We start from the raw sequence: 72089 nt of genomic DNA on the forward strand, positions 1-72089 counted from the left end.
TGAGTATCCGTAATGATTTCGAATGATTCAACGGGTATATTTAAGATGATAAATAAAGTAAGATCAGAATAAGTGATACAGGTATGTACGGAAGGTATGTGAAAATCAAATGAAAGTAAAAAAATTTGTGAGTTCATATTATATTATGTTATGTATACTAAATAAGTGAATACGTAAAAAAAAAGTGGTGGATATGTTGTTAAGGAATGGATTTATGTTATATGTGCACTTAAGTGCTTAGTTGAAAATGTGTTATGGATTTAGTCTATGAGATTCTCGGTATATGAAGTTATATGTGCTATTGCTGAATGGACACTATTTTGTTAATCTTGTTCAAGAAATTATTTTGATTAAGTTTCGACATTCGAAAGTTTGAAAGAATTTTTGATGAATGTTGATAATTTTGGATATACGAGTTATGCGCTAGAATAAATCTCATGCCAGTGTAATACATTAGGCTTTATGCCTATTCGACTGTATACGGGTAACGTTAACTATGATTGAATGTGCTAAATGAACTAAATGTTCAGGTATGTGGAAGTTGACTTTTCTTTTGGAAATGAGTTAAGTTGAATATTGAGATGTGATAAAGTTATAAAGGATATTTATTGGGATGTTTGAGTATATGTGTACTTTCGGTTAGGTTACAGCTTATACATGAATGAAAATGTGGGTTACAAATATGTGGGTTGATGATGTGAATTATACATGTTAATATGTGCTTAATATGTGTTTGAAATGCATTTGTGAATTAAATTAAGTGATTATTGCGTATGAAATCAATAATGAATTACAATTGCTATCGATGAGCTAATGTTTATATGAATATAATTCAATAAGAGGACGTTATCCTAAACTATGCATCGGTAGAAATTTTCGGGGACGAAAATCCCTAAAGGGGGAAGAGTTGTGACACCCCTAAAGTGACACTAGTCGGAAAGCGGTTTCAGGACCGCTAAACCGAGTCACCAAATTATTTGAATGTGATATTTATTGTCTAAAATATGTGATTATGAAGGTGTGAAAGTTTTAGGCTTCGATTTAGTAAATTGCACGTGAATTTAGTCAAAAGGACTTATGGGTGACATTTTTGAAATGTGATAGGCTAATCTACAAGGACCTAATAGTGCATGTAATCAAAAGGGAGGACTTGCATGTCAATTTTCCCCCCCTAATATGTAGTGGCCGGCCATGACATTAGGATGGACAAAGGGTGATGGGCAAAACATGCCATAGACATGTTGTGTTGGTGCATCATGGGAGGAAACAATAAAATAAAATAAGGAGTATGGGTAATAAAATAATAATGGAAAGGTAAATGATGATGAAAAAAATTGTCTCATCCATGTTTCCCCCCCCCCCCATTGCCGTGAATTGAAGAAAGAAAACAAAAAAAAAAGTGTTCATTCTTGAACATCTTTGGCCGAATAGAGGAAAGAAAGGAAGGGGAAGAGCTTGAGAAAATCGGCTATGGTGGTTTGCTAGACTAAGGTATGTTTGATGTTGTCCTTGAGATTCATGCATGTTTTTAGTTGTTAGTTTGAGTTCTACCTAGCCCATGGTTTAAATCTTTGCTATGAGATGGAGATGATATTCGGCCATGGGTGTTGTCTTCTTGGTTAATGTTTGATGTTGTGGTGATGAGGCATGAAGATGAGTTAAGTTTCGGCTAAGGTGGATTTGTGTTGATGTCATTTGCATGCTAAGTGTAAAGCTTTGTAATGATACATGTGATGGTGATTGATGACTCTTGGATTTTCTTTTTGGCATTTTTGAGTTAGACATTAAGTTCTTTGTGTAACCCATGACCAAAATTGAATGGTATGGTGTCTTGATGCATTCGGCCATGGTAGAAAATAGATGTGAAATGGTAGTAAGGTGAAGTGCAAAATGTTAGTATTTGATTACTAGTGTATATATGCGTATTAGCCGAGTTTTGAACTTGAAACAAGATGATATATAATCAATACAAGTAACCATACTTGCAGGAAGTATTAAGCATATAATCGGCCTCAACATAGACATGCATATTCGGCCATAGGAAGAAGATTGGTGTTGCATGTATTCGGTTAGAGGCAAGCATATTGATGCTTTTATCTTGGCTTAGACAATCGGCTAAAAGGAAGTGTGGGTTAATATGTTGAGTTGATTCATGATTTCATATGTATGTGACTTAAATGTCTAATGTATATATATATGGGCTAAGTATCTTGAGTTCCTCTTTTCGATGCTCAAATGATTAAATCAATTTATTTGTTAAATTAAGCTCAAGAGCAAAGGGGAACTAAATCCGATAAAGGGAAGGAAAAAGTGGTCGAATAGCCATCGGAATCGTTCGACAACATCCGAGGTAAGTTTTAAGTGATTAAACGTTGAGTAAATTCAATTATAATAGGACATGATGAGTTGATTTAATAAGATATGATGTGGCCATGATATGTTCTAAACTCAAATGGTAAGTTCTGAAGTGTTTGAGCTTGGGAATTTAAGGGTAATTTGAAATAGTCTGCTTAGGACAGCAGCAGTAACGTGACTTTAGAAAATCACCATAAATTTAGGGATTTGAATTAGAGGCTGAAAGAGACATGAAATTAAAGCTTAATGAGTCTAGTTTCTTATAAAAGAAACCGTGTAAGCAAAGGAATTTCCGATAATGAGATATTTAAAGTTGTGTGAGACAGCGCAGAATGACACTGTAATCCTCTGTTCTGTTTTTAGAAAATCATTATAAATCGTACAAAAATGGTTATAAGATAAAATTTATATGCTTGGACTCCTTAATGAGTCTAGTTTCAAATGAAATCAAATACAACACATTTTGAATTCTGTAAAATGATAAATTTGATTCGTAGTGAAGAGTGGTCAGATTAGTCAAACAGTGAAACAGGGGAAATTTTAAGAAAAATCTGGTATTGATTGGCCAAACCTAAAATTCTGGAAATTTTATGGATGGAAGATATATGAGTCTATATTCAGGAAAAATTAACAGAAAGTGATTTGGAGTTTTTTAGCTCCAGTTATAAATAATTTAGTGACTATTGCTCAGGAAAAACAGCTTGTGCTGAATTTGAGATTGTGTTGTAAACCTTGATAAACTTGTTTTAGTTGCTCATAAGCTATTGATTAAACCCATACGTGAATTCTAAATTGTGATATTGGAAAATGATATATGTAGATTCAGCCAAGACAGTGTGTATACGTGAAAGTATATGTGATATGTGAAGTATATTGGATAATTGTGATGTGAATACATGAAAATCTATATTTTGATTTAGGATTCTATGTGATGGATGTGAACATGTATATATATGTGATAAGGCCTAATGGCTGATGTGATGAATGGGAAAGTGTATATATATGTGATAAGGCCTAATGGCCAATGTGATGAATGTGAAAGTGTATATATGTGATAAGGCCTAATGGCCGATGTGATGAATGTGAAAGTGTATATATGTGATAAGGCCTAATGGCCGATGTGATGAATGTGAAAGTATATATATGTGATAAGGCCTAATAGCCGATGTGATGAATGTGAAAGTATACATATGTGATAAGGCCTAATAGCCGATGTGATGAATGTGAAAGTGTATATATGTGATAAGGCCTAATGGCCGATGTGATGAATGTGAAAGTGTATATATGTGATAAAGCCTAATGGCCGATGTGATGAATGTGAAAGTGTATATATGTGACAGGGCCGAGTGGCCAACGTGATGGATGTGAAAGTGTATAAATGTGATAAGTCCCGAAGGGCATTTGTGTCAGTACTATATCCGGGTTAAAACCCCGCAGGCTTTATGCGAGAATATTATCACTGATTAATGTCCGTAAGCTTCGTGCTCGTACTATATCCGAGCTCTAAAGACCCGATGACTATGTGTGGAGATTTTGTCCGGGTAAGACCCGATAACTTCGTGTGGAGATTTCGTCTGAGCTAAAGGTCTTACCGATAATCCGAGTAGAGGTTAAAGCTATAAGACTTCGTAATAAGAATTGCTTATAAATATATTCAATGCGAAAGGTTAAACAGGTATGTACTCCAAGTTTATATGTGAGCTTGATTTGCACTAAATCATAAGGTAGTTATGTGATGCATACGAGAGCAATCTATGAGACTATTCCTATGATTATGTGACATCGGATCAGTGTGAGAGGTTATGTGAAATCATACGATATATCTATGTCACATGAGCTCACTTTTATGTGAAAGTTTATCTACCTATTGTATATGATGAGATGTGCATATTCGGTAAAGGGATGGTATGCCCGAAGGAAGAGTGAAATAAAAATACGAACAACTATGTTATAATTTGATTGTTATCTGTTGACACTGCTTAAAACTTACTAAGCATTGTAATGCTTACTTCGTTTACTCTGTTTCCTCTGTTTTATAGATCTCATTGCGAAGCTACAGGCTCGGGGATCGTCAGCAACTAGTCACACTATCACTATCCATTGTTTGGTACTGCTACGTTTTGGATTATCTTTTGGCATGTATAGAATAGACTAGTGGCGGAAGGATATTTTTGGTTAATGTATATAAGCCATGCGAAAATGGCATCTTTTGAATGTTTACTTAGTGAAGTTTAAATTTTATCCCTGGCTGTGCTTAGTACTTATTTAAATGAATGATCTTTATTTCAAGAAAAAGTTTAAAATTTTACTGTTCTGACATGAGTTACAAGTCCGGTAATGCCCCTTACCTATTCCGGCGACGGTTACGGGATAGGGGTGTTACACAACTCTTCTATGAACTCATAAGCATCTTCAGGTGTTTTATTGTTGATGGTTCCACCAGCAGCTGTGCCAACCATTTGCCGAGTCGAAGGATTCAGACCATTATGGAATGTTTGAACTTGGAGCCAAAGCGGTAACCTATGGTGAGGGCACCTTCTCAGTAAGTCCTTGTATCTCTCCCATGCATCGTAGAGTGTTTCTAAATCCATCTGCACAAAAGAAAAGATATCATTACGTAATTTAGCCGTTTTAGCCGACGGAAAATACTTTAGTAAAAATTTTTCTGTCATTTGTTCCCAAGTAGTAATTGACCCTCGTGGTAACGAGTTCAACCACTGTTTCGCTTTGTTCCTTAATTAAAAGGGAAACAACCAAAGATGTATGACATCATCAGAAACGCCCTTGATTTTAAATGTATCGCATAGTTCTAAGAAGTTGGCTAAATGAGCGTTGGGATCCTCATCCTGCAAACCATCAAACTAAACAAATTGCTGTATCATTTGAATAGTGTTAGGTTTTAATTCAAAAGTATGTACAGTTACAGCAGGTCTAACTATGCTTGATTCAGGTCCTATTAAAGAAGGTTTACCATAATCATACATAATGCGTGGAGCAAGATTTTGATTAGCCACAATTGCAGGAGGTAAGTGATTGTCTTGGTTTTCAGCCATCTCTTCGGTTAGGGGTTGAGTATCATCCTCTTGCTCGTTCTCTGTGTATCTTAAGCTTTGCCTTATTTCTCTTTGGTTTTTGCGAACCGTGCGATTGATTTCTTCGTCAAAAGTAGTGGTCCTGACAGGTTTCTTCTAGTCATAAACTATAAAAACCTGCCAAGAGAAGGAAAAAGTAAATTAATAAATAATAATAATAATAATAAATTAAAGTGCAAGAAAAATAAATGGCTAAAGTAATAAAAATTGAGTGTTCCTAATATCTTAGTTTCCCTAGCAACGGGGATAAAAACTTATCGCGTGATTTCGTGATAGGTTTTAAATATTTATACTTACTCATTCTTGAACTAACTATTATCGCGATGTAGGCAAGTGTATCTATCGAACAGTAGTATAGTTTTAGCAAAACCAGATTGTCGAACCCAAAGGAACTAAAAGTACTACTAATGACTATCTTTTTATTATCTAGCCTTAGAATAAAGAGGTTTTTGTTTTAACTAACTAATTATCTAAACTAAGAATTCACAAAGAATGGAATTGGGGAATTACTTTTGGGAAAATCGATTGAATTAAGACAATACCTAAGGAAAAATCCACCTAGACTGTACTTGTTATTCTGGCTCCGAATCGGACGATTTATTCATTTAACTTGTTTCGTAGAAATCCCTAAGTTATGTTATTATCCCTATTCAAGACTAATAACGTCTAATCCCTAGATTGAATAATTTAGACCTTTCTCTAATTAACACCCTAGGGTTGTATTAACTCGATCTATGGATCCCTTTATTAGGTTTCACCCTAATCCGGCAAAATCTTCTCACCCTATGTCTAGGAGCGCAAACAACTCTGCCTAATTATGACAAATGTACTCTTAGACAGGGTCTATTCCTCCTCTGAATAAGAGTTTATCTTGAATCAGTATCCTGGGATATCAAAACAAGAATTAAGAGCACATAATTAAGAACAAGTTAAATATTTATCATACAATTCAAAAAATAATAACAAGATTCGTCTTAGGTTTCATTCCCCTTAGGTATTTATGGGTTTTAGTTCATAACTAAATAAGAAAACATCTCAGAATAATAAAGAATACGAAACATAAAGAAAACCCAAAACTCCTGAAGGGGAAATTGAGGAGAGATCTTTAGTCTTGATGGTGAATTCGGCTTCTGAGATGGATCAATCGGCTTCCTTGGAGTAATTCCTTACTCCCTATTCTGTGCCTCCTTTTTTCTTCCTCCTCTACGGCATATTTATAGGCTTTGGGATGCCTAAGAGCCCTCGAAATTAGCCTTTTCTGAATTGGACTCAACTTGGGCTCGGCAGGGACATGCCCGTGTGACACGCCCGTGGCGATTACTTCAAGTCGTGCTCGAGCCTGCCAAATTGACACGGCTGTGTGGTCTGGCCTTGTGAGGAGGTCCAGGCCGTGTTGATTTCATACTTTGGCCCATTTTCTCCATTTTTGGCCCGTTTCTCGTTCCTTTTGCTCTCCTATACTCTCTTGAGTATAAAACATGAAATTAAAGCATTAGGAGCATCGAATTCACCAATTCTAATAGGAAATCATCCATAAAATGCGTTAAGCATGGGGTAAAAATATGTATAAATTACGGTTTATCAGTGGTTTAAAAAAAGAGTTAAAAATGAAGAAACAATGTGATACATTGATTATAGGTTGAAAAAAATGTGCGAAAAAGAAAAATCCCAAAAAAGTCAAATGTAAAAACAAGAAGAAAAATTATAGAATGGAAACAAAAGCATTGTGACTGAGAAAAGAGTAAAGGTTCAAGTGACAAAATAATAAATTACAAAAGTGAGAGAAAACTCAATCACCAATGCACCAGAACACGTTAAGCCGACCATAGTTGCTAGTATTGTATTCTATCTTCCTACATAGAGAGATAAGGAAGTTAAGAGAGGGAGACAAAAGGCGGTGAGCTTGGAAGGGACCCTTAGGGGGAAAAGAGGCAACAATGTCATGTGCTTAACTATTTCTAGTGTTTAAACCATTCTGAGTCATATCTTCCTTTGAATTCATACTGTCCTAAGCCTCAAAACGTTACAAGCCTAGAAGACCAATGTCACTTAAGTGTTCTCTATGCATAATCTTTTGGAATTGCTAACAATTATACTTCATGAATATTTTTTTATTCACATGATTGTGTCTGCTACATATTTATTTGATTTATGTTAATGGTGATATTGTTAGACATTTGGTCATGGGAATTACTGTTAATTTGTTAGTAATGTAACTTTGTAAACTAATCCTAATTTGCTTTAAAAAGTTTTAAAGGAATCGAACTATCAAGGTTAAGTCGCATGTGAGATAAGAATTGTTATACCTTTAATATTTGATGATCTTGTTCTTAGTAATAATAATATCCAAGGGACGTCTTCTTATTGCATGCTAAGTGTCTAAACTTGGTTTGCTTGAGGACAAGCAAAAAGTTAAGTGTGGAAGAGTTTAGATGTGAAGTTCTTATTTACATCCATCTTTACTAAATCTAGCTTGTTTGAAGAAAAAAATCAAGTCATTTTCATTTTTTATTTTTTTTCTTTATCCCAAATATTTCTTTTGGTTGCTTGAGGATACGCAACAAGTTAATTGTAGGGGAGTTTGATCTGCCACGAGTTACACTATTATTTACATCCTTTTTACACATAACTTTAGCTTCTTTAATAGTTAAATCAAAGCATCTTAGTATATATTTAGGTTTTCATGCTTAAAGTAGTAATTTATACTTTTAGTATTTTTTTATTACATTTTAGGATAAATCGAGAGCTAAAGATGCATATTCGGGCCGAAGTTGCTGCCTATGTCACGATACCAAGATACTAATGTCACAACATCAAAGATAGAAGCAAAAACAAACCTATGACACTGCTTGCTATGTCATGACACACCCCCTATGTTGCAACACTGTAGGCTGCGTTGCAACACTGCTTTTGCGCGACCTAAAAAGTCCTTACACGTGATAGTTGCATTTTTTAGGGAAATTAAGAGTATTTGTCCTAGTTGAACTCTAAAGACTTCAAAGATAGTTTAGGCACTTTAATATTCTTATTTTAGCCTATATAAAGGCCATTGCAATCAGTTTAAACTCACAATTTTAGAAAGACTGAAACTATTCTTAGGTTTCTATTTTGTTCTCGGTTTTTATTTTGGTTATTTTATATTCTTGTAATCAGAAAATCCTATTCTGAAGTGAGACTTTCGCGAGTGGAGATTGTTCCGGAGCCACATTTTCATCAATAAATCCATGGGCATTTCTTTTCCCTATTTTACTCTTTATATCTCTTTCTTTAACATTTTTAATTGAATATTTGTGTAAATATTAGAATCAATTTATGCTTTATACATATTTCGCAAGTTTCAACTGTTTTAATCTAATTAATTGATTGACAGGTAAAGTTCAATTTGGATTGGTTAATCTTGTTGAGTATAATTAAACCCTAGGATTGACGACCCTAGAAACCTAAAACCGGTATTGCCTACCAAGCATCACTTAGCAGATCAGTGGTTAGGGAAGGAATAACTTAAACCCTAGGAAGTCAAATACGAAGGAATTAACCTAAAACCAGTTTTGTCTATCCGTGAAAACCTTACCGTACCCTGATTTGAACTCTCTCATCAAGAGGTGAGTAGTTCTTGCCGACTAGTTATGTTAGTGGAAGGCTGAGAATGTAACCTCCCAATCTCGGCCCAATCATTATAGCCGAATTCGAAAAACTACATTGGCTACTGGAATGGCCCAAAAAAACTTTCATAGTTTTCAAACATACTTTCTTAAACCATTTGCTTAACTAGTGAAATCGAATATTTCAAAATCAATGATTTTGGTATTTTATTTGTAAAAGTTTGATCACTATTCAAAACTTTCATAATTCCAATAATATTTCAAAATCATTTGTCTTTTTATTTAAAACTAGAGAACTTGGTTATTCGACTTTATTCGGGAAAACACTTTAACTCTAGAAAATAAAATTTCTTTAGAAATCTTATTTGTAAACATTAGAAAATTTGAAAACTAAGTCTAATTTTATTAAAAACTTGTTTCTCGGAATTGTAACTGAAAAATGTAATATTAACATATTTTTATAAAATCCGCAATGAAAATTTTTGCTAAAACCATATTTTGTTAAAAGTCAATATTTCATATAAACTCAATAAAACATCAATAGACAATTTAAAACCTCAAAATCTAAGTCGTGTTTTTTTCTAAAACTTATTTTCATTGTTGCAGCTGAAAAGAGTGATTTTGTCAAGTTTTGGTAAAAACCAAGTTTCATGCATAATCTTATCAATTACTAATTTATGCAATTTTTAAAACTTAATGTCATGCAATCAAGTCATGCAAATCAAAATAAAAATCCCCAAAGGAATGTCCCATGCCACAGTCCAAGTCAAACTTAAAACAGTCCCAAAATACCAAAATAGACTTTAAGTACTTTATTTAAAAAATAACTCCGAGAATCTTCTTCAAATGCTTTCATCAAATCCTAAGCTTGCGAGAAATCTGAAAGGACAGAAACCTAAAGAAGGATGAGCTATTTAAGCCCAGCTTGAGACTTAACTCAAGTACTAAACAAGAATTTAGTATACAAATGAAAGTGTTACAGAGGATTGATACAGTTCAATTCCACATAGACTTAACTTAGGTAACAAACAGTAATTAAAATATACATATCAGAATATAGCAAAAAAATATCCAAGTAGTCCAATTTCACAGAAATCAATATGTATGACAATGTCGATGCAATGTAACACCCTATACCAGGCCCGGTTTCCACGCTCGAATATCAGGATATCACACCACTGTCACACATCATAAGCATTACAAATGCTTTCATTATTAAGCAGACATCTTCCAATTTAGCTTTTGAATAATTACAAGTCACACATATTTTAGCCATCATTAAAACATGCTCAACATTCATCAAACAAACTTATAACGAGAATTAAACATGCTTCTATACCACCAAACAAAAATTCAGAATTATTCAAGTAGGTATTAATAATGAATCAGAGGTGTCGATATTTCTCTCAAATGGCATCGATACTGCTTGGAAAATCGATACCAAAATAGCATACTGTTTCTCGTTTAAAATCAAAATCTCAAAAATTATTGGTACATTTTATAACGTATGATTATTTTACCTCAAGTATCAATACTCATGATATGGTACCGATACCAAATTACATTCCTAACTACCTGCACTTTCAAAAACCATGAAGGTATCGTTTCTAAAACTCAGATATTGATACCAATGCTCCAAGCCACAAAACTTTAGCAATTAAGGAATATCCATTCAAAATAATAACTACTCAACATGCAACTTTTACTTTATCAAGTAATCACCAATACGACCAAATAATAGTTCAACCATCAAAAACATGTCCGAGTAAGCAAACGGTAAAACAAGAACAATATCCATAAATCCTAAGAACAAATAAGCTATGAAAGAAATAAAAACATTATGGCAAAGTTCATACAACAATTTTACCACATTATTCAACGTCCATTGACCATACATACAGTTCATGGCACTTCAACATAGCAAATATTCAAACCAAAACAATACGAATGAAATAATTATAACATCCACCAAAAGTGCTAGAAAACTAAACCCATAAAATATCATGATAACCACAATAATAATCGATCAAATTCTAACCACATTGCCTTATCCCCATAGTTCTAAAAATAATATTAATACCACCTTTGCAAATACTAAAGCCTAACTTGGATCACTTCTTTGGTATCCCCCGCATCGCTCACACCGCAAACACTAAATATTTACAATGGTTAGCGAGAGTGGGTAAGCTTAAACAAGCTCAGTGAATGTCGGAGTAACCACAGTGTATTCACAACATCAAAGGTTAAACAAGAGCATGCTATAACACATTCACAACCATATTCTAACGAAGTCACAATAACATATTCACGCTTCATTAAATCATAAAATTAGCATATACTCTTACATATAACTACACTCAACTCATATACAAATAATTCATTTTACAATAGTTCATCAAGACTGACAATGTATACATGCTTTAATAACTCACAATTCTATCTTATATATATTCACATGCATTCACATGTTAAATCAAAATGACCCAAATCACAATTACATACACAATTTACTACGAGAACATACTAACATTTTCATGAAACTTAAATAAACTTATTTAGCATATTATTCACATGCTTATGAATCCATCTCACATCGTATTATCACAATATATATGATCACATTTAAATGATAATTTGGCACTTGAGGCTACGAAACATAAAAGTGAGCTCTATCATCTCACATCGCATACACGGATCTCCAACACACCAATTGACTCATAGAGTTGAACATATGTAACGCACCAAATCTTAAATAATTATTTTTGTATGGTTGTGACACAAGTGTGTATCTGATTCAGTGGTCAAGTTTTCTGGGAAGTGTCTGAGAAGTCTTGGGTTCAAGCCTTGACTTGTGCAAAAATTTTGTTTCTTAATTGAATTAACCCTGTCTCTAGTCAGTGGGCTTCTTAAATAAATATGGGTATTTTATGACATAAAGAGCCTGTTGGTCTAGGGGGTAAGTGGCGTCTTACCTATGATAGAGGACTAAGATTTGAATCCTGGTGGGGGCAGTGGAGTGTTTTATTTTGCTGCAAGTGCTGTGGAAGTGTCCTTGGTTGACCGAAACACTAAAGTGGTTGAAGGGTATTTGAATTGAATAGTTGATGGAGGTGTGATCGGTTTGAGGGATTTTAGGAGGGATTTAGGAGAAAATCAAGGAAAATTATGGTAAGAGGGAGTAGTGTGTCGATTTTGAACAGTAGGCACTTAGGAATTTCAGGTTTGGTGAACATTTTGGTTTGTTTCTTTTTTTCTCTAGAGCCCGAATAGTGCTAGGAAAATTTGGTAATATCTTTTGCCTTTGTTGATTTCGGATTTTCAGTCCTCTTCAGGTCCCTCAATTGTCATCTTTGCCTCTTTTACTCTCCTCCCTCTCAAACAATTCTTTCTTTTGCTGACTACCTATTTCCTTCCTCTCTCTCAAACTCTTTCGATTTTTAGCCTTGAGGTTTTGGTTGATTTTATCTTTCTTCTTCCTTCCTCAATTGATTTCCTCCTAACCGAGTACACCTTCTCCCCTCTTTCAATTCTTTTGTGCTAATGGATTCCCTCTCTTCTCATTTGATTACTATGGCTGAATTCTTCATATCTCTCTATTATTGTTTCGACTAGGCAAGTGTTCTTTGATTAATCTATGCAGTTCTTTTTCTCTATCTCCCTCTCTCTATTGTAATTGTCCTTATCTAACAACTTCTTTTCTCTGTCGACTATTGATAGGGGTACAATTGTTCCATCTCGTCCCTCCGTTTAATGGTGTGCTTCTGGGTGTTGGCCGAATACTTCTGTCTCTCATTCTTAGTTCTACACCTTCGGTAAGTTGTTTTACACTTGGTTCAACTATTTGTAGGTATCGTAATAGATAAAAAGTATCTGTTGGAATACAAGTAATCTTTAGGGGGTTGCAACCAATCTCTTACGCAAGCCTCAATCGATCGATCAAGACGAGGGATAGGTAATCTTTTGAATAAGTGTTTGGTTAGGGTTCGCTTCAACTCGATTGTTAGGAAATTAATCGAAGCTTCTGTTTGTGATAGGTTGGAGTGCTCGTAGGCTAGTTGCGCACTTTCGCAATCAGGTGTGTAACAACACTACCATAATCGAAAATCGAAAAAAGCTGAAATAGGTAACCATTGATGCTACATGAGTGTGCGCTCACTCGTGTGGTAATCCAAACACCTAACATGGGCGTAAGATCGTTAAGGCAGGCCATGAGTGATCTCATGGCCTGAGGCCGATTTGGGCCATGTGTGCCCCATGGGCATATAGGCCCCATACAGGTAAACCACACGAATGTGTGGAGAACGTTGGGCTAGGTTGTCTAATCCACACAGCCGAGGCCATTTCTGGGCTATATGGGCCACACAGGTATATGGGCCCACATAGGCCCGTATTATGGGCTTTGGGCCCATTTTCACTGTTTGATTATTAAGGTTGCACGAGTCACCCTAGACAACTGTGGACCTACTATTGGGTTGGTAAGTATACCTAGACCCCTAAAATTGATAAAATGACAGTTATGCCCTTATGTGTTAAAATGACTATTATGCCCTTATGAGATGTATGACTGATTAAGCATGTCATTTTATATATGTTGCATGGGTATGGGTTTATTATGATTGGAGGAAGTGTACTGTACTGGCAGCTCTGCTGCAAATACTATTTACTGTCGTAACCGGTGCTATTTTGGAGTGTAGGGATGGGTGGGTTGATTTTATCCCCACATGGAGTGTAGGGCTGAACAGAGTGGAGTGTAGATGTTGGTTGGGTAGGATTTCTAATTGCATATCTATACTGTTACTAACATTGAAATGGACTAAGGCCTACACTGATACTGATACTGTAATGGGCTAAGGCCCTAACTGAAACTGAACTGTTACTGATACAAGCTTAGGCCCAGATTGTATTTGCTTACTGCATGACTAACTGTTTGTTTATTAAGGGATTACACACTGAGTTTTTGTAAACTCACCCTTCTGTTTGTCTGCACAGGTAATCCTCAATCCTAAACGGATCGGTGCTGCAAGGGACTCAGAGGTGGCCACACAATCGCACATGCCTCCGTATTCGACCTTTAATTAATAAGTAATTTAATTTGTGTATTTTGATGTAGTAAGGCCTCTTTAAATTTTTAATCTTTAATTTGGGATTTTATTTATTTTGATTTATATACGCTAGAAGTAGGAGGCAAGTTTTCAAAAAGATAAATGTTTTTCAAAACACCACGTTTACGCAACATATTTTAAAAGCTTCCATAACAAATAATGTTTTAAAAATTATTAAAAATTGAATATGATTAATATTTTGTTAAACGACTTGAATTTTAACAAGGGACGAGACATTCTAAAATCTTCGTTAAGATCGTAAAGAGGTTAAATATAGAACGGGTATTTTTTCAACGATATTATATTTTACGAAAAACACTTCAATGTGACATTGCTAGATTCGGCCATAACATCTAGGCCTAGTTTGGGGTGTTATGTTTAGTGGTATCAAAGCCAGATTGTAAACTCGGTTGTGGATTTGGGGTTCTTTTAAAACTTGAAATTTCAAGAAGAACTGTTTCAAATGATTTGAAAGTATTTTGAAATGTTTTTACTGAATGTGTGGTACACCGAGTCTCCAGCGTTGATTCTGTAAGTCTTTTAAAAGCTATTGCTTGTTTAAAACTGAAATACTGAGACTACTGTAGGTAGTAGACTGTACTGAAATACACTATATAAGGTAAACTATAGTAAGACTACGATCTGCGAAAATGAACTCTTAAATACTGATACTGCCTTTCGTAAAATATCCGTTAATAAACACTGGAATTGTAAACTGATGCACAAAATTGTTAATACAGATAAAATGCAAATCCATAATAAGCACCAGAGGCACTCATGGAAGGGGTACAAGAGGCCGCGGCAGAGGCCGTGGAAGGGCTCGGGTTAGGTCTTCTTTATCTGGTCACATGCCTAATATTGAAGCTAATGAGGCACGGCTTCACCTGTGACTGGGACTAGGTCTCATGATAGCGTGGCTGGGGATGTTGCATTGTCCCAAGCCATGTTAAGAATTCTGAAGAGGGTCACTGGGCCCAATACTAGTACTGTGGGCCATGGGTCGGTTACTGAATGACTCCGGTCTAATGGGGCTGAGATTTTTAGGGGTATCGCTGGAGTTGCCCCTAATGTGGTAGAATATTGGATTGAAGCCACATAGAGGATCATAGACGACCTCGAATGCACCCTCGAGTAGAAACTAAAAGGTGCAATGTCACTGCTGCAAGATGAAGCCTATTAGTGGTGGCTTACAGTTAAGGAGGGAACTCAGCCCGATCGGTTGACCTGGGAATTTTTCAAGACTGCTTTCTAGGGAAAATATATGGGCACCAATTATGTGAATGCCCGGATGAGATTGTTTTTGAATTTGACTCAGGGGGATAAATCAGTAGCTGAATAATTTTTGCGATTAAGCTACTATGCGCATGGGATAGTGGCAACTGAATATGAGCACTGTGCTCATTTTGAGGACGGCCTCAAAGATAGCCTAAGGGTTTTGATAGCTCCGCAGAGGGAGTGAGATTTTGCTGCTTTAGTGGATAAGGAGAAGATTCCCTAAGAAGTGAAGCGTACAGAATGACAAAACCATGAAAATGACAGAGGTATGAACAAGAGGGATTCGGAGCCCTCAAGTTCATTTCTGAAGCCTAAGAAAAAGGCCAGAGTTGATGGGCCAGTCAGATTTGGGGCCCCTGTTGCTGCTACGGGACCGCAGCACTGTGTGGATTATGGGAGACGCCATCAGGGTGAGTGCTGGACATGGATTGGGGCATGTTAGAGATGCAGATCATTGGAACACCGTATCAGAAATTGTCCACGAAGGCCAGAGCATATACAAGCTACAGGTTTGGGTAATATACAGTTTCCGAGAGGCCGTAGTTAGGCCAGAGGTGGCAATGGATTGGGCCGTGGTTAAAGGGCACTAGGCAGAGGTACTGGTCATATTGATATAAGATAGCTAGCTCTGGTTTATGCTTTACATTGCCGGCAGGATGGAGATGCCCCAGATGTTATCACGAGTACATTCTTTATCCATAATGTACCTTATACTGCACTGATTAATGTTGGATCTACTTATTCCTATATAGCATGTACTATGTCTGAGACTTTGGGTATAATGGTTGAAAGCACCACGAGTGAGGTTACTGTATTGAGTCCACTAGGCCAGTCAGTTAGGGTAAATAAATTATTCGGAGATGTAACTTTTGAGGTTCAAAGAGTGATCTTTTTGGCTAATTTAATAGAACTTCCTTTTGGAGAATTTGACTTAACTCTGGGAATGGATTGGTTGGTGAAACATCGGGCAAACTTAGATTGTGCTACTAAATGGATGGTATTGAGAACTGCGGAGGATGAGGAGGTAATTGTAATTGGGGAGCATCAAAACTACTTGTCAAATGTGATATCTGCATTAAGGGCCAAGAAATTGGTTCATAAGGGTTGTAAGTCTTATCTAGCCTACATCGGTGTTTCAGATTTTGAGATTTCTTCTGTTAGGGATATTAGAACACTTAAAGACTTTCCAGGTATTTTTCCTGATGAGCTGCCTGGGTTACCTCCAAATCGTGAAGTTGAGTTTGGGATTGAGCTCCTACCTGGTACAGCTCCGGTGTCCATCGCCCCTTATAGAATGGCACCAAAGGAGCTTGTGGAGCTTAAGGCTCAGATTCAAGAATTATTAGATCGAGGGTTTATCCGACCTAGTGTGTCTCCATGCAGAGCTCCAGTTTTGTTTATAAAAAAGAAGGATAGATCCATGCGCATGTGCATCGATTACTGGCAATTGAATAAATTGACTGTTAAGAATAAGTAACCCCTACCGAGAATTGATGATCTATTCGATCAGTTTCGTGGAGCTTCAATTTTCTCTAAGATTGATCTCCGATCAGGGTACCATCAATTGAGGGTTAAGGAGATTGATGTGTATAAGACAGTGTTTAGGACTCGTTATGGTCATTACAAGTTCTTAATGATGACGTTTGGATTGACGAATGCACCAGCGGCTTTTATAGATCTGAATAACCGAGTGTTCCAGCCTTATCTGGATCGGCTCGTAGTAGTTTTTATTGAAGACATTCTAGTGTGTTCGAGAATTGAAGATGAACATGATGCACATATCTGAGTGGTTCTGTAGATTCTGAGGGAGAAACAACTGTATGCCAAGGTCAGTAAGTGTGAATTCTGGTTGCGAAAGGTAACATTTTTGGGTCATGTGGTATCTACCAAAGGGATTAGGGTTGATCCTCGAAAAATCGAAGCTGTTCTGGACTGGAAGCTGCCTAAGACGGTATCTGAAATTCGTAGTTTTCTGAGATTGGCAGAGTATTATAGACGATTTGTTGAGGGGTTTTCATTGATTGTTGCACCTCTGACTAAGTTGTTGCATAAGGGTGTGCCATTTAACTAGATTGATGCACAGCAATAGAGCTTTGATAAGCTCAAGAAAGTTTTGACTGAGGCCCCTGTCTTGATACAGCCAGAGTCTGGGAAAGAGTTCACTGTTTACAGTGATGCATCACATGTTGGGTTGGGATGTGTGTTGATGTAAGAGGGTAAGGTGGTTGCATATGCGCCTCGTTACCTTAAGGCTCATAAGGTGAATTATCCGATGCATGATTTGGAGTTGGCTACAGTGGTATTCGCACTAAAAATTTGGAGGCATTACCTATATGGTGATAAGTGTATCATTTACACGGATCGCAAGAGCCTTAAGTATCTCCTCACTCAGAAGGAGTTAAATCTTAGGCAGCGTAGATGGATTGATCTGCTAAAAGACTATGACTGTATGATCGAATACCATCCTAGTAAGGCTAATGTGGTGGCTGACGCACTAAGCCGTAGGGCTATGACTGATCTGAGGGCGATGTTTGCTCGCCTTAGTTTATTTGATGATGGTAGCTTGTTGGCTGAGCTCCAAGTTAAACTGACGTGGATTGAATAGATTAGGGGTAAACAGTTGGAGGATGAGTCACTGGGTTCTCGATCTAACAGATTGAAAGTGGTATCACATCAGATTTTAGACTGAATAGCGAAGGGGTACTCTATTTCCGTAAGAGAATCTATGTACCGAAGGATACTGATTTAAGGCAGTCTATACTGCGAGAGGTGCATAGTAGCTGTTATGCTATGCATCCTGGTGGAAATAAGATGTACCGAGACCTTCGTGAGTTATATTGGTGGCCAGGTCTTAAGCGTGAGATTACCGACATTGTGAGTAAATGTCTAACCTGCCAGCAGGTTAAAGCTAAACATTAGTTACCTTCATGGTTGCTACAGCTAGTTAAGATTCCACTTTGGAAGTAGGAGAGAGTGGCTATGGACTTTCTTAGTAGGCTACCCCTAACGCCATTTAAAAAGGATTCAGTATGGGTCATCGTGGATCGATTGACCAAATCTACTCGTTTCATACCAGTTCATACCGATTACTCGCTGCAGAAGCTGGCTAAGCTGTATGTGTCTGAGATTGTGAGACTGCATGGGGTACCAGTTTCCATAATATCTGATAGAGATCCTTGCTTCACGTCTCGGTTCTAGAAGAAGTTACACGAGGCTCTGGGTATAAGGTTAGACTTCAGTACTGCATTCCATCCTCAGATAGATTGTTAGTCAGAGAGGGTGATTCAAATACTGGAGGACATGTTAAGGAGTTGTGTGATAAACTTCTGAGGCAGTTAGAAGGGTTACATGTCGCTAACAGAGTTTGCGTATAACAATAGCTACTAGTCTAGCATACATATGTCACCTTACAAGGCATTTTATAGTTGTAGGTGTCGTACTCCATCATGTTGGACTGAGTTGGGCGAGTGGCGTGTTCTGGGCCTGAATTGGTTTCTGATATTGAGGATAAATTTAGACTAATTCGGGATCGACTGAAGGCGGCATCAGATAGACAGAAGTAGTATACGAATCTAAAATGTAAAGAGATTGAGTATTCTGTGGGGGACTTTGTTTGCCTCAAGGTCTCACCATGAAAGAAGGTGTTGAGATTTGGACAGAAAGGCAAGTTGAGCCCTAGGTTTATTAGGCCTTATCGCATACTGAAATGTGTAGGACCGGTTGCCTATCAACTTGAGTTACCTCCAGAATTAGAACAAATTCATGATGTATTCCACGTCTCTATGTTGAGGCGCTACCGCTCTGATCCTGCGCATGTCATTTCGACTGAGGAGTTTAAGGTTAGGCCAGATCTGACTTTTGAGGAGAAGCAGATTCAGTTTTTAGACTGTGGTGTGAAAGTTTTGAGAAAAAAATCGATCCCACTAGTTAAGGTACTTAGGCATAATCACAGCTCAAAGGAGGCTACATGGGAACCCGATGAGGCGATGCGACAATAATACCCTCATCTGTTTTGATCAGGTAAATTTCGAGGCTGAAATTTTCTTTTAAGGGGTAGAGTTCTAACACCCTAAATATTAAATAATTATTTTTTTATGGTTGTGACACAAGTGTGTATCTGCTTCAATGGTTAAGTATTCTGGGAAGTGTCCGAGAAGTTTTAGGTTCAAGCCTTGACTTGTACAAAAATTTTATTTCTTAATTGAATTAACCCCGTCTCTAGTCAGTAGGCTTCTTAAATAAATATGGGTATTTTATGACATAAAGAGCCTGCTGCTCTAGGGAGTAAGTGGCGTGTTACCTATGCCAGATGACTGAGGTTTGAATCCTGGTGGGGGTAGTGGAGTGTTTTATTTTGCTGCAAGTGCTGTTGAAGTGTCCTTGGTTGACCGAAACACTGAAGTTGTTAAGGGGAATTCGAATTGAGTAGTTGAGGGAGGTGTGATCGATTTAAGAGATTTGATGAGGGATTTTAGGAGAAAATCAAGGAAAGTTATGGTGAGAGGGAGTAGTCTGTCGATTTTGAATAGTAGGCACTCAGGAATTTCGAGTTTGGTGAACATTTTGGTTCTTTTCTTTTGTTTTCTAGAGGTCGAATAGTGCTAGGAAACTTAGGTAGTACCTTTTGCATTTGCTAATTTCATATTTTCACTCCTCTTCAGGTCCCTCAATTGTCATCTTTGCCTCTTCTACGCTTCTCTCTCTCAAAAAATTCTCTCTTTGACCGAATACCTATTTCATTCATCTCTCTCAAACTCTTTCGATTTTTAGCCTTGGGGTTTTGGTCGATTCTATCTTTCTTCTTCTTTCCTCAATTAATTTCCTCTTGACCGAGTACATCTTCTCCACTCTTTCAATGCTTTTGTGCTAACGGATTCCCTCTCTTCTCATCTGATTACTTTGGTCAAATTCTTCATATCTTTCTATTGTTGTTTCGACTAGGCAAGTGTTCTTTGATCAATCTGTACAGTTCCTTTTCTCTGTCTCCCTCTCTCTGTTGTAATTATCCTTCATCTAACAACTTCTTTTCTCTACCAATTATTGATAGGGTGCGATTTTTCTATCTCGTCCCTCGGTTTAAGGTTGTGCTTTTGGGTGTTGGCCGAATACTTCTATCTCTCATTCTTAGTTCTACGCCTTCAGTAAGTTGTTTTACACTTGGTTAAACTATTTACAAGTATGGTAATAGATAACAAGTCTCTGTTGGGATATATATAATCTTTTAGGGGTTGCAACCAATCTCTTGCGCAAGCCTCAATCAATCAATCAAGGAGAGGGATAGGTAATCTTTCGAATAAGTGTTTGGTTAGGGTTCACTTCAACTCGATTGTTAGGCAATTAACCGAAGCTTCTGCTTGTGATAAGGCTGGACAGAGTGGAGTGTAGAGGCTGGTTGGGTAGGATTTCTGATTGCATATTTGTACTATTACCGACACTGAAATGGGCTAAGGCCCACACTGATACTGATATTGTAATGGGCTAAGGCCCTAACTGAAACTGAACTGTTACTGATACGGGCTTAAGCCTAGAATGTATTTGCTTACTGCATGACTGGCTGTTTGTTTATTAAAGGATTACACACTGATTTTTCATAAATTCACCCTTTCGTTTGTCTGCGCAGGTAATCCCCAATCTTAAACGGATCGGTGCTGTGAAAGACTCGGAGATGGCCACACAACCACACATGCCTCCGTATTCGACCTTTAATTAATAAGTAATTTAACTTGGGTATTTTGATGTAATAAGGCCTCCTTAAATTTTTAATATTTAATTTGGGATTTTATTTATTTTGATTTATATCTGCTAGCAGTAGGAGGTGGGTTTTCAAAAAGATAAATGTTTTTCAAAACACCACGTTTACGCAACATATTTTAAAAGTTTCCGCAATAAACAATTGATCACGTGATTCATAACAAGTAATAAATATTTATAATGAAGATCAAACCTAGACTAACTATTATCACGATGAAAAGGCAAGCACACCTATTGAACAATAGTATATAATGGCAAGACCGGGATATCATACCCAAGGGAACCAAAAGTACTAGTAATAACTATCTTTTTATTATTTAGCCTATGAATAAAAGGGTTTGTTTATTAAACTAATTATCTAAACTAATTAACTAATTTAATTAAAGCAAAGAGAAATTTTGGAAAAAGACTTGAAGAAAAGCAATTGATAAAGACGACACCCAAGGAGGAATCCACCTAGATTTCACTTGTTATCTGACTCTGAACCAGACTATTTATTCACTTGACTTGATCCGTGAGATTCCCTAACCTATGTTATTATCCCTTTCGAGACTAATAACGTCTAACCCTCAGTTGAATTAATCGAAATTTCTTTCTTAATTAAAACTCCTAGGGAAGCAGTAAATCACTCTATGGACTCCCACATTAGGTTTCACCCTAATCTGATAAAATCTCGTAACCCTATTTCTAGGCATTCGATCAACTCCGCTTAATTATGCCAAATCAACTCTTAGGTAGGGTCTATTCCTCCTCTGCATAAGCACATCAAATCATGAATTAATACCCAGAATATTAACTCAAGCATTAAGAACACATAATTAAGAACAAATCAAGTATTTGTCATACAGTTCAGATAATAATAACAAGATCCATCATAGGTTTTATCCCCTTAGGTATCTAAGGGGTTTAGTTCATAATAAAATAAGAGTACACCTCAAAAGTATAAAAATAACAAAACATGAAGAAAACTCTAAAAACCCTTGAAGGAATTCTGAGGGAGATCTTCAGTTTTAGAGTAGCTCTGGCTTTTGGGATGGATCGTCTGGCTTTCTTCAAGTAATTCCTGGTGTGTGGTTCTGTATTCCAGAAAAGATCTGGAAGAGGCCCCCTTATTAGGTCACACTTAGGGTGTTTATATAGGCTTTTGGGTTGGCTTTCTTCCTCCCTAAGTACCATTTTTCATGTAAAATACAACTCTTGGAAAAAGGGACATGCCCGTGTGCCACGACCGTGTGACGTGTTTGCCAGGCCGTGTTTGATCCGTTAAATTGCACATGGCCGTGTGGGTCAATGGCCAGGACGTGTAAATTGTGAGAGCCTTGGTTGACACCCTCGAATGACACGGGCATGTGAGCAGCCCGTGTGGCAAGGCTTAAGCCGTGTGAACTTCTCGATTTGGTCCATTTTGTCTCTTTTTAGCTCATTTTTGGCTCCTTTTGACTCTTGGTGCTCTCCTGAGTTCAAAACATGGAATAACCGGATTAAGAGCACCAAAATCCACAAATCTAGTAGTAAACATCCATAAATATGCTAAGTATTTGGGTAAAACTATGTATAATTTGGTGTTTATCAACAATGTTTTAAAAATTAATAACAATTGAATATGATTAACATTTTGTTAAAGGACTTGAATTTTAACAAGGGACGAGACATTCTAAAATCTTCGTTAAGATCATAAAGAGGTTAAATATAGAACGGGTTTTTTTTCAATGATATTATATTTTGTGAAAAACACTTCAATGTGACATCGCCAGATTCGACCATAACGTCTGGGCCAGGTTTGAGGTGTTACAACATATCCCAAAAAGTGAAGCATAAAGCTAACACTCTCCAACACATCAAACATTTCCCGTTGAATGAAGCTTAGCTCACATTCCTTTATCTTTCCAACCTGTCACAAGGCCTCAATTGGCCAAAAACACAATTCATATAAGTGAGTACTCACAATCTTATGGCATGCCAACTATATCCAACAGTTTCAAGAGATCACAAGGTCAAAATATCCACAATTACACATGTTTAATTACTGATTTAATACATATCATCTTTGTTCATATTCATCAATTTACATCACAACTTGTACACAATGCATACTTATCGATTCACATTTATTTGCACTTTAAGTGCCACAACTATACTCATTGAGCCATCACATATCCGTCCACATATGTGTGCATTAAAATCAATACATCATATATCATATACGAGTATTCTCACATATTACCTGACATAAAAATATCACATTCCACAATTCAACACATATATTCTTACCGAAATTTCGATCGCTTTTGTTGCATATTTGCATTATTAGCATATCATTATCACTATCATTTGGCATGTATATCATGCTTACAACACAACATAAGTCACAATAGTCATCACACATATCTCATATCACAATATCGTATCATAATAATCAATCCACAATTATTCACATAATCACATAATTTGCCAAAATAAGGTAAGGGAAATAGAAATATTACACTTGGAACTTAGGGTAGGATTTAGGCTATTCTTAAGCTCAAAATTAACATTATGAATCTTGTCTACAAGTAGTGATTCCAAACACTCACCGATACGCTTTTGCCTAATTGCCAAAAGCTTAAATTAGTTTTTCCTTACCTTTATCTTTACTCGTTAAAGGTCCTAACAATTCCAAAGCTTCAACAAGGTAAATCACACAATCAACAATCAGCCAAAGACTCACTTCAAACAATCAAAACACAAGCCTAACCTAAATTCTCTTGTAATTGAAACCTTCGACATAACAAACTTGAAATTCAAATATCTCAATTTATACTTAATTTTTTGTTTAAAATGATTCCATTCATCTAATAATTCACCTACAACTGATTATCATCCTTTAAACTACTCAAAACTACTCAATTCATGGTATCAAAATTTTTGACATGTTTATGGAATTTTCACGAAAATTCATTAAAACGTTGGAAATCTTCAATGAAACTTTAAAGTAGGCTTAGAAACCTTCTAATCATGTCAAAACTAATTGAAAACACTTTGAAACCACGTTTTTATCCAAAATCACAAAATCCACCATTAATGATCCAATTTTCAGCTTTTATTTAAAACATGTGATTTAACGGCTTTTATAAAGATGAAGATAGAAAATAGGGTGAAAAGTAAAATTTGGTTTAATTCCCTTTTAAAAACTCATAATTTAGACCCTTTTACAAAGTAGTCATCATTTCAAAATTGAAAGTCTTTTGAACATTATTTCACAAATTGTTTTAATTTCCAAAATGCCATAGAAAAAAACAATTCTAAATACCATGCTAACGAAATTTTTGAGCTCACTAAAGGAAAAATCTCAATTTTACCCTCAAAACTTTTAAGCCCAATTTTGGGGTGCGACATGCAGAGTTTTCAAAAATCAATGCGAAGTTTTAAAAAATCAATGTAAAATTTTTAAAAAGTTCCTACCTAACTCTACTACACACCATAAAAGAGTTCCCTAAAACTCGTTCATCTAATAACACAATTGTGGACAAGACACCAGATATTGCAGACAGGCTGCCAGATACAGATATATGTGGACAAGCCACCAGAATCAAAGATAAACTGCTAGAAAATGTGGTTAAACCACCAAAATGTACATATCATTAATCTGCTAGAATCTTCCTCCTTTCAATATCATCCCAACCACATGCATGTGATATGGCATATAGAAACAATATTTTTAATGGGCATGCTTAACATGGGAATCAAATTTATATCATAAAATAATACAATGGGTATGCTTTACATGCAAATCACATTTTTAATTAATAGAAACAGTTACATGATTTATATTTCATGCTTATCAGATAATTCCATAAAATCACACATCATGAGCATCAGAACATAAACATAATATCTCATTTATCAATAATCTCACAAACACAATCACATAGTCATGGATTAATCAATTAAAAATCACTTACTTGGAAATCATCCTTTTTAACGGATTTATCATCTTCTTTTTGAATACGTAGTGTATTCGCGTATAATTACATTTCAGAGAACTTAATAGAGTATTAATTATTAATATATGTTTTTTTTTAACTTAACAATTATGCACACATATTTTGTATTAAGTTAAACCCACACCTAATCTAAGCAAATCCAATTCGAAAACTCCTTCTAACGCCCATTCTTGGATTTAATTACATCTATCTTAGATTTAAACACAAAACAAATAATCCATCATTAAAATATCATTAATAAATCTTTGATTAGCAGTTAGACTTTGGCTTCTATGATAATACTTACTCTTGTGATACTTAAATCAGGGATATGAATCACTTCTGAAATTACGAACATTCCAATACAACAGTATTTGGTCCTTCATCATCAAAAAATTATACGAGATGTTAATTTCAGAAAAGAGCGATATCTAAAAAACTACTATATTCGGCTCTTAATAAAAATGATGGAAAGAAGTGAAGATCTATACCCAAATCATCCATACTTGCATTATTCCTTAACCAAAACTTTGTTGAATCCACCAATCAAGAGGAGAGAAAAGATAAATTGAAGAAATAGTTGATAGAAAATGATCTATTTGGGATAAAATGAAATAAAATTCCAGCAAGGTTTTACAAAATGTAACGATAGAGATTAAGGTGGAAGTGATGAGCCTTTTAGAAGAGAAAAGAATAATAAAAAAGATTATGGTTATAGTGGTGGTGCGATAGTGGTCCAACGTGGTGCGGTGATGGTGAAGTGGTGGTGAAAAGAATAGAAATTGGTGGTGAAAATAAGGAGGTTTAGAGGCTAAAATAAAACAAAAGTGAGGAAGGGAATACCAAGAAGGAGGAAAGGCCAAAGAGAGAGTAAGAGAAAACAAAATGAAAGAAAAATGTGAATGGTGGCTACCTTAGGTGGGATGGATGGTTCTAGCTTGGTAAATGGGAGAAAATGGAAGCTTTGGAGGACAATGGCATGAAAAGTGGATCATGGGGAACATGTGTAGTGAAAGGGGGTTTATGGGGGAAAGTTGACTAGTTAAAAAAGAAAATAATCTTCTATTGCATGATAACTAGAAGGGGATGACAATGGAAACTTTGACAAAGGTTTTATGAGCAAAAATTTTAATAAAATTAATCAGGATGAGAGGAATTAAACTAAGGACCTTGAGAAATTTATTTATGCTCTTAACCACTAGGCCAACTCACTTGATTGTTAACACTCCTGCAACATTTATTTAAAAGCATGGTGTGAAATTTACTAAGGTTTAAAGCAAATTTGCACCAAATAGAAAAATAATGTGATGGAAAGGATTCAAATGTAGGTCTTCAAGGAAAACTCCACCACTACTAAATCACTAGACTTGATACTTATATATTATCAAATGTGCCAAGGTCATCTTAAGAAAAGTATGAGTGTGACCACTCTCGGTTCACTAACCCAATTTCTACTAGCCTAGTTTTTAGGGTGTGATAAAGAAGCCCTGCTAGGTTCATTAGTAATCAACTATTTAGAACCTTACATCAATAGTTAATTAGGTAAAACAATTGGATCTAAGCTAAAGGAAGCGTAATCAAAACAAGGAATAGGAAAAACCAATACATTAACTTAGGAGTAGATTTAGATTTTATTCAATTTATTTGATTATTATTATCATCTTGATTCTTGATTAAAGCTACTGATTTGTGACCAAAGTAGATTAGTAATTATTTTTAGTAATTGGCTTAATAGCAGTTTTTCCCAAACTGCAATCCCTTGAGTATGATCCTCAAAATACTTACCAAGCGTTTCATTGTAAACAAACTATACTACAACCTGACCTGTATACTTGCAGACACCGCCTCAATTCCATATCTTTAGTTGCAGTATTCACACTCTAGCATTAATACATCTGGAGGCGATCATGTAGCATCTTATAGCTCGGGTATGGCGATCGGACTGAGTAAGGGGTGTTTCATCATTGTTTTAAGATCACAAACAATTCATTAAGAATTTACCGATTCATAATCGCAACTTTATCTAAACAGTTCATGATTTGAGATCACAACTGTAATTTTTAAAGTTCACTGATTTATGATCACAGCTTCAGTTCATTTATTTAGGATAATAAACAATTCAGTAAGAGTTTGCTGACTTCCGATTACAACTCTATTTAAACAATTCACTGATTTATGATCACAACTGTCACTTTTAAAACTCGCTAATTTACGATCACAGCTTGAGTTCATTGATTTACGATCATGAACAATTCATTAAGAATTCATCGATTTACTGTCACAACTCCATTAAGCAGTTCATTGATATAAGATCATAATTGTCATTTTTAAAGTTTGTTGGTTTACGATCAGAGTTTCAGTTCATTGATTTACGATCATAAGCAATTCATTAAATGTTCACCGATTTACAATCGCAACTCCATTTAAACAGTTCGCTGATTTACAATCACAACAGGCACTTTTAAAGCTTGCTTATTTACTATCACAACTTCAGTTTATTGATTTATGATTGCATCTCCATTTAAACAGTTCACTGATTTATGATCACAACTATCACTTTTAAAGCTCGCTGATTTACGATCACAACTTCAGTTTATTGATTTACGATCATGAACAATTCATTAAGAGTTTGCCAATTTACAATCGCAACTCCATTTAAAAAGCTTGTTGATTTACGATCACAAATGTCACTTTTAAAGCTCGTTGTTTTACGATCACAGCTTCAGTTCATTGATTTATGATCATGAACAATTCATTAAGAGTTCGCTGATTTACAATCACAACTTTATTCTCATGGTCTGCTGATTTATGAACACGGGTTTCTGGTTACAAATTTTTAAAAATCTCATGGTCTTTAAAACCACTTCCCCAATAGCCTTCTAAGTTTTGTACTACACTGTCAAACAACAAAACTTACTCGGTAAAGTTTCGAGTTAAAACTTACATAGTAAGCCTCTAATTACATGTTGCATGCGTGTAAGTCTATCTTAGAAGAGTCACTTTATTACTCTTCTCCGACAAGGTGGGGGACAAACTATTATAGAATTGTTATAGAATATATCACAACCTGACCCGAAATCTTATCCGCTTTGGTGACCCGGAATCCAATCCGAAAAAAGCCCATTTATATGCATTTCTAAGGACCCTATTTAAGGGGGTCTGCTCTATCAAGATTCTCCACCTTTTTTCCCATCTTCTTCATAGGGAACCTTTTTTCTCCCCTACTCTAAGTCTCTAACCACCTATATTAGGAAGAAAATGAGCTAACCCACTCAGCTACCAACTAAATCTTGTATAAAAAATGTGCATAGCTAGACATTATAAAAATTTATGTTTAAAAAATAAATACTTCTGAACAAAATAATATTGATTTTAGAACTTAACGAAATAACTATTTTTGAAGATAAAAAAGAAAACAATATCGATAAGAAATAAAAAAAAATGAATATCCATGAATTGTTTGTCGACCACCATTCAACGACAGATATAAAAGGAAAAAAAAATGCTCCAATTTTTTCTTCCAGGTCATGGAAGATCCAAACAAACGAATAATCATTTACTCAAAATAAAGTAAATAAAATTTTAGTATCGATACATTTAACAATAATATCAAGATCATAATCATATGTGGAAGTAATTATAAAATAATAATAATTTAACTTCTAGCTATAACTTAATTGCCGTAAAATTCGTACGTTAAGAGAATTTACAATAAAGTACAACCATTGTGGAAGCAGAATTGGTGGAAGGATGATATGTAAGAATTTTACAAAAAAATCACGTAAATAATAAATGAGATGGAAATAAGTGATTATCATCAAATTTTCTCTACCCATATATAATCTCCCACTAAAATATAATAATTACAAAGTCAATTTTTGTTAAAATAAATGTTCAACAATAATAATAAACAACTTTCTTAAAATAAAGTATTGATTAACACATCCTCAATTGTATCTCCCATTCGCTCTTCTCTTATAAAATAATAATAGAATATTAATAATGAATAAATGTTCAGATTAGATTGAGGGTTTGATATATTATGACTGCGATGACCTGTAAAATGGCCGGCAAGTGTAATCCACAAGGTTATAGTGCGTGTGGGGCTTAAATTCAAGGGAGTCAGTTCCACTAATTTCCGTAGAATCTAGGAGGGGTGGCTGGGCATTTATAAATTCCCTTAAATTCAGCCATATTAGACAGAGTAGAGACAACAAGTCAAGCCTGCTTTTATTTATAATCCTAAAAAATAAATTAATTATTAAAATAACTAACTTTTTTAATTATGTATAAAAATAACTTATTTTCTATAGTAAAAAGTGGTTGAGCCATATGATATGGTGCCACCACTTTGCCACGTCAGCCAGGAATATTAAAAAATTATTTTTTGGTGGAGCCATGTTGAATAGCGCCACCAGTATAAAATATTAAGGAAATACTAAAAAATTTAGAAAAACGGGAACTTAAAAAAAATTTCTATTTTTGGGTGGAGCCATTCTAAATGGCGCCACCACTTTTCTGATTTGTCAGGTTCTTATATTTTCTTTTCTTTTTTTTACTTTTTTTTACTTTTTTTTACTTTTTTACTTTTTTTCTTATATTTTGTATCTTTCTTAGATTTTTTTCTTTTTTAAGTTTTATATTATTTTCTTAATTTATTTTACTTATTTAATTTATATTATCAATTTTGAAAAATTTGTAATATATATTTAAAATGTTTTATAATATTTTTTAAAATTTTTAATTATTATTTTAAAAATATTTTTTAACTTTATATATATATTTGTGAAATTAATTATTTATAAATTTTAAAAATGTACTTTTCAAATTAATTTTTTAAAATTTTAAAAAAATAATTATTTTTTCTTTTTTTAGTTTTTTGAAGTCTATTTTTTTTCCTATTTTATTTTGTTTATCTATTTTATTTATTTTTATTATACATTTCAAATTAAATTTTAGATTAGTTTTCATAGATTTTGTCTTTTTCTTTAATTTTTTTTTCTTTCTTTAAGTTTTATATTATTTTCTTATTGTATTTTGTTTATTAGTTTTATAATATTTGAAATATATGTTTAATATATTATTAACTTTACATAGAATTTTTAAATTAAGATTTTATAATTCTTTTTATTTTATTTTAGTTTATTTAATTTATTTATTTCTTATTATTAATTTTTAAAAGTTTGTAATGTATATTTGAAATGTTCTATAATATATATTTGTTAAAATTTTAAATATCAGTTTTAGAATTTTTTTTTTAATTTTAAATGTATATTTCTCAAATTAATTTTTGAAAATTATAAATATTATTTTTTAAATATTAACCATATTTTTAATAATATAAAATATTAAAATAATTTAAAGATATGATCTTTTAAATTTATTATTTGTTTTTATTTTTTAATAATATAAAACATTTAAACATTTAAATTTTTAAATAAAATTTGTATAAAAAATTTAAAAAATGTTTAATATTTTTAAAAATAAATAAAAATTATAAATTTCAAAATTCTATGTAAAATTTAAAAATATTTAAAATCATTTAAAATATTAAAAAATATTTTAAATCATTTTAAATCATTTTAAATGTTTTATAATATTAAAAATATATTTAATATTTAAAAAATAATTTGAAAATATATTTTTAATATTTATAAAAAATATATATATTATAAAACATTTTTAAAAAATACATTTCAAATTTTTTGAAATAAATAAAATAAATAAGGACTTAAAAAAGAAAAAAGAAAGTCAAAACTTTAAGAAAAAAGAAAAGGCTGAAACAAATAAGTTGGCTGTCAGACTTGAAAACGGGGCCCCCTATACTCTAAAAAATCACAATATTTTGGTGGAGCCATTCTTTATGGCTCCACCTCTTGGTTCTCTTTTATATATAGAGTGGTGTAGTTGTTGTGTTAAGTGGAAAAGTTCAAAAAATTTGTTAAAAATGAATAATGAGGTGTTTTTGGTGTATGTTGTTTTTTATGGTGAAATTGTAGAAGGTGATATTGGCTATGTATTTCAAGGTCGGCAAAGAGTAGGTTTGCAATTCAAAAAAATGTGAAGCTAGCAAAAATGAAAAGGAAGATCAGTGCGAAAATAGCTATCCATTATGGAAGGGCGATGTCCAAATTATTTTACAAGTTTCCAATCTCTACAGATCCGTTCAAATTTTGTACGATGCAACTGTTAGATGATGATGACTTGGGCACTATAATGGAAGTCTATTGGGAGTGTGAACCCCCAACCAGTTGAATTATTTGCTGAGTTAGCAGACTTAAAGCCTGTTGAGAATGTTGGCCCACTAAGTCAACATCGCGAATTTGATTTTGATCTTAATGTTGAATGGACAAGCCAATTAGAATGCGGTGGAACGTATCAGATACCCAAAATTCCTAATTATGGTAGGAGTTTGTACAACAACCCAACCCTCGGTCCCCATCTACAAATACATCCGGAGGTGATAATAAGCACTAAGACAAATGTCAGAGAAATGACCAATAATGGTAAAGATTCTGATCAAGACGTTGAAGATTTTAGTGACCCTGATGTTGATGAGGTTCCGGACGATATCGATGATGAAGGCCCGGAGGAGGTTGAAGATGTTCACGGCCCTTCATTCTGTAACCCGAGTCATGGTATTATTTTACGAAATGAACCTAGGGGCAACATGTTGAACGTAGATCCAGATGCAGCACATGCATCCGAGTTCCCTGAGTACGCTGATATAGTACCTGCTCATAGATTTGCGTCAAATTCACAGTTCGACGAGTTGTTCGTTGGGCAACAGTTCGAGAACAAGGCGGATTGTGTGTTTGCCATCAAACAATACAGCATGAAGCTGTCGATTTATTACAAGGTTGCCAAATCTACACCGACATTATACGTTGGGAAATGTTGGAGAGCCGACGATGGGTGTGGTTGGCGAGTTCGTGCTGCATTTATACAGAGCACTCAACAGCACTCAACAGTGCTGCATTTATACATGTACTGTCGCACGCATGTCTCAAGACCACTGAAAATTGGATGCCAAAAGTATTTGCAACTGCATCATGCCACTGGTGAAAGATAGCCCAATCATTCCTGTGTCGACATTGATTGCAGACATGCAAGCTCAATTTCAGTACAGAGTGCCATACAGGAAAGCGTGGTGGGCGAAACAAATGGCCATGCAACAATTGTACGATGACTGGGATGAGTCATACAATGAACTTTAGAGTTGGATTTCAGCAATGGTAGAGTATGTCCCAGGAACTGTCGTAGACTTGCAAACGTTGCCTTATAGAGGCCCTAATGGAGAATTGGAACTGGGAAAAAGAGTGTTTCGTCGACTGTTTTGGACTTTCGATCCATGTGTTAGGGCCTTCTCCCACTGCAAACCAGTAGTGCAAGTTGATGGAACATGGCTTTATGGAAAATACACGCAGATACTTCTGATTGCGGTTGCACAAAAAGGTAATGGAAATGTACTACCAATCGTTTTTGCCATCATAGAGTCAGAAAACTCTGAATCATGGGCATATTTCATTTGAAACTTACAGAGACATGTTGTTAGGCAAGACAACATTTGCATTATATCTGATAGATCGAAGGGTCTTGTTGCTGCAATTCGGCAATCGGAGGTTCCGTGGAGGTCTTCTATTGTATTCGTCACATCGCTGTGAACTTCCACAATGAGTATAAGAACAAAGACTGGCGCAAACGAATTGTCAACATGGGTAAAAATATCGTCATTTAAATTCGTATTTGTAATTATTTCTAGTCCATTTCCTAATTTTAACGCATTTTATCGGAATATATACATAGGGTACGAGCTGGAACCACACCGATTTAGACATAAGTTGGCGAGGTTAGAGACTGATATGGCTGGCTGCAAACCTTCTCTTACACAGTGGTTGAGTAGCATGGAGCCGTGGCAATGGGCTCAATGTTTTGACGAAGGGTACCGTTATGGCCATATGACAACTAATCTTGTTGAGGCCGTTAACTCCGTCTTAAGACGTACGCGTCACTTGCCAATTTCAGCTATTTTTTCAACCACATTTTACATGTTAGCAACCTTAATGCCAAAAATGAGGTTGAAACAAGCAAAATGGTTAGAGGCAGGACACGTGTACGTCGAAAAAATTAGAGATGCTATGAAAGATAACACTCAAAAAGCTAGGTTGATGAATGTAGAACTATATTCTCGAAGTTTGGAAACTTTTCGAGTGATAGAGTATATCAGTCGTCGGTCAAGGATCTCACCATGGTCCTATGGAGTTGATCTCCGAAACAGGCGGTGTGAGTGCGAGATGTTCCAAGCACTACGGTACCCGTGTGCGCATGTGGTTGCAGCTTGTGCTACCTATAGTTTGAATGTCGAACAATATATCGATGATGTATACACACTTGAACGTACGTTGCGTATTTGGGGTAACGAGTTCCCTGTATTAAGGGATATATCGACATGGGAAGTGCAATCGACTGCATTCGAGATGTTGCCTGATCGGTAACTACGTAGGTGAGTCAAAGGTAGACCGACAATAACGAGGATTCGAAACGACATGGATGTAAGAGAACAAGTCGATCCAAAGCGTTGCACCATATGTAGAACAGTTGGCCACAATCGGAGCAAATGTCCTCATGGAAATGTCTACACTGGCCAATCTTCACAATCTGAAAGAAATTAAATGTTGTAACTGAGGTCTATCTATATTATGATCTTTTAGAAATAAAGTTTGTATTATTTAGTGTTAAAATTATATTTAAGATTAATAGTTGCAACTTTTAATACTTTAAAAGATTTTATAATAAATTAAATAAAAAACACTAATATATAAGTTGTAAAACCTTAAACCAATACAACAAACATCACATAATACTTGAAATTTACATAACTTAAAATTGGAAAGAACCAGAAGTGGTATCATCGTTCGGGGTATAACGGTTTAAGGGCCTTCGTTGACTAGGTGGACGCTGAGGTGTATTGTACACATCTGAAGGATTGGCAACTGGGTTGATCGTGGCCTGATATGGGGTGGAGTACATGTTATTACCAAACATATCAACTGATGTCGGTGGTTGCTCTAGGTTAAATGGACTCGAACCGCCTATATCCGGGTGATATGAACTCAAACCACCCATGTCCGGGTGATATGAACTCGAACCACCCATGTCCAGGTGATATGAACTCGAACCACCTATGTCCGATTTATATGAACTGCTCTGGGACTCATCACAAAAAGTGTCAACCCATTGCTCCGATGTGCTTAAAACTTGGTCCTCCGAGTCGGGCTCCGCCATATGTTGATCCTCTAACTCCACCGTAGGTTGATTTCCACGTCTATAGCCATGACCTGGTACTATCATAAGTTGTCCACTATATAAATAAACTCACAATCGATTCATGTACCACTGCATATATTCAGTCGAGGGACTGAAGTCAAACATGCAGGAGTGCATCTCAGGCCACCTGTCGTACTGGGTATTCCATAGTGCTACATAACATTGATGTTCCACGCTCCAATCTAATGTATGTCTCCCTTACATGGTCTTACCGTGGACATCAGCAAACTGTTGTGGCTCGACCGGCACAAATTATTTACACCCAAATTGTCGCATAACTCGATCACCGTTGTACCACTCAACGGTTGAGAAGTTGAGCACCAGCATGTTAATGCACCACATACGAGCTTCAGCGTGAACCCTCTGAGGAATAAAGGTTGCAATGTTTACTGCAGAATACAGCATCCACAAGAACTGCACAATATAACTTAATGAGTCAATTCACATCACATACTGTAAGTGGATAAGTTAAATAAACGTTACTTAAACTATATTAATATATATTACTTTCTCTCCACCGTACGCCTCTATCATTTGATGGTAAAGATTAATGTCTGGCTCGCACCAATTCCCGAAAATGTCGCCCATCTGAAATCGAAACAAACACGTTGGTAGTTAAACTTTGAAAAATATTATCCACACTTATGAGTTGTTAAATGTTAAGTATAATTTTGTTTTTACCTATTTATAAGTGGCCACGAATATGGTTGGTGCCTAACAGCCGCTGGAAACGGCATCCTGTATAGAGGTCAAGACTGCAGTAGACCCAGACAACCAGCCATATTACTAACCCCATGTTTTGTTGCACGACAGAGCTCATAGTATAATGCAGCCAACAGTGTAGGTCCCCAGCTGTAACTACCGTCACGAGAAAAATCCTCCAATAGAGGCAAGTACTTTAAGTGGACTCTATTAGACGTGTTGTTCGACAGAAGTATCCCCCAATCAGCTGCATAATATAGGCTCGAGCAGCATACATCACCTCTTGCTTAGTGGCAGTGCTCGATAACCGCTTAAAATTTGCTCTCAACCATGCTAATGTCAAGCATGTGAAATTCTATTCCCCATCACGAGGGGACCGTCCAAGCAGTCTGTGGCATACTACAGAAGGTTCCAGCACTTTGCTTCGACCCGTGACCACAACACCGTCAACTCGTAACCCAAGTTGCATAGCGAAGTCTTCTAATGTGATAGTGCACTCCCCGCACGGCATAATGAAGGTGTGGGTCTCCGTACACCACCGCTCAACCAAGGTGGATAGTAAGTTTGGCCTCAAGTCAAACCTCTGGATCAATGCGATGTCCCCAAATCTGGCCAACCGTAAGTATGGCATGATTCGCTCGCCCGGATCGTACTTGGGAAAATGACACCGCAACCTTAAAACCCGATAACCATCTTGTATGGTAAATTTTTTATAAAAATATGATAAATCAATTATCTATATAATTTAAATATAAAAAAATATATTCAAGAGTAAAATTGAAAGGTTGAGAAGACAAAAACATCACACTTATATTATACCAACGTAACCATTCTAAGTATTTTTTTTATTTAAGTTAAATTAAATAAGTGATAATATATTAATAATAGAATGAAAATTTGTCATAAAATATTAATAATAACACGCAGAAATCAAATGTGATTATTATATCCTAACCATAGTTAAGCATTAAATTAATTAAAATAAATATATTAATAATAAAAGAATGGGAGAAATTACAGGAATATGAACTGGGGACTAGTAAATTTACAAGAAAAGAGAAATTCATTGAGCAACAACTCAAACTCCACCAGTGTAAAAAATAAGTCCAAACCAGAAAGCAACCCAAGAGAAGATGATTGGTTCAAGCAAGTTCAATTTGACACCAATGGTTACAATACGTATATATTTCTAATTTTAAAATTTTATGATATCTTATTCAAATTTTAAAATGAGTAATAGCGAAAAATTGTTTTTCAAGGAATACTAATATTTTTTTATATGATAAAATTTAAAAACATAAAGTATTTTTTAAACAAATACTTATGTTTTCTAGTTATTTATAAATTAACTAGTAAATAATCATATATATTCACTTTTATTATTATTTTTTTAATAATATATATATTAAAATTAAAAGAATTTTTTTTCATAAATCGACCTCGTCAAGTAATAGTTTTGCGTATTAATCCCTACACACCGTCTAATAAATTAAGTATGAAATTAGTAAAAATAGAGTAAAGTTTTAAGTAAGTCAATTTTAAGGGGTAGTTATTTAAAAAAATAAAAATATCTTAATTTATTTTTATAATATATCTATTCTATTATAATTTGTGTGATTAAATTAGATGTTTGGAGGTGAGTGCTACTAACTTTTTTTTTAAAGTATACAAATACAATTACAAATAATGTATATCTAAATCAATTATAACAAAAATAAAGTATTACAAAGTATAATCAAATTAATAATCTAAAATGTTCAACAGAAGCTAAATAACAACTAATTAGAGATAAGTATTTTAAAGCAGTCAAAACATGTTCAACAGAGTAGCGATTAGCAAAAAAAAAATTGGGAAACTAAACCGAATTTTTTTTAATTTATATTAAATTTTACTGTTTCGTCGATCATCGATAAAGTGTGATCCGTATTTGCTCCAGAAGACATCTTCAAATTTGTATAATATAAAAAACAAACATACAATACAATTATTTATTATATTACATTAACTATAAAATATAAAAACAAAAAAAATAAAATTTTAATAAACGTACTTTTTTTTTCCCTCACTCAACTTCTTCATCTATACAAGGAGAGACCAAGCCCCACCCATATATATATAACAATTTTCTTTTAAAACAAAACAATAAAAAGAGTCAAAATAAAAAAAAAATATTTAATATATTTTTTAAAAATTTATATTTATATTTAAATTTAAATTTATTAATAGTCACATCACTGATATGATGTGACAAGTTATAATAAATATATATATATTTTAATTTAAACTTTAAAATTTAAATACATATATCTAATGTTAAAAAAAGAATTTAAAAATAATATTTAAAATTGTAAAAAAATATATTATAAACATTTTAAATATACATTACAAAATTTTTAAAATTAATAATAAAATAAATAAACAAAATAAAATAAGAAAAAAACATAAAATTTCAAAAAAGGAAAAAGAAAAGGAAAAAGACAAAATTTTTAAAAAAATATTTAAAATATTATGATTTCTTATATTATTAAAAAATTATAATTTTTTAAATGTATTTAAAATTTTATTTAAAATTTAAAAAAATAATCTCAAAATACATATCTAAAATTTACAAATATATATATATATATATTAATAAAATATTTCAAAATTTTTAATTAAACATAAAAGAAAAAAAACAATAAAAAGAGTCAAAAAAAGAAAAAAATATATTTAATATTTATAAAATAATATTTAATATATATTTTTTAAAATTTATATTGATATTTAAATTTATTAATAGTCACATCACTGACATGATGTGACTAGTTATAATATATATATATTAATTTAAACTTTAAAATTTAAATATATATACCTAATGATAAAAAAAGAATTTAAAAATAATATTTAAAATTGTATGTAAAATTAATAAAATATTAAACATACATTTCAAATATTATAAAACTAATAATTTCAAAACTAATTTGAAAAATACATTTTTAAAATTTATAAAAAATTAATTTCACAAATATATATATAAAGTTAAAAAAATTTTAAAAATAATAATTAAAATTTTAAAAAAAAATTATAAAACATTTTAAATATATATTACAATTTTTTTAAAATTAATAATATAAATTAAATAAGTAAAATAAATTAAGAAAATAATATAAAACTTAAAAAAGAAAAAAATTTAAGAAAGAGACAAAATATAAGAAAAAAAGTTAAAAAAATAAAAAAAGTAAAAAAAATATAAAAAATATAAAAACCTAACAAATCAGAAAAATGGTGGCGCTATTTACAATGACTCTACCGAAAAATAGAAATTTTTTTTAAGTCCCTGTTTTTCTAGATTTTTTAGTATTTTTTTAGTATTTTATATTAGTGGCGCCATTCAACATGACTCCACCAAAAAATACTTTTTTAATACCCTTGGCTGACGTGGCAAAGTGGTGACACCATATCATATGGTTCCACCACTTTTTACTGTAAAAAATAGGTTATTTTTGTACATAATTAAAAGGATAAATTATTTTGATAATTAATTTATTTGTTAGGGTTACTTTTATAAAAAAGCCCAAGTCAGCCTCTCCCCCCCCCCTTTTTCTTGCTTTGTTTTGTTTTGCTTTGCTTTAGCTTGAGAAGATGCAAATGGAAGAAAGAAGAGGGAACATCAAAGCAGAGAATGAGATGACCATCAACATGAAGGAAGAACAAAGCACACTTGACTGGAGAGGGAGGCCCTCCAACCCTAACAAACATGGTGGCTTCCAAGCTGCTTCATTTGTTCTTGGTTCGTTCACTTCTCTTCTGTTTCTTTTTCCATCGTTTTCTTTTGATCTTTTCCCATTAAGGCATGAGTTTGAGAATGTTATTTTAAAAAAAATGAAACTATATGAAAACGAAACATATATAAAACATCTGAAGGGACTTAACCTAGTTGCTTCATGCAATCAAAGGTGATAGTTATGTATTTATAATTCATTATGGAGTGTGCTGTATGAATGAACTCAGGGCTTCAGGCATTTGAGATAATGGCAATAGCAGCAGTGGGGAACAACCTGATTACATATGTTATAAATGAGATGCATTTCTCCCTCTCCAACTCGGCAAACATAGTGACAAACTTTGTGGGAACAATCTTCCTTTTGCCCCTTCTTGGTGGTTACCTCTCTGACTCTTTTCTTGGGAGTTTCTGGACCATGCTAATCTTTGGCTTTGTGGAGCTTTCTGTAAGCTTGCTTCTTCTTCTATATTTTATACCATATACATTCACTCACCCTTTTTATTGTTTTTATCTTCTTTTTCAACTCCCCCTTTTTGTCTCTCTCTCTTCAAAAATAGTGGCTTAGCTTTCTCATCTGCAGTAGAAGTTTGGTCAGCACTGTACCCTTTTTACAAAAGGAAAGCCAAATTTGAATCCGATTGAGTTAATCTCAATATCCATAATCATTCTTTTCTATCTTCAAGCTACAGCCTCTTTTCATAAAACCTACTTATTTCTATCTTTTATGTACTTATATAAATAATTTTGTAGGGATTGATATTGCTGTCAGTCCAAGCTCATGTTCCCCAATTAAAGCCACCAAAGTGCAACATGGCAACTGATGGAGAGAAATGTGAAGAAGCAAAGGGGGTGAAGAGCTTGATTTTTTTTGTTGCACTATACTTGGTGGCATTAGGAAGTGGATGTGTTAAACCCAACATGATTGCTCATGGGGCTGATCAGTTCAACATTCAAACCAAAAAGCTCTCAACCTACTTTAATGCTGCCTATTTTGCCTTCTCCGTTGGTGAACTCATTGCCCTTACCCTTCTTATATGGATCCAAACTCATGCCGGTATGTATGTCGGATTCGGACTCTCAGCTGCTGCAATGGCCATGGGACTAATTACCTTGGTTTCTGGGACACTGTATTACAGAAACAAGCCTCCTCAAGGAAGCATATTCACCCCCATTGCTCAAGTAATCAAATCTCATCTCTCATTCTCATTTTGCCATTCTACAATTTTTTTAAATTAATGTTTAGTTTTCTTTTACATGTATCTCTTCAGGTTTTGGTGGCAGCCATATTAAAGAGAAAGCAAACTTGTCCATCTAATCCTAATTCCAATTGCAGTATGCTTCAGACGCAAAGGTTTAGGTAATTTAAATCCTACATAATTGCCTCTTAATTGATGCCTTCATTGCACGTTGTGTTCTGAATATAACGTAGATTATTCTTATTATTATTTTATTAGTGTGATCTATGACTTTTGGTGGATTTATATTCTATGTGTTGTCAATGTAGAGATGTGATCCCACCCGTTAAAAGGATGAACTATTTTTATTTATTTTTTCAAAAGTTATTAGTAAGTGCCAGTGCATGGTTCACACAATGTTTCTAAAAACAATAAAATAAAAAAATTTATTTGATTGTTAAAGAATTGGGTAAATTTTTTAATTTAATGTGTACATAATGCAAAAATAAGATTAATTTTCAAAATATTTAGATGCTTACCTTAAATATTTCTTTTTATTTTTTATTTTTTTTAGCTTGGATTATCTATCAATTTTTTCACTAAGCGAATATAATTTAACTCCACAAATTAATATAATATACATGCATATATGGACTTGTGAAAGTGTACATCATAATTTTATGAAACTGCACTGTCCACATTTCAATATATATAATTGTACTGTTCGCATAAATTTTAATTTTTTTTTAAATAACATAAATTTTAAATTTAAAAATTTATAATAATTATTGGATATACTGATAGTGAAAAATTTTAATTTCATAAACGAGGTTAAAATTTTATTATCTGTCCTTAATTTATATTTAAAATTTTAAAAATAATAAATAAAACATTTTACTTATAAAATAAAAATTTTCATGTGTATTAAATAATTATCCTTTAATAATATTATATAATTACTCAAAAATTAGAGTAAGAGCTGTATATACATATATGATTGTGAGAAAGATACGGTAAAATAACTTATTTTCTTATACACATATTATTTGACTGAATTAAGGTTACAAGTTAAATAATTTAATTAAAAAAATTAAAAATAAATTCATTAATTATTGAACCCAAACATTAAAAAAATTAATTCATAAATAATTTATGACTGGCCTACAATACAAATATTAAATGATTATTTTATAATATAATTTTATTATTAAGTTTTCCCTGTACATATTTATAGGTTTGTTGGATGATAATATTGAATGGTGTTTAGGTTCCTGGACAAAGCATGCATCAAAAATGATGGAAATAACAGGAGGAAGGAAAGTCCATGGAGATTGTGCAGTGTAAGCCAAGTGGAGAAAGTGAAGATACTGATAGCAGTAATTCCTGTATTTGGTTGCACCATTGTTTTCAACACCATTTTGGCTCAGCTCCAAACATTTTCAGTGCAACAAGGAAGTGCCATGGACACTCAACTCACCAACTCTTTACATATCCCTCCAGCTTCCCTTCAGTCCATCCCTTACATCATGCTCATCTTCATTCTCCCTTTATACCACAAATTCTTCGTCCCCTTCGCCACCAACATCACCGGTCACGAATCCGGAATTTCTCCTCTTCAAAGAATAGGATCGGGTCTTTTCCTTGCAACGTTTTCCATGATTTCAGCAGCTGTAATGGAGAAGAAGAGAAGGGAGTCGGCCTTACATTCGGGCAAAACAATATCCATATTTTGGATCACCCCACAGTTCCTAATCTTTGGATTATCAGAAATGCTTACTGCGGTTGGCCTCATTGAGTTCTTCTACAAGCAGTCCTTGAATCGGATGCAATCATTTTTTACTGCCATAACCTATTGCTCTTACTCATTTGGCTTCTACCTCAGTTCAGTGCTTGTTTCCCTGGTAAATAAGATCACTTCAGCTTCTTCCAATGCCGGTGGTTGGCTTAGCTACAATGATCTCAACAAAAACAGGCTTGATCTTTTCTACTGGTTGTTAGCAGTCCTCAGCTTTCTCAACTTCGTAAACTATCTATTCTGGGCTAGATGGCATTCTCACCATTCTTCTCTACCACCACAACCCGCCGCACTGTCAAAAGATGGTGGATATGAGAACATACCATAAATTAATATTGCATGGAACGTCGATTTTCTACATATAATATGAGTATTTCAAGCCAATATTATCTACTATATAACTTGTATGATAGATAAAGATTTAGGATGCCATTCGGAAAGCTCTTTTAAAACGTATACAGGTTGTATAAACAAGTAAAGAAGACACTATAATTAAAGCGTATCATTCTTGAATGTTTGTTTTAATGGTCTCGACAGATAATTATTATGATTATGCGGTATTTGAATTGATGTTTCTCATTTCATAGGTTCCTTAGGAACCTTATTTGGATTACCTACAAAAAAATGTTTCTTATTTCATAGGTAAATTATATATAGCTTGGTGGATGTTATATATAGTTATTTTAGATGCAAAATTAGGAATAAAAAAGGGCTGGGCACTTAATTTTTTATATAAATTTTTAATAAGTATTGAGTATAATGGTAAAATATAAAGAAAATTTAAATTAAAATCCTAGAAATAACATTATTGAAAGGGAGGAATAACTATAAACCTGAAAAAAATTAATTTTGATGAAGTTGATAAAAAGAATTAAATGTTTACCCATTTACAAGGATTCACTGCATCCTCTTAATGTTAGCCCTTTTTGTCCATTATATATCAGTTAAGGGCATCCATTTGATCATGAAAGAGCACCTTATGAATATTGCTTTTGACAAGAAAGGAATACGAAAGCAGCAACTGGGGAGCTTAGCAAGTGCTTTCTTGCTAGGACTGAGGGGCCCTTTTTCAACAGCTACCGGATCTAACTTCTTTGATTTGATGCATGAATATGAAACATAATCGAGATAAAGTCAAATGGTGAAAAAATTATATATTTTTCTAAAAGAAGAAAAGGTGACCTATCAAAAGAAAGCAATTAGGAAATTAAAGTAGAGAGAAAGTGGTATGCATGTTATTATTACCGAATACGCATCTTCTAAGAAACATGTCTCCAGCATGTCTCAAACTTCTCTCTCGCAACATACTTCACCAATAGGCTCCTCTTCACACACAATTGGTTATAAGATTATATCCATCTATCTATCAATATGTTTGCTAAAAGACTGGCATGGAACCGACAGTTGCCCCGTTGGGGAATGGAGTTGCATTTCGTTTTATTGAGAATTAGTTGCATAAATTATTTTATTAATGCATATGGGACTCAAGACCCATACATGATAATAGTGTACAATGAGATTCAAATCTAGATGCTCAATAAATCATTCATTAACATTTTACATACAATACCAAGACCTCATTAAGAGCTTCGTGGTATGATTAACCATCATTAAATATATTTATAGATTCACTGAAGTATATAAAATACAAATATTTTTTTATTAAGAATATAGCCACACTTAGCATGATTTGGCTTTTTATTCTTTAAATTTTTATAATTTTTTAATTATATAAAATTTTTAGTAAGTTTTTCTCGTTAATAGATATTGACTACAAAATTTATTTAGTAAATTATTAGTCAAATTTTTTAGACTTCACAAGCATATTAAGGGTTTGATAAGTGTATTATAAAGTATAATAAAATAAATAAATAAAAATAATTACATATCTATGTTGTGTTTATACTATTTTTATGTCATGCCTAATTATTTTTTCTTGTGTTTGTGCTAATATCTCAATCCATAAAATATTTCATATAATTTTTCATAATGATTTTATTGTTAAGTCTAAATATAATTACTTAAAAATTTTATCATTATTTATTTATTTATTAATATAATTATTATAAATATTGTTTAAAATCTTAATCCAATTTCCCGAAGAAGCGAGGGCATATTCTAATAAATATAAAAGTCATAATAAAAATCAAGTTTGTGAAAATGATCTTTTGCAAGAATAAACACTGTATGGTCAGCTAACTCCGCTCCCAAAAAAAATAAAAAAAACCCTTCATGGTAAACAAATCATTTCTCTATTTTTCTTTTTTTATAATTGGATATAAGGTGCTTAGTAGAGATTGAACTCATGTTCTCATGTCAATTCTTTTAATATAACATGAAAAGTCTTAAAAAGTAATATTACCTCATCATTTAACATAAATTTGTTTCATCTATGACGAAATAAACGGGCACCAGTGCCTACTAAAATTGCTTTTAATTACCAGAGAAAAGGTGAAGTTAACTTTAACATGAGGCATACTAATAATAAGGTGAGAGAAAAGTTGTTGAGAACTTAGCTACTAAAATCACTGAAGCTACATGCTTTGTTCAAAAATTTCTTTGAATTGCCTATTGGAGCACTCTATTCCATTCCTTGTTCGACCATTTATTTGAATAAACTGTTGGACAACAGTCTGGACATTTTGTTTGGACAACCTACATGCAATTTCGGGTTGGCGTTCTTGGCTTACACTACACCAAAATTGTGTTTTCATTTTAATAACGTCACAAAAAATCAATTTTTGACTTTCTATGACATTTTTTTCTGAAATGTAAAAAAGAAAAAATCATGTATTAACCATAAGAGAAAGTTTTTGTGCCACTTTAAAAATGCCACGAAAAGTTTACTTTTGTGACGTTAAAGTCTAGAAACGTCAAGAAAAGTTCACTTTTTGTGACATTTTTAAGAGTCAAAAACATCATGAAAAACATTGGTTATTTGTGACGCACAAAAATGTCATGAAAGAGTAGGGCAAAACATCACGAAAGGTTTTCAATTCATGACGTTTATAAAATGTCAAAAAAAGATTGAGAAAAAAGTAACCAATTATGTCTATATGAGAAAAAAGTAACCAATTATGTCTATATGTGACTGTAATATCCTGAATTAGGGCTTAATCGGAATAGTGGTTTCGTGACCACAAATCCGAGATAGAAATAATTATTTTACAATGATTTTGATGTTTATGATATGATTGCATGATTGTGTGAAAATTTCGTGATGAAATTCTATGCCTAAAGTGCTTAAATTGAAAGTAGGGACTAAATCGAATAAGTTGCAAAACTTGCATTCTAGAAGTTTTTAGTATGAAATTGTTTTGGAATATTAATGAGGAGGTCTTAAATAGAAATTTGACCAATTTTAAGTTCATGGACAAAATTAGGACATGGAAGGAATTTTTGGAAAGTTTAGTAGTAAGGGTATTTTGGTCATTTAGTTATTAAAATGAACTAAAAACAAAATTAAAAGCCAATTTTTGTCCATCTTCTTCATTAGGCCGAAATTTCAAGGGTTCTCCATAGCTAGGGTTTGTTTCAAGCTTCCAAGCTCCATAGTAAGTGATTCCAAGCCCCGTTTTTAATGTTCTTTACGTTTTTGGAATCCCGGAAGCTCAATTAAGCTTATGCTAGCAATAATTCAACCTAGGGTTTATATTTGGAAAAATACCCATAGGTGAAATTTGTGTATTTTAATGTTTTATGATAGAATATGGAGTTTTAAATTATGTTAGACAACTTGTGCTACTCGGTTTTTAGTGAAAACGAGTAAAAGGGCTTAATCGGCAAAAATACCTAATAGTCACAAGTATATGTTAGAGAGAGAATTTGATGTTGCCATAGAAGGGAAAAGTGATCAGCATGTTATAAAACATAAGAATAAGGAATAAAGTTTAATTCCCGAGCCTAGGGGCAAAAGTGTAATTATGCAAAAGTTTAGGGGCAAAAGTGTAATTTTTTAAAGTTCCTATTAAATGCTGTTTTGATAAATGTATGTATTAAATAAGATTAATTTGGTATTATAGATCAAGAAAAACGAGATTCAAGTCGTGATTGAGGAAAATAAAAGATTGTGGACTAAATTGCAAAATCTTTATATTTTGGTACTAAGGTAAGTTCATGTGTAAATAATGTAGCATAAATGTTATTTTTAAGTTATTAATGTTAATTATATGATATGCTGATTTTTAATCGTGAAATATTATGCTTTGTGGTTAATGTTGAGTAATATGCAAATTATGTTTACTACTTGATAAATATGAATTGCTACCGAGTATCGGTTCCGATATTCCATGGAAGACGGCAAATGTGAGATCGAGGGAAAAAGCCCGTTTGAACCTTAGGAATAGATTAGGATACAAGTGACATGTCACTAGGATGGTTGAGCATCCGAACTCGTTGAGTTGAGTCCGAGTTCACTTATTGATGCGAATGTCTGAACTCATTGAGTTGAGTCCGAGTTTGTGAAATGTAACTAGGCATCCGAACTCGTTGAGTAGTCCGAGTTCATTTATGGATGCGAACGCTCGAGCTCGTTGAGTTGAGTCTGAGTTCACTTAGGGGCGGGTTACATGATTTCTTGATTACATATGAGGCACTTATGTGCAAATTATCCGTGTATCCGAGTTGTATTCCGATATGTTCAACGGGTGAAATTTCTAGTGAAATGGAAGAACACTTAAGATGCAAGCGACGTTTTGGTAAGTGTTGTGAAATGGACACTTTGGACAGGTATGTTCTTAACCCTCGGGTTGAAAATAGATACAACAACGATAAGGTGGTAAGATGATGAATGATGTTTAGAAATGTGATATATGTTTTGGTGATACCATGCTAAAGTTGTTTGGTATATTTGTATTGTTATGTTACTTGTTATTTACATATGAACTTACTAAGCATTTATGCTTACTCCTTCCTTTTCATTCACTGTAGTTTTGAACAAGCCGGCTCAGGAATCGGGACAGGTCGAAAGTTCGATCACACTATCCAAAGGACTTTTATCTTAGTAAATGGCTTGTACAACTACTTAAGTATGGCATGTATAGCAATATACCTATTTTGTGTAAATAATTTTATGATATGGCCATGTTTGGTTGAGAAAATGTTTGATATTGATAAGTTATGGTGATGGCTAATTTAGATCATGTTTGATATCATGGAAGTTTAACAGGTTATCTAGTTCATAAAAATTCATGGAAAGATGAAACTTGCCTTAAAACAGAATATTACTGCAGCAATGACATGAATTTGAAAATCACTAAAAATAGTATAAATATAACTAAATGATGAGTAAGTTATGAAATTTAAGCTTAATGAGTCTATTTTCATATGGATTGAACAAAACAGGAATATAAATTATATTTTATGAGATATTTAAACTTTTGCGAAACAGGGCCAGAGTGATTTCTGGATCCCCTGTTCTGACTTTAAAAATTCATAATAAATTTTACTAAAATAATTAGAAGTTTTTATTTATATGTACAGATTCCTTATTGAGTCTAGTTTTAATAGAAATAAACTTCATAGTCATTGAAATTTTTTATAGAGATATATCTGATTTGTAATACACAGAGGTCAGAGCAGTCGAACCTTGAAATAGGGGATACTTTAATTAATAAAATGTACTAATTGGCCCAATAAAAAATTCTAGAAAACAATTAGTAAATAGATATATGAGTTTAGATTCAGGGAAAATTTACGGATCTTGATTTTGAGTTTCGTAACTCAATATATGATTTTTCTTGTAATTGTGACGCGAGTAGCGAGAAAGCTGTGAATGTAGAAACAAATGATTTGAAGTTCTTAAATTGATAAATTATGTTCGGTAACCCCTCAAACTCGACTCCGGTGATGGTCTTGGGCGTGGGGGCGTTACATTTACGTTTTTAAAATACACGAAAAGATACTTTTGGTTACTTCTATTTTTTTAACAAAGGTAACTATAGTTACAAAAGCATCACGGAAACTATTAGTTTTCATGGCAGTTATATTATGAACAGTAAGAAACGAAAAGAATAAAAAAGTTAAAGAAAATACTTAGAATATAAATATAAAAAAAAATCTCCACAAGTAATAACATAAATAAAGCAACAAAAAGAGTACTGATATATAAAGCCCACAAGAAGTTAAATTCAAGTAATAAGGTTCAAACATTAACACTTAAAACCAAAATAGAAATGAAAATTAGCCTAGTTGGTCTCCCAAAAGATAATTTCACCTTGCTCTCCAACCAAACGAAGATTTTTTAGTATTCTTTCTTGGTAATATTCTAACACATCCAATTCCGGTTCCTTTCTTCTAAAGATCTCATCAAATTGTTGCAACACCTTTCACCTACCCTGATTTCTACAATAGTTTTCAACCTTAGGTCAAGGTTTTTTGTCTTCCATTAGCATTACACCCTACAATTAACAAGTCATTTGGAAAATTTTTTGTTAAAAGGAATTTGTTCGCTTAAAATTATTAAAAAAAGATAAAGGTAGGTGAGTAGATAGTCTCACTCAAACCATTTGTCTCAATAGTGTCAAATTCAATCCATTCCATCATATAACTTAACATAGAAGCTATAATACCCCAAAAAATTTGATATGACACGTGGCATAATCTCAAACTCAAATATCAATAAATTATGAGAGAATGTGAAAATGACTCAAATAAGAAATTTTATGAACGAAATTTGATATTGGCAATAGAAATATGTCAAAATAGTTGTAAAAGTGATAGTATGAAAAAAAGGAGCAAACCGCAAAATTTCAAAAGTATGACTAATGTGCAAAATCATTTGAATAAGAAAAATATTGATTCTTATGTATTATTTGACATAAAATGGACTGAAATTTGATTTTATGTAATGAAAATCACTTTTGGGACTAAATTGGAAAACTTAAATAGTGTAGGACTAAATTGTAAATTTCCTATTTTTTGGTGGGAAAAGAGATAAAGTGCAATTTTTACCACTTAAGGAATGATATTGGAGATTTAACATGAATTATGGGCTTAAACTAGTCTAAGTATCGAATCTTGAGAGAATCAATTTAAAGGACAAAATGGGCAAAATAGTAATTTTACTATAAAAAGGTAATTTGGTCAATTCTTGAGACATTTATGCTAGAAATAGTATTTTAATATGATATTTGGTGCCTGAAATTAATTTGGATCGTTTGAACCTCATATTAAGGAAATGGGCTTCAAATCGTTATGAATGGACTTAAGTTGTTAGACATGGGTCCAAGGTCCACATGTCAATATTTTTGTAAGGAATGTGAACCCCCATTGGCCATATTTTTTCTCCACTTTTTGAGTAGTAGCAACAACCATTGTTTTCATTTTCTCTTCTTCTAATATCTTACTTATTTCTTCAATTTCTCTCAAAATTTCCACTACCCACCTTAAGATTTTGTAAAAATTGTCATGGGAACAACCTCCTAAGCCCAATTTCTCCATTAGTTTCTTCAAATTGCAACCTAATATTTATGTAGTTTTTATGAGAGAAGTAGAAGTTAGAGTGAAAAATCTTCAATAAGGTATGAAATGACTTTCTACATCTATTCTAAGTTAAATATTGTAAATGGTTGTTTTGAGAAAGCTTAGAATGAGTTCATATTATTTTTTGAATATATTTTGGGCTTATGGAAATGAAGAGATGGTGATTAGTGGATTTTCAAGCTTGATTGATAAGGGAATAAAGCTTATAAAAGCTTGATTAAGCACTGTAGAGTATACATAGAGCTAAGTTCATGGATACTCATCTTTCTCCTAAGTTAGAAAGTTTGGGGTTTACATAATTAATGTTATAATTAAGTGTTTAATGATGCTAATATTCGTGTGAAATTCCATGGTATGAATATTTTAAATAACACATTAAAATGAGAAGTTGTAAATATATATATGGCTATGAAATGCTTTTCGAATTAAAATTGTGTCATAAGAATTTTGGGGTGCCATGGAAGTAGAGGTGAACATGTATGAACCATGTTACTATTATGGAAAGATTAGATGAGGCCACTATGGCCAAAAATATGTCAAAGTACAAAATCTTGCTTGAAGTCGACAAGTGTTGATACAACCCTGAAATACCAAAACTATCATAAAATTTATGGAAATCTTTTGTAAATATTTATTGTATGTTTAATTGACTATACTGAAATTATATCAAGTGTAATATTGTAAATTTACATTTGTATATTTGAAAAATGTGGTTTCAAACTAGTATGTAAAGTTCAACTATGTCAAACGATGTTAGAATCTTAATTATTGATATGAAAACGACTTTAAGAAAGAACATTGTAAGATGTCTCCTTATGGAGATGAAAATAAAATCAATGAAATCTTGTGTAGTGGCATAATGCCATGATTTAAATTATTGATTTATACTATAGTGGTTTATGCCATGAATACTAATATTGAGTTGTAATTTGATTTGATACATGAGTTTACTAGTATTCTGGAAACCTTGGAACAGGGCCCTAAGATAAATAGTTAGTATGCTATTGACATGTACTCCGATACTCTTATTACTTGCACTTCGGTACTCTTGTTCCTAGCACTTCAATCTGATCTAGATCTGGTCTTCGAATCCCAAATTTCAATTTAAAAAGGTATTAACTTTAAATAAATGAAATGGAAAAGTAAGCCTTCAAGAAATTGGTGTAATAAAACATCTAAACAAATTGTAGTCTAATTGAAACCCTTGATATTAATGTGAGTTAATAATTGTGTAAGCCCTTAGGAATGAAAATTGAAACTAAAAGGTAAGATTCATAAATGAATCAAATACCAAAATTAGGAACACATGCATAACATGAATTGTTAATAAATCATCAAACTATAAGTTGAGGCCTAATTTGATTACTCATATGAAAGGAGTTGAAATAGTGACAATGTGGCTTAAATAAACATGAAAGGATCATTCCTATAAAGGGGCTTAAGGTCAATAAAAACTTATGATAGATTTTATCCTTGTTACTTAACAAGATTTATAGCTCACGCATTAATTGTTTAAAACACGTAAGTATAGACTTGCCAAAAAGTTGCTAAGATAGCTAGGGAGCATTGCATCACTAGACGATCCATTAAGGTTGTTCTTTAAATGTTAAAGTGTAAATTGTAATAGGTTAGTTGCATATATACTAAATCTTGTATTGAGTATAAATATTGTAACGTGAATGACATGTTTTAAATTCATTTTAAATTTTTTTAGCAAAAATTTATACCATTCCAATTTGAATGTTTATGTCATGTTTTTTTTTACCCAAATGAGTTTGATTTATTTTGGAATGATTTGGTATTTTTTGGGGTTCAAATAGGGGTGTTTTAGAGCCAGTTTTGACCATTGGGGCAGAGGTATCAATACTTAGCCCTAGAGGTATCGCATGTTGGATCTAGTTACTTAAGTATAGTATTCTCGTCTATGTAAACTTTTATTTTTCAAAAAAAAATTGGTTTAATAAAAGTCCATTAATTATATTAATGAACTTTTTATATTGTTCTCAATGGTTTTTGCATGCAAAGCAAAATGGAAGAAAATATTAGCTCACCGGTTATCTAATATTTAACTAATACTAAGCAGTATTATATGGTCAAATCGTAATACAGAAAGATAACTTGTATTAGTAGATGAACCTAATTATGTTCTTAGTTATTAGTAGATGAACCTAATTATGTTCTTAGTCTAATAAAAAATGAGAAAATCTATAACCTCCCCCTAACCCAGCCTAAACATGACGATCGGATTCTGAAGGTTACGTTGGCCATCGAAATCGCCTAATAAAACCACTAGAGTTTACAAAACAGTCTTTTTAAAACATTTGTTTATCTATTTTTCACAAAAAACTTACGAGTTTCAAAAACCGTTTGATTTCAACATTTTTTAAAACTTAGTTCATTTCCAATTTAGTTACTTTCCATTCTCATTTATATAATATCATAGTGGAAAAGTGATATTTAACATAGTTTTAATGAAAATTGGGTTTGCTTGCTAAATTAACTCAAATTCCATGTCTTAATAGCCCAAAATTAATTTAAATGTCATGCATGCCAAAAAAAAAACCCAAATTAAAAATCTCATGCAATAGTTTATATAAAACAATACAGTCTCAAATATTAGTAATTATAATAGTAAAGTCTTGAAATACTTTTAGTGAAAATAATTTGAGTCAAGACCTTCGAATATCATGTCATGTTCTAACCTTGCGGGTTGTATGTAAAGATTGAAATAAGAAAGGTGAGCTTTAAAGAGCTCAGTGTGAGTTTAAACACAAGAAAACCACTGTAAAAAGTAAACAAACATACTTAATAACAGTTCTCATCACAATCATATAAAAAAACAAAACTTGACAGTTTTTTTGAGTATGCTCATGAATGTTATTGTAGTTCAGGTATAACAGAAAAGTTCCTACCCATACTCCGCTACACACTACAGTAAGAGTTCCTCAGAACTCATCCATCCCTACACACTGCATTGTGGATAAACCACAAGTAATAAAAATTGTGGGTAAACCACAATAGGTTTCAGATAAAAAGATTATAGATAAATTGCCAGTAAGATGTGGATGAACCTCCAGTTTTTGCAGATTTAAAACTGCCAGTACTTCTTCCTTTCAAAACGTCCCAATCTTTATGCTATGTGGCATGACATGCTAATAATAGTACAGTATAGAAACAATAGTCATACATATCATGCAATTATTTTAATGGTAAAAGTGGGCATGTTGAACATGCATTCAGTAATACAATAACAGTGGCAACAATAACAAATCGTTGAGTGTAAAGTGACAGTAGGCATGTGTCATTCATATATCATGCAAATAACTGTAACAATTCTATCATTTATATCCTAGATTCTAGAATATACATAATATTAGGGGTTCAATTGAGTGTACAATATGTTAAGTTGTTCATAACATGTGTTAAATGAGCCTATTTATAGACTTAGAGTGACTATCGTCCTTAACCCTAGGTCAGCTGTTGTCTTCGTGCTTAATGTTTGATTTTGCAGATTAAAACATCCTTGGCTCATAATTATTTCCCATACAGAGGTGATGTCGCAACACACCAGGTCATGTGTCACGACATCGAAGGCAATATGCTTATCTTCAAGGTATCTTCAGGGGTATGTCGCGACATCCTCAAGCTATGTCGTGACACCAAAGACAGTCTTGAAATTCTTCTATTTTGCTCCCTATGTTACGATATCCAACTCTCTGTGTTGCAACACAGCGACCAGTATTGAGTTAGTACACCTTCTAATGGTCTCATGCATGCTCACAAAGCATATTAGCTCACCCTTAGGCCTCATTCGGCCCCTAAGGTCAAAAAAAGACTCAAATTACACAATTTATTAAATTTAAATAGAATTATGAAAACTTAACTAAAACTTAACAAAAGTACTTGTATTCAAGCTTTTAAAGTACGAAAACTAGTTTAATATGCTACATCGAATTACGGCAGATCAACGACTCTTAAACATGTATGATACAAAGATTGGTTTTGGAACACATAACTAGGAATAATCATATCTACACATAATTCTAACATGATATATAAACAACTTACCACTCTCAGTATCAAATACCTAAGTTCAGTATATTACAAAGTATACAAACAATAAGGTCCCGAAATATATAGACCCATCAATAAATCAAACAGGTAATTTGATTATCCTAGTAGAATACAAACAGTCATTATTGTGATAACTCAATATAACGTCAATTCATGAACAGATCTACCTAAGTCACTTAGGGTTTTCAGCTTGTAATGTTCTGAGGCTTAGGACAGGTATGGAATTCAAGAACAGAAAGCATCAAAATAGTTTCAAGCATGAAAGTATTTGGTACATCGTATTGTTCCCTATTCTCCCCTTTAATAACCCTTACCTGTTCATTGTCTTATTTCTCCTTCTCTCACCTTCCTTATTTCTCCATGTAGGAAGTCATAGCATGATATAACAACTACAGTTAGCTCATGACTTTTTATGCACTAATGATTGCGATTTCTATCATTGTGAATTTTGTTTTTGAGTCACTTTTAACTTTCCAACATCTCTCACTTACAATGCTTTCTTTTCCATTGCTTACATACTTTTTTCTACTTGTTTTGTATTTTTCTGAAATTTTCTTTTATTTTGCACCTTTTGGCTACCTATAGTCACAATATCACATTGGTTCTTCTTATTTCACTTTGATTTTCACAAAACCACCATGATGTATCTACCTATCCCTCAATACATAAGGCTAAACATTTAAATTCAAGCAATTTAGGGACCAAAGAAAAAGGGTAAGTAAAAATTGATATTTTGGCTCTAGTTTTGTATGAAGGTTCATCAAGAAGCATTTTATGGCTAAAAAATAAGTAATAAGGATTGATGAATAAGGTTAGCTTTTTGGCTCTAGTTTATACCAAACAATGTCTTAGGTCATTCCTAGGTATCTCGATATTCATAGACTTAATAATCAAGTAATCACAAATTTAATCATTCATCATACATACTAGCATGCTCATTTCCTTATAATTTCTCTGGCATTTGGTATATTCGATTACTTAATGCTTATTTACATTCTAGTCTATAGAACTTAGTAGTCTAATAACGAAAAATTTAAAATCATTTATTATCATGCTAAACTTATAGTAAACACAACCAACCTATATACATGCTCCTAACCAATCAATTTTTTTTATAAGATCAAGCACACTTTGACAAGAAAAATAAAATAAAAAACATAAAACAAAATAAGAAAAATTTTCTTATGTTACACCCCACACTTTAGATAGCACATTGTCCCTAATGTGCCGCCCTTGTATATATAAGAAAAGAATTTACCCGATTGACGATGACATTGTTGTAGTTTTATGGTGGGTGCTTCATTTATTGTTCGTTGTAAGCTTGTAAATGTCGTGCTTCTTTCATGTGAGGTTCCTACATAGAAAATTTGAAAAATGAGAATATATATATATATATATATAAATCTATTGTTAATCCTACTCCTAAACTAAAACAAAAATCATCACAATTATTTACAATCCAAAAAATTAAAATTACAATGTTCAGTCAATCATCATCCTCCTCTTGAGAATCCATCTCATCCCCCTCCTCTTCAGCTTCCTCATCCTCTCTATCTTCCCTTTCCTCACACCCTTGCTCTTCTACTTCATGATGGGAATGTATCAGATCGAATTTGTTTTGTGAGTATTTTGGTACTCTTATATTATTCTACCGCACAAATTCTTGAAGATCTAGGCCCATCTCTTACATCTATCTTATCATCCATTCCATCTCTAGAATATTGCTCTCGCCTTCTTCTTGTCAAGACATTGATTTTGTTTTCTATTAGAGTGAAGCTAGGACATCCATCTTTTCCTTTTGGAGTTTGTTCCAATCCCTTATTTACTTTTGTTGAGGCACCATATATTACATGTATAATGAATCTCCTATGAGACTCTTAGATGGCTTCATGAATTACTCAGTAGTTGTTGCGTGTAAATGAGTAATGCAAATGTGCAAGTGTACACTCGATTCAAGTAATATAATAATGAGTGAGTATTGTCTCCACAAGGATCGAAAATTGATTAGAATTGGTAAGTATTATTGTAGATTTAACTAATTAATCTGTGCAAAAGAAACAAAGTATAAATTCGTGAAGGGAATTAATGAATGAACTAATAATATCAATTATAACTGATAAATGACAAAACAATCTAAATGTCATGGCAATCCACAAAAAACAAATAGAGAGTATTTCTGTTGTGAATGATAAAGGTTGGAATTGCTCAGGGAAATATTTTCATAACATAATAATGTCATGGCAAATTTTATACTAAATTACTGCCTAGAGAATTACCATTGCAGTCTATTTCTTTCGAGAGTTAGACTTTAGTTATTGTTCAGAGTTTGTGTATGTCTACAAGACTCATGAATGATAACCACAATAACGTTCTTCATTTGTACAAATTGTACCTTCTATGTCTAGAGTGCTACGAATATTCTTTCGAGTACTTGCCTGCATCAATCAACTAATTGTAACACCTCTTACCCGTATTCAATCCTGGAACAGGGTATGAGGCATTATCAGACTTACTACACAAGCATTCACACAATTTCGAGTCATAAATTTGCGTCCAAATTAAAACCATTCGCATTTAAACATAAAGTCCATAGTACGAGCCTACGAGGCCCAAAAAACTGCTTTGGGACTAACCCAAGCACTTAGGAAATTTTTACAAAACATAGAAAATTTTGCTATAAACAGGGGTCACACTCCTGTGTGGTTTGGGACATGCCCATGTGGGCAGGCCGTGTGGTCACACACGCCCCTGTCCCTAACCCATGTAACTCTCTGTTTTGCAACACATGAACAAATTGATATCACACGGCCAAGTCACACGCCCATGTGCTAGGCCGTGTGGATAATTAAATTTTCACAACATAGGTACATGCTTCACACACCTAGGACACACGCCCGTGCCTGAGGCCATGTCATCCACATAGCTGAGACACACGCTCGTGTGCTCAATTCTGAGCATTTTATTTCTAAAAATTAAGGTGCAGGGGACACACGGTTAGAACACATGCCCATAGGGTAGACCGTGTGTCACACACGACCTAGACACACGCCCGTGTGTCCACCCATATGGACAAAATAAAGGCTATTTACCAAGCCATTTGCCACCCTTATTAGCACAAACCTTGCCACAACTTTGATATCATATAACATAGCATATTTGGACAACCAAACGTCCACAATCAAAACTAATACATATCAATGCAATACCATCCACTATCATGCTCACAACATTTATTAAGCTCTAAAATCGGTCATACAAATTCCGCATTCATTAAGCCTCAATTAACTACCTTCATGACACCTATTTGTACATAAGATAATCATCTCACCAATAAATCACATTCCGTCATTCATCAAGTTTATCATAACCACATCACCAATGATGTTGGCACATATATGAATATACTTAGGCTTACAAGCATGTTGGCCAAAATAAGCCAATTAGCATGACAAGGTACCAAATCAACCAATAGCTATTACAAGCCAATATATTTGGCCAATCATAATGACACATATAACAAAATGACCATGTCCCTATACATGCCATACTTTCAAAATACTAAGAGCATTAATTTCCAAAATGAGAGTTTGATAGTGTGATTCGAATCTCTGACGATCTCATATCCGAGCTAGCTTAGCGACACTATAAAACATGGAAAATAAACGGAGTAAGCTATATAGCTTAGTAAGCTCGTATGTAAGAAATAAGCAACCTTACCATGCATATAACATTAAAATATTATAACATAATTAAATGTAAATTTACCATAGTCTCATGATCATAACTCATTCCACCACAAAACCTACCTCATAATCATTTCTTTAAGTATTTAATAAATATGGGCTTTATGTGCATACCTGAACCATATCGGAATGAATTTACACATATTCTCATATTTGACATACCCAGGAACCACTCAGAATAATAATGTCGAATACTCGAGATTTTTGCACACTAAGTGCCACATACGTAGCCAATGCTACCTTAATCTCATATCACATAATCGCTCACTCTCGAGCTATCGACGGGCCTACTCACACAGGCTATCAGTCAAGACGTCGCTATGCGATGCTGCTCACACAAGCTGTAAGGTGTCTACAACATATGTCGGTATACTCAGCCACCAGTAGGATGTATAAGACCAGCACCCGAATCACATAATCACATAACACATAATGACCCTAGTGACATGTCACTTGTATCCTAATCTATTCCTAAGGTTCAACGGGACTTCTCACTTGCCGAATCGTCGTCGAACTTGTTCGTAGAATTATACTTATTCACATAATCAAACATAGAATTCATGCAATATTAAAGCATTTAAGTACAATTATTCTAAAGCTTATTTTTAACATACGAACTTACCTCGGTGCAAAATGGCTAATAGTTCGATTTAGTCCACAACTTTATTCTTTCCCCGATTTAGGTCAGAACCTCTTCTTTCTTGATCTATAATATCAAATTTAACTCATTCAATCATCACATTATTCAATTTAATCCCAGAAACACCTTATGGAAAAAATAAATTTTTGCCCCTAACTTTTCAACTTTTTACATTTTAGTCCCCAGGCTCGTAAAATGATTTTCATTCAATATCATTAGACCCAAGCCTAGCCAGACCTGTTCCTTGCTCATAACAGCCCATATTTTTCATTTATTCACATTTTTACACACATTTTATAACTTTTACAAATGGGTCCCTATTTGACATTTTTCATCAAAAATCACTTGGTAAATGTTGTTTATCTAACACCAAACATGCATTTTCTGCCATTAAACATCAAAATAAACAAATACTTTAACATGGGTAAAATTTTAAACTTCACATTTCTTTCAAATTAGTCCTTAGAATAGCTAAATCAAGTTACAACATTCACAAAAACGTAAAAATCATTAAAAACGGGACAAAGTTGGACCTACAATCGAGCTTGGAAGCTTGGCCAAAATCCCTGGCTATGGTTGCTTGAGAAATTCGGCTATGGGGGACTAAATTGGAGAAGATGACATCTTTTTATTAGTTAATTTGTCTTTATTAACCAAATAACCAAAATGCCCTTAATGCCAAACTTTGAAATTTCACCTAACTATGTCCATTTTTGTCCAATTAGACACCTCTAGCTTCTGGAACACATATTTTGCACCTACTGCAATTTAGTCCTATTAGTCAAATTGGACACTCTATTGATAAAATTTCTTAATGAAATTTTCACACAATCATTCAATCATACTGTAGACCTTAAAGCAATAATAAAACTAACACTTCTACTTCGGATATATGGTCCCGAAACCACTGTTTCGATTTGACCCTAAAATGGGCTGTTACATTAATAATCTATTATGTTTAATCCTTTCAGATTCAAAACCATGTAAGAACATAACACATAGCCAACTATGTCTAAAGCTTGCATGCATGCATTCCAAATAAGTAAGAATCGAATGGAACAATGACTTTAATCAAAATCATATCATGGGCATTACAGATAATTTAATATCCACCCAAATAATTCCAACCCAAATAAAATTAGCTCCTGGGTTGGGCAATGAAATCCAAAATTAAATCATTCATCAACATTCTTCAAGTTTACGAATCAAAAAAATTAAAACCAAGAAAAATAGAACAAAGACAGAACTACACAAAGTTCTCGCTACACTCCAGCTTCTTCTCAAGATTTTACGCAAAACCCAAGGTAGAGTTCTCTTCCCCTCCTCACGCCTGTGATCTCCTCTTTTTAGTTGCTACCCTCTTTTTCTCTTCTAAATTTTCCACACAGTTTTCCCACAGGATTCTGTTGTAGAGATAGAAACCACTCTCTTCCTTTTCTTTTCTCCTCACAATGTTTGTGTGTGTCCTTCTTCTATTCTCTCTCCACTTTTTATGAGGTAGATATGTCTCCCTCAGCACACATATTTTTCTCCTCCTTTTCAGGGTGATCTATCTAGTAGATGTACAGCTGGCTGAGAGTGACGTGGATTGAGTTTTGCATCATATTCTTGGAATTGCCATGGCATTTCTGTTGGAAATCTATCCCACTATTTGCCATGGCAATGTTTCCCTTCTTTCATTCTCTTTTCCTCCTCCTCTTTTGCTCTTCTTTCCTCTTTCATGCTACCTACACCTACTACCAAAGACTACCAAACCTTTTTTCAAACAATTAAAAAAAAATTTATAGTTGAAACACAATCCAAGCTTTAGTATGTATTGCTCTAGTACTAAGTCTAAAATGCAAATATATGTTCTTACTTACAAGCAAATGCTTCAGTTTAGAGGCTTAAAATATAACTCTTTTCAAGAGTTATCACACCCCCAAACCTAAATTATTGCTTGTCCTCAAGCAAATATTAATGAGTATGCATGAATACAGATATGCATGAGTTTGCCACAACACTACACTTACCTCATATACTGCTAAACTATCAGAAGTATATTTTATACCTCCATTCTCAACATTCTTCTATCTCAGAAAATTGGTTCAAATTTTATAGGTTTGTTTAGCATACAAAGTGTAGAAAATGTTACCTAAAAATAAAATTTCCTAAATATTTATGCACTTCTAACTATAGCAAGTACTCCCTAATGCACTTAGTTTATTTATCCACTAAAACTCAGTGTCTCTACTCATAAAATTAGTTTGTTATTTTTTACTTTAGTTATATATTTTTCTAAGGAATTCATCTTGTCACATGATTTCTTTACTTGACAATCTCAATGGAGCATACACTAGATTGCCAAGTATTACATCACACCACAATTTGAATGGAACTCACTCATAAAGCTAAGGTTTTTGGCTAAAAAGATAGATGGCGCAAACAACTACCCCCTTAGCTACTCAGCCTACTACTACAGTGGAGTTCCTCTAAACTATTTTCTCTCTTTTTTTTTACTCAGTTTTATTTGACCTTTCTTTTCTGATCAATAATACGATGGAGCAAATAGAGTATTAGTGACCTACTCAAAAATTTCAAACATTGGAGTGCTCCATAGCTTCTTTTTTTTTTAATTTTCTTTTTAATTTACCCTTAGCGTTTCCATGATATTTATTATTATTGTTAATTTATTGATCTTAGGCTCAAGAATTTCTAAGTATAATAAAAGAAACCTACTATAGACTAATTGTAAATATAATTAGGGCGTTCTACTTTTAGTGATCAAATTTCAAACAACTATCGTAAGCTAAACATACCTAATCAACTATCACAATTTTCTAAATTTATCGAAGAGTTATTATCCTCGTCGAACATCATAGACAAAAAAATACTTAGCAAATTCTGGCAATTATTTAACAATTCTATGTCATGGAAAAATGAATGATAGGGCAAGAAATATTAACATACACGTCTAATGCAACCTATATGCACAACACACACTCCCAAACCTAAGGGATGCATTGTCCTCAATGCATACTTTTTTTTTTCAAAAATGTCAAAAAACAAAACACATATTTACCAATATGGAAATGCAATGACATGCAAAAATGAATGCATGAATTAGAAATAAAAGCTTGGACAGAATATTTGTTACTCTTAATTTGGTTTGGTAGACTTCTTGACTGCTCATTTGTAATGCAACAGCCTCTCTATTTCACCACTATCAACTAAGACTGCTTTTCCAACAATTGTCTTATAACGCTTCCCTTTAAGCTGATTAATAGGCACCTCTTCCTCATTATCAGAATCTGATTTTGTGAGATCATCAATTAGTTGATGAAATACACGTTCTTATACGGTCATAGGTGCTTTAAATCTCGGTGTAGTGGTAGTGGTAGTGTCTGCAGGTGTAGTAGCTTGAGTCAAATCATCATCTTCCTTCTTAGATTCAACATGGACTGATTCAATTTTCTCTACTTCTCCTTCTTGTTCAGTGGTCTGCTTCTCCGCAATAAGTTCTTTACCTAACAACAACTTCTTAGAAAAACTAGAGAATGCAAGCATTAGATGAGTAAAGTTCTTTAGAAGGGACTTCTTAATAGCTTTGTCCCTTCGTCTAACATAGCCCCAAAATATGGCCACTTCCTCTTGAGCCTTGCCAAGATCAATGGCCATCATCTATTGTTGCTTTTCCAATTTCTAAAATTGTTACTGCAAGACCCATAGAGCCTCGACCACCTTCTGATCAAATTCATTCGTAGAGGTTGATGGTGCCTAGGTAGAGAAGATGTCAGGGAAGGATCTGAATATCCTGGCAGTTCATCGCCAGAAAATTTTAGACCAATGTGCTTAGTGATAGCACATTTGTTAGAGGTTCGGCCTTCATTAACTTAAAGAGGAACTTTGACCTTCTAACAGATTGCAGTTATAAGGGATGGGAAGTTTAACGTACCGATGTTTTTCTTAGCATAGCAGTGGACCTCTCAAAAGATAATTTTCTCAACATTTATCCTCCGTTCCACCAAAATCGAATGGAATAGCAGTGAACGGTCCTTTGAGATTGTAGAATTGTGGGTGAATGGAATGAGAAGATTTTTGAGGAAATGATACCAAACCCCACAGTGGGGCTTCAAACTTATCTTGTCAATGGTGTAACAATCATTCCTTGAGACTGTCCAACACTAACATCGATAAGCATGTGATTTAATTTTTTAGCCTTTATTGTCTTGACAAAATTAGTGTGTTCATCAAGACCATCCTACAACCCGTATTATGCATTTATCGAGTCGGCATCAAATATTACTGAAGCACTTCACACATATATAAGGGCATTTTCAGGGAAGCTAATATTAGCGTAGAACTCCTTTACTACTTGAGGGAAAACAACGTCAGGATGGAGATATAAAATCTGCCACAACTGAGGAAATGGCTTCAGTATAGCCCATAAAAGGGGCATATTGAAAAAGGAATCCTTTTTCCATACACAGAGGGCGTTTGGCCAATATTAGCCCATTTCAAATGGCCTTATACAAAATGAACTTCTAACCAATATAAGCCAACTATAACAGTCCGGTTTTGACCCTAGTCGGAATAGTGGTTTCAGGACCACAAATCCGAGTCAAAAAATTTTTTTTAAATATTATTTTTCGTGTTAATGATGGGTGAATTAGCATGTGTGAAAGTTTTTTTTGAAAATTTAACTGTTTGTGTGCTTAATTTGCAAAAAGGACTAAATCGCGTAAAAGGTAAAAGCTATGTGCTAGATATTAAAAGTGCTTATTTGACTTGGCTTATTAAATGAGAAGTCCTTATGTTGTTATTTGACCATTGGAAGTTTGAATGGAAATTAATGACCTTGTTATTAATGTTTTAAATGTTATAAAGCTAAGGGAAAAATGGTAAATGATGAATTAATATATGTTTAATAAAACCAAAGCATGAAATTGGTTATTATTCATGTTCCATAGCAGAAAATAGAAAAAAAAAATAAAAGAAAAAGAACAACTAGGGTTCGGCCATTTCATTCCTTGATTAAGGTATGAGTTTTGTTCGGTTTTTGATAATTTCTACGTTTTTGTAATCGTTGCTTCATATACTATCAAGCCCATGCCTCAATTTCTAATTTTGATGATGATTTTGAAATATGCTATGGATGAATTCATAAGTTTTTTGTTGCTAAATAGTGAAATATGAAAGCTTGATGTTGGGTTTACATGTTTTGTCTTTGGATTTTTGATGAATTTGAACAATTTGGGCTAAATTGTAAAAATGTTATTTTGAGGGACTAAAATGTGAAATAAATGAGATGTGTGGACTAGTATGAGTACTAGGAAAATTTGGCTAAGCTTGTGTATATAATATCCTGAATTAGGGCTTAATCGGAATAGTGGTTTCGTGACCACAAATCTGAGATAGAAATAATTATTTTACAATGATTTTGATGTTTATGATATGATTGCATGATTGTGTGAAAATTTCGTGATGAAATTCTATGCCTAAAGTGCTTAAATTGAAAGTAGGGACTAAATCGAATAAGTCGCAACACTTGCATTCTAGAAGTTTTTAGTATGAAATTGTTTTGGAATATTAATGAGGAGGTCTTAAATAGCAATTTGACCCATTTTCAGTTCATGGACAAAATTAGGACATGGAAGGAATTTTTGGAAAGTTTGGTAGTAAGGGTATTTTGGTCATTTAGTTATTAAAATGAATTAAAAACAAAATTAAAAGCCAATTTTTGTCCATCTTCTTCATTAGACCGAAATTTCAAGGGTTCTTCATAGCTAGGGTTTGTTTCAAGCTTCCAAGCTCCATAGTAAGTGATTCCAAGCCCCGTTTTTAATGTTCTTTACGTTTTTGGAATCCTGAAAGCTCGATTAAGCTTATGTTAGCAATAATTCAACCTAGGGTTTATATTTGGAAAAAAACCCATAGGTGAAATTTGTGTATTTTGATGTTTTATGATAGAATATGGGGTTTTAAATTATGTTAGACAACTTGTGCTACTCGGTTTTTACTGAAAACGAGTAAAAGGGCTTAATCGGTAAAAATACCTAATAGTCACAAGTATATGTTAGAGAGAGAATTTGATGTTGCCATAGAAGGGAAAAGTGATCAGCATGTTATGAAACATAAGAATAAGGAATAAAGTTTAATTCCCGAGCCTAGGGGCAAAAGTGTAATTATGCAAAAGTTTAGGGGCAAAAGTGTAATTTTTTAAAGTTCCTATTAAATGCTGTTTTGATAAATGTATGTATTAAATAAGATTAATTTGGTATTATAGATCAAGAAAATGAGATTCAAGTCGTGATCGAGGAAAAGAAAAGATTGTGGACTAAATTGCAAAATCTTTATATTTTGGTACCAAGGTAAGTTCATGTGTAAATAATGTAGCATAAATGTTATTTTTAAGTTATTAATGTTAATTATATGATATGCTGATTTTTAATTGTGAAATATTATGCTTTGTGTTTAATGTTGAGTAATATGCAAATTATGTTTACTACTTGATAAATATGAATTGCTACCGAGTATCGGTTCTGGTATTCCATGGAAGACGGCAAATGTGAGATCGAGGGAAAAAGCCCGTTTGAACCTTAGGAATAGATTAGGATACAAGTGACATGTCACTAGGATGGTTGAGCATCCGAACTCGTTGAGTTGAGTCCGAGTTCACTTATGGATGCAAATGTACGAATTCGTTGAGTTGAGTCCGAGTTCGTGAGATGTAACTAGGCATCCGAACTCGTTGAGTTGAGTCCGAGTTCATTTATGGATGCGAACGCCCGAGCTCGTTGAGTTGAGTCCGAGTTCACTTAGGGGCGGGTTACATGATTTATTGATTACATATGAGGTACTTATGTGCAAATTATCCGTGTATCCGAGTTGTATTCCGATGTGTTCAACGGGTGAAATTTCTAGTTTAATGGAAGAGCACTTAAGATATAAGTGACGTTTTGGGTAAGAGTTGTGAAATGGACACTTTGGACAGGTATGTTCTTAACCCTCGGGTTGTAAATAGATACAACAACGATAAGGTGGTAAGATGATGAATGATGTTTAAAGATGTGATATATGTTTTGGTGGTACCATGCTAAAGTTGTTTGGTATATTTGTATTGTTATGTTACTTGTTATTTACATATGAACTTACTAAGCATTTATGCTTACTCCTTCCTTTTCAGTCACTGTAGTTTTGAACAAGCCGACTCAGGAATCGGGACAGGTCGAAAGTTCGATCACACTATCCAAAGGACTTTTATCTTGGTAAACGGCTTGTACAACTACTTAAGTATGGCATGTATAGCAATATACCTATTTTGTGTAAATAATTTTATGATATGGCCACGTTTGGTTGAGAAAATGTTTGATATTGATAAGTCATGGTGATGGCTAATTTAGATCATGTTTGATATCATGGAAGTTTAACAGGTTATCTAGTTCATAAAAATTCATGGAAAGATGAAACTTGCCTTAAAACAGAATATTGCTGCAGCAATGACATGAATTTGAAAAATCACTAAAACTAGTATAAATAGAAATAAATGTTGAGTAAGTTATGAAATTTAAGCTTAATGAGTCTATTTTCATATGGATTGAACAAAACAGGAATATAAGTTATATTTTATGAGATATTTAAACTTTTGCGAAATAGGGCCAGGGTGATTTCTGGATCCCCTGTTCTGACTTTAAAAATTCATAATAAATTTTACTAAAATAATTAGAAGTTTTTATTTATATGTACAGATTCCTTATTAAGTCTAGTTTTAATAGAAGCAAACGTCATAGTCATTGAAATTTTGTATAGAGATATATCTGATTCGTAATACACAGATGTCAGAGTAGTTGAACCCTGAAATAGGGGATACTTTAATTATTAAACTGTACTAATTGGCCCAAAAAAATTCTATAAAATAATTCGTAAATAGATATATGAGTCTGGATTTAGGGAAAATTTACGGATCTTGATTTTGAGTTTTGTAACTTGAGATATGATTTTTCTTGTAACTATGACGCGAGTAGCTAGAAAGCTGTGAATGTAGAAACAAATGATTTGAAGTTCTTAAATTGATAAATTATGTTCGGTAACCCCTCAAGCTCGACTCCGGTGATGGTCTCGGGTGTGGGGGCGTTGCATTTAGTGGTATCAGAGCAGGTTTAGTCAGTTCTCGGACTACGTGTTGTATGTACGGATTTTGCTATACATGCCATATGTATGAATTGTGATAGTGTGACGACTTCTGACCTTTTTAAATGATTTTTATATAGTAAATGGATCCCGTTCCAGTTGTGGCAGATGAAGTAGAGAGTAATGCGCCAGCTCCGGCTGAAGGGGCAGCGCCAACTGAAAACCCACCTCCTACTGTTGGTCAGGGAGGAGAAGAAAGGGATCGGGAAACCTTTCTCCAAATGATTAGTGCATGGTACACTGAGTTCGTTCGTACGAACCCAAATGTACGACCTCCCCCACCTCCCCCAATTCCTCAACCTATGCCTCCAATGCCTCAAGGAGTGGATATGATAAAATTTCACAGAACCCCCGTTGATAGAATTCGTAAACAAGGGGCTGAAGAATTTAGAGCAAATATTGATGATGATGCAGAGAAAGCAGAGTTCTGGCTTGAAAATTCTATCCGGGTATTTGATGAATTAACTTGTACACCTGAAGAATGTTTGAAATGTGCTACATCTTTGTTGAGAGATTCAGCCTATAATTGGTAGAAGACTTTGATTTCGGTGGTACCGAAAGAGAGGGTAACCTGGGAATTCTTTCAAGAAGAGTTTCGGAAGAAATATATTAGTGAAAGATTTATTGATCAGAAATGTAAAGAGTTTCTTGAGCTGAAGCAAGGTAATATGAAAGTCTCAGAATATGAAAGAGAGTTTGTTCGATTGAGTAAGTATGCCAGGGAATATGTTCCTACAGAAGCCAAGATGTGCAGATGATTTGAAGACGGGCTCAACGAAGACATTAAAGTATTTGTCGGGATCCTTGAACTGAAAGAAATGGTAGTCCTAGTTGATCGAGCTTGTAAGGCTGAAGAACTACTTAAAGAGAAGAGGAAGGTAGAGGCTGAGACACGAAATTGGAAGAAAAGGCCAATGAGTAAGACACCTTCACAGCAACCCGGAAAGTCAAGAAATATGAATCCTCGTTCCCAAGTTTCAGCTGGGCAATCATATGGAAATTTTAAGAAGCAGAATGTGGGTCTTAAATCTCAGAATACTTCTGCAGCCAGTGTAGGGAACTCGAGATTTGTTAAACCCGAGTGCCAGCGGTGTGGTAGAAATCATTTTGGTCCGTGCAGAGCAAATGAATGTTTTCGATGTGGTTCTCCGGATCATTTTATTAGAGACTGCCCAGAGAGAGCTGAGAAAGAAAAATTCAGAGTGTAAAAGCTAGTGGTGCAAACTCGAGGGGAAGGTATCCGAGAAAAGCTGGAAGTGAAACAAGCAGTAAGAATGTAGCCAGAGATGCAGCAGTTAGATCTGAGGGAAGAGCTCCGGCTAGAACTTATGCCATTAAAGCGCGTGAAGATGCTTCCTCACCCGATGTGATTACCGGTGCATTTTCTCTTTATGATATTAATGTTATTGCTTTGATTGATCCTGGTTCTACTCATTCATACGTATGCATTAAACTGGTGTCTAGTATGAATATACCTGTTGAGAACACAGAATTTATGATTAGAGTGTCGAACCCGTTAGGCAAATGCGAGATAGTTGATAAAGTAAGCAAGAAATGCCCTTTAATGATTCGGGGTCATTACTTTTCGGCCGACTTGATGTTGTTGCCGTTTGATGAATTTGATGTTATTTTGGGTATGGATTGGTTGACATTGCATGATGCTATAATAAATTGCAAAGAAATGGTTATAGAATTAAAGTGTGAAAGTGGTGAAATTCTGCGGGTTGAGCCAGACAAATCAGAGGCATTATCTAGTATGATTTCTTCGATGTCGGCTCAGAGATATTTGAGAAAGGGTTATGAAGCTTATTTGGCGTATGTAATTAATACAAAAGAAGTTGAAAATAAAGTTGAATCAGTGCCGGTTGTGTGTGAATTTGCGGACGTATTTCCAAAAGAATTACCGGGTTTGCCTCCAGTCAGGGAAGTAGAATTTGGTATTGATTTAATACCGGGAACAGCTCCGATCTCGATTGCTCCATATAGAATGACACCAACAAAGTTGAAAGAATTAAAGTCGCAGTTGCAAGAGTTGACTGATAAAGGCTTTGTGAGACCGGGTTTTTCACCTTGGGGTGCTCTCGTGTTATTTGTGAAAAAGAAGGATGGTTCTATGAGATTATGTGTTGATTATCGGTAGTTAAACAAAGTGACAATCAAAAACAAGTATCTGTTGCCGAGAATTGATGATTTGTTTGATCAGCTAAAAGGAGCGACATGGTTTTCAAAGATTGACTTGAGATCTGGGTATTATCAGCTGCGAGTAAAAGAGTTAGATGTGCCTAAAACTGCTTTTAGAATAAGGTACGATCATTATGAATTTTTAGTTATGCCATTCGGGTTGACAAATGCTCCTGCTGTGTTTATGGATTTAATGAATCGCATATTTCGGCCATATTTGGACAGATTTGTTGTGGTGTTTATAGATGATATTTTAATTTATTCAAAAGATGAGACAGAGCATACTGAGCATTTAAGGATAGTTTTGCAAACTTTGAGAGATAAGCAGCTGTATGCTAAGTTTAGTCAAAGTGAATTTTGGCTTCGGGAAGTTGGATTTTTGGGTCATATTGTTTCAAGTGATGGTATACGGGTTGATCCTAGTAAAATTTCAGCCATTGTTGATTGGAAACCACCGAAAAACGTAACCGAAGTTAGAAGTTTCTTGGGGCTAGCTGGGTATTATCGGTGGTTCGTAAATGGATTTTCTATAATTGCTGCTCCTGTGACTAGTCTACTCCGAAAGGATGTTAAATTTGAATGGACGGAAGAATGTCAACAGAGTTTCGAAGAATTGAAAAAGTTATTAACTGAAGCACCAGTGTTGATACAACCCGAATCAGGTAAAGAATTTGTGGTGTATAGTGATGCTTCTCTAAATGGTTTGGGGTGTGTACTCATGCAAGAAGGAAAAGTGGTGGCTTATGCTTCGAGACAGTTAAAACCTCATGAGAAGAATTATCCTACTCACGATTTGGAATTGGCTGCGGTGGTATTTGCTTTGAAGATTTGGTGACATTATTTATATGGTGAAAAGTGTCGAGTATATACCGATCACAAAAGTCTTAAATACTTGATGCCACAAAAAGACTTGAATTTGAGACAGCGAAGATGGTTGGAGTTATTGAAAGATTACGAGCTTGTTATTGATTATCATCCAGGAAAAGCGAATGTGGTTACCGATGCTTTAAGCAGAAAGTTGTTGTTTGCTTTGAGAGTTATGAACACTCAGTTGAAAATTTCAGATGACGGTTCGATTCTAGCAGAGTTAAGAGCAAGACCGATGTTTTTACAAGAGATTTCTAAAGCTCAAAAAAAATGATCAAGATTTGCTAGCCAAAAGAAAACAGTGTGAAGCTGATACGGGATCAGATTTCAGAATCGGTTCTGATGGTTGTTTGATGTTTAAAAATCGGATTTGTGTACCAAAAAATGATGAGTTGATTCAAAAGATTTTGCATGAAGCACATAATGGTTGTTTAGCGGTTCATCTGGGCAGTACGAAGATGTATAATGACTTGAAGAAAATGTACTGGTGGAGTGGAATGAAAAGAGATATTTCCGAGTTTGTATCAAAGTGCTTAGTTTGCCAACAAGTGAAAGCTGAACACCAAGTACCTTCGGGATTACTCCAGCCTATTATGGTTCCTGAATGGAAATGGGATCGGATTACTATTGATTTTATATCAGGGTTGCCGTTAACTCCAGGGAAGAAAAATGCCATCTGGGCAATAGTTGACAGACTGACTAAATCGGCTCATTTTATTCCGGTACGTACAGATTATTCTCTTAATAAGTTGGCTGAATTGTATATCCGAGAGATTGTTAGACTTCATGGGATACCTTTGTCAATCATTTCGGATAGAGATCCGAGGTTTACCTCACGGTTTTAGCAAAAGTTGCAAGAAGCATTAGGTACAAAGTTAAATTTCAGCACTGCCTTTCATCCACAAACTGATGGACAATCAGAGAAAGTAATTCAGATTCTTGAAGACATGCTCAGATGTTGTGTATTGGAATTTCAAGGTAATTGGGAAAAGTATTTACCGTTGGTAGAATTTTCTTATAATAATAGTTATCAGACAAGTTTGAATATGGCACCTTATGAAGCATTATATGGTCGTAAATGTTGGACGCCATTGTATTGGACTGAACTCAAGGAAAATCAGATTTATGTAGTTGATTTAATAAAAGAAACCGAAGAAAAGGTGAAAGTGATTCGAGATTGTTTGAAAGCTGCTTCAGATAGACAGAAATCTTATGCGGATTTGAAACGAAAGGAAATGGAGTTTCAAGTTGGTGATAAGGTATTTTTGAAAGTGTCTCCATGGAAAAAAGTCCTTAGATTTGGACGAAAGGGCAAGTTATGTCCGCGTTTTATTGGACCGTATGAAATAATTGAAAAAGTTGGACCGGTAGCATATCGGCTAGCGTTACCACCTGAATTAGAGAAGATTCATGATGTGTTTCACGTATCTATGTTACGTCGGTATCGTTTGGATCCTTCACATATAATTTCACCAACAGAAATTGAACTGCGACCTGATATGACTTATGAAGAAGAACCGATTAAGATTTTAGCTCGAGAAGTCAAACAACTAAGAAATAAAAGTGTTGCACTTGTAAAAGTGTTGTGGCAAAAGCATGGGGTAGAAGAGACTACATGGGAACCTGAAGAAACTATGAGAAACCAATACCCACACCTGTTTACCGGTAGGATTTTCGAGGACGAAAATCCTTAAAAGGGGGGGAGAGTTGTAATATCCTGAATTAGGGCTTAATCGAAATAGTGGTTTCGTGACCACAAATCCAAGATAGAAATAATTATTTTACAATGATTTTGATGTTTATGATATGATTGCATGATTGTGTGAAAATTTCGTGATAAAATTCTATGCCTAAAGTGCTTAAATTGAAAGTAGGGACTAAATCGAATAAGTTGCAACACTTGCATTCTAGAAGTCTTTAGTATGAAATTGTTTTGAAATATTGATGAGGAGGTCTTAAATAGCAATTTGACCAATTTTAAGTTCATGGACAAATTTAGGACATGGAAGGAATTTTTGGAAAGTTTAGTAGTAATGGTATTTTGGTCATTTAGTTATTAAAATGAATTAAAAACAAAATTAAAAGCCAATTTTTGTCCATCTTCTTCATTAGGCCGAAATTTCAAGGGTTCTCCATAGCTAGGGTTTGTTTCAAGATTCCAAGCTCCATAGTAAGTGATTCCAAGCCCCGTTTTTAATGTTCTTTACGTTTTTGGAATCCCGGAAGCTCGATTAAGCTTATGCTAGCAATAATTCAACCTAGGGTTTATATTTGGAAAAATACCCATAGGTGAAATTTGTGTATTTTGATGTTTTATGATAGAATATGGGGTTTTAAATTATGTTAAACAACTTGTGCTACTCGGTTTTTAGTGAAAATGAGTAAAAGGGCTTAATCGGCAAAAATACCTAATAGTCACAAGTATATGTTAGAGAGAGAATTTGATGTTGCCATAGAAGGGAAAAGAGATCAGCATGTTATAAAACATAAGAATAAGGAATAAAGTTTAATTCCCGAGCCTAGGGGCAAAAGTGTAATTATGCAAAAGTTTAGGGGCAAAAGTGTAATTTTTTAAAGTTCCTATTAAATGCTGTTTTGATAAATGTATGTATTAAATAAGATTAATTTGGTATTATAGATCAAGAAAAACGAGATTCAAGTCGTGATCGAGGAAAAGAAAAGATTGTGGACTAAATTGCAAAATCTTTATATTTTGGTACCAAGGTAAGTTCATGTGTAAATAATGTAGCATAAATGTTATTTTTAAGCTATTAATGTTAATTATATGATATGCTGATTTTTAATTGTGAAATATTATGCTTTGTGGTTAATGTTGAGTAATATGCAAATTATGTTTACTACTTGATAAATATGAATTGCTACCGAGTATCGGTTCCGGTATTCCATGGAAGATGGCAAATGTGAGATCGAGGGAAAAAGCCCATTTGAACCTTAGGAATAGATTAGGATACAAGTGACATGTCACTAGGCTGGTTGAGCATCCGACCTTGTTGAGTTGAGTCCGAGTT

The 72089-nt window shown here is 33.7% G+C and overlaps 2 protein-coding genes and 1 non-coding gene across 3 annotated transcripts; all 3 read left to right on the plus strand.

The window, feature by feature from the left end:
• Positions 1-4872: 4872 nt before the first annotated feature.
• On the plus strand, positions 4873-4979 carry LOC121231730 (small nucleolar RNA R71). The gene has a single exon (XR_005929785.1). It is a non-coding gene; the product is annotated as a small nucleolar RNA R71 (small nucleolar RNA).
• Positions 4980-32371: 27392 nt separating this feature from the next.
• Positions 32372-33634, plus strand: LOC107963102 (uncharacterized). Its single transcript, XM_016899689.1, has 3 exons — positions 32372-32605; positions 32725-32857; positions 32946-33634. The coding sequence occupies exons 1-3, from the start codon at positions 32372-32374 to the stop codon at positions 33632-33634; spliced, it is 1056 nt and encodes a 351-aa protein (XP_016755178.1).
• A 5098-nt stretch (positions 33635-38732) lies between these two features.
• On the plus strand, positions 38733-42474 carry LOC107961950 (protein NRT1/ PTR FAMILY 4.3). The gene is made up of 5 exons (XM_016898135.2): positions 38733-38940; positions 39162-39379; positions 39685-40113; positions 40203-40291; positions 41377-42474. The coding sequence occupies exons 1-5, from the start codon at positions 38793-38795 to the stop codon at positions 42230-42232; spliced, it is 1740 nt and encodes a 579-aa protein (XP_016753624.2). The 5' UTR covers positions 38733-38792; the 3' UTR covers positions 42233-42474.
• Positions 42475-72089: the final 29615 nt, after the last annotated feature.

The sequence above is a fragment of the Gossypium hirsutum genome, chromosome A06, assembly GCF_007990345.1.
Source record: "Gossypium hirsutum isolate 1008001.06 chromosome A06, Gossypium_hirsutum_v2.1, whole genome shotgun sequence".
NCBI lineage: Eukaryota > Viridiplantae > Streptophyta > Magnoliopsida > Malvales > Malvaceae > Gossypium > Gossypium hirsutum.

What these genes read in the sequence shown, in the direction of transcription:
- LOC107961950 (XM_016898135.2), top strand. Translation starts at nt 38,793, where the DNA reads ATGCAAATGGAAGAAAGAAGAGGGAACATCAAAGCAGAGAATGAGATG. An exon ending in AGCTGCTTCATTTGTTCTTG is followed by an intron (nt 38,941 to 39,161) that starts GTTCGTTCACTT and finishes GAATGAACTCAG; the next exon opens with GGCTTCAGGCATTTGAGATA. An exon ending in CTTCAGACGCAAAGGTTTAG is followed by an intron (nt 40,292 to 41,376) that starts GTAATTTAAATC and finishes AATGGTGTTTAG; the next exon opens with GTTCCTGGACAAAGCATGCA.
- LOC107963102 (XM_016899689.1), top strand. Translation starts at nt 32,372, where the DNA reads ATGGTAGAGTATGTCCCAGGAACTGTCGTAGACTTGCAAACGTTGCCT. An exon ending in CACAAAAAGGTAATGGAAAT is followed by an intron (nt 32,606 to 32,724) that starts GTACTACCAATC and finishes TATATCTGATAG; the next exon opens with ATCGAAGGGTCTTGTTGCTG. An exon ending in CAAACGAATTGTCAACATGG is followed by an intron (nt 32,858 to 32,945) that starts GTAAAAATATCG and finishes ATATATACATAG; the next exon opens with GGTACGAGCTGGAACCACAC.